Here is a 72,089-nt window from a genome sequence, read left to right as displayed (position 1 = left end):
ATGTTTATTGGTATATATTAAATACAACATAAAAGTGTATATGTTGAAATAAATGGTCATAATTCCTTTTTTTCTGAAATCAGAAAGTTCTTCATATCTATGTTCACCAGCTTATTAAAAGCCTGTGATGCTTCACATTTTGGACCTTACCATTGCACCAAAGTAAAATATTTTTATTTGGTCTATGGTTAGTTTTTGGCCATTGACAGTAAACTCTAAAAATTTAGAAAAGGCTATTATTGTAAGTCTTCTGATGATGAAGGAACAAGAGTTTCCCTAATTGATGAAACAGAGTTGGAATAAGTGTCAGCTGTTTATTCACAGAAACCTCTGAATCACTACTGTCAAGAATAAAAAGCTGTGTGCCAAACCTGTTCTGGCTGTTACCCTGTGTCTAACTCATAGGAGCTCTTGGGGCTGCACTTCTTGGCTCTGCTCAAGTCATCTTCTCTGCCAGATCGATTATCTTTGCTATTCACTGTCTGTCTGTGTAATGTTTGATGTCAACCTGACACAGCTAGAGTTATCTGGGAAGAGGGAATTCCATTGACAAAATGTCCACACAAGATTGGCCTGTAGGCAAGCCTGTTACACTTTCTTAATTAGTGATTTCTTTGGAAGGGCTCAGGCCAGTCTGGGAGATTCCGGCCTTGGGCATGTGATCATAGGATGTATTAGGAAGCAGGTTGACCAAATCATGATGAGCAAGCCAGTAAGCAGCATTCCTCCACGGCCTCTGAACCAGTCCTTGCCTGTAAGTTATTTCCCTGCCCTTTTCTTCTACAAGATGTTTGTGTCATGCTGATTTATCACAACAAGACACTGTCTCTAATGGAAACACTGTCCTAGCATGTTGAGACCTTATTATCACCAAATAAATCTCACCGAGTTTGGAGGACAATGTACCTGCATCAGAAGGAATTGGGAAACATGCTGAAAATGCAGATCACAAATCCTTACCATCTAAGAATAGGGCAGTGAAGCCTAAATTCTAAACCGGAACCTTGAGTGAATATTTTCAAGCTAAACCCAGGTAACTGGAGAGAGAGAGAGAGAGAGAGAGAGAGAGAGAGAGAGAGAGAGAGAGAGAGAGAGAGAGAGAGAGAGAGAGAGAGATCATAACTTAGTATACCATGCCTTTAGTTACAAGATTCGGACTAATATCTATTGACCCTCAGTTTAATGACAAGGTTGCCTATTTCTCACTTCAGGTGTAGAAAGAGGAAAGACAGAGCAGACAAGCTTTAGATTAGGGAAAGTTTGAGTTCAGTTATACTTTCTCTTCACCATAGAAACATTAAATCAATACTGTCTTTTATGGACTGATTATTGTGTATTTCCTATAGAATAGAAAGTTCTATGAGGGCAGCATCCTATCATATCTAATTTATTTTTCATGCTGTGTCCTTTACAGCCATGTGTACATGTATGCATCTTTAGTATGACTATGTGGTAGAAATTAACTTGATGAGATATGTATATAAAATTATAACAGAGCCTGAAGATTGAATGTATCTATTACTATTCTTAATGTCATTGTACTCTGAGTATGAAAGTACTAATCCCCAAATATTACATAACCATTTCTTTCTAATGTAAGCTTATTCTCCTAGTGGAAAGAGAGAAGCTGTTAAATTTCAGGGAACTAAGAAAAACCTAACAGACTCAGAAAATTCATGAAACTCACAAGATTCACAAAGTACCCTCCCAAATTTCTATTTTCAGTCAACCTCAGCGGGGGTGAGGGTGGAGCAAATTTGGCAGAGGTGTTAAGGAACTAGTCAGGGGTAGAAGACAACTTTTGGTGACTTTACCTGTGTTAGGTTGAGATTTCTGTGACTCAGTTGCTTCTGGGTCAACATACATTCCTGTAAATTACCTGGATTCTCTGAATAACCACAGTAAACACATGGCAAATCCAGATCAATTATGGCAGACTCATTTCTATCTTTGTTGGTTGGTGCATTATCTGGGGTAAAGAGAGGTAGCTACCTCTCCACAGAAATAGTCACTCAACAAGTCTAACTAAAGAGCAGGCAGTTAGACTTTTTTTTCAACATACTATAAATCATGTTTAATGTAGGATAACATACTACTTTGATGGACCCCCCCCCTTACTTTGTGGTTCTTACATTTACAAGAAACAGCATCCTCTCATACCATGCCTATATGAAGATACAATAAGCGGAGGAAAAAATTCTGTTGTAGGACCTGCTATATTTACAGGCACGCAGTAATGGCCTCTTCATCAATAACCTTCATGCTTCTCCCATGATCATGGTGTTAAAACCTTACTGATTTCCAGGTACTCTGTAAAGATTAAAGTATAGAAAAGTAGGGAGGCACATGGAGTAAGAACACCTAGAAAAAAGGCTGACCTTGGGCAGCCTTTTTCATAGACACTTGGTTCCTTATTCTAATCTTCATCCAAGCGATTCTATTCTCTCACTTGTGCATTTAAAACCATCCTGCATCTCCATCCCCATTGTTCCAATGGCCACATTTCAATGTTTTCTCAGAAACTGATCTTTCTCCCCTACTGGTTGGCTCAATTATCTCTTTTTGGTACTCAGTGTATTATAAAGGAAAATAAAAGAACATATGTTAGTGTTTTGTTATTGTTGTAATGTTTTATACACACAACTTAAGGGAAGAAGTATTTACTTTGGCTGCTTGCTTTATTGAGTTCAGTCCACCTTCCATGGGTCTGTAACCTATAGGTCTATCCTGAGAAAGAACACCATGGTGACATGTTGAGGCAGAGGTACAAAAGGATATGAACAAAATAAAGTGCCCAGGAACATGACTTCAGTGACCTAATTCAGTGACTTCCAATTAGGTTGACAACTTGAACTTGCCAGAAGCTTCAAGACAGCATTACCAGTGGAACACCAAGTATTCAACAGAAGGAGCTAAAGGCATGAGATATTATATTAAATGAATTTCTCAGATCAGCAAAGGAGAAAGTCTATTCTGATTCAAAAAGAAATTGATATTATAAAATTATGTACTTAGTTATTAGCTTCCATTGGAAATGGATTTTTCAAAAGATATGAAGAGCTCAGAAACTTATTTCGTGGAAGTTTAGATTTTAAAATCTTTTTCAAATAAAATAAAAATTATACAAATTAGTCTTTTGATAAGGATTTAGGAAATTTTCAAAGCAGTGGAAAAGGAGTATGTACCTTTCCAGACAAGTTCATTTAAGTTTTTTGTTTGTTTCTATTTACATTTTGTTTTTGCATGGTTAGCAATGCCTGATCTGAAGAAAGCCAACATTCATCATAAAGTTATAGTAATTCTCATGTACAGGTTTTTTTCTGTTTTCATCAACCAATGGACATCTTTGCAGGTGTCTGTATAAGGATGCCTGATTGGGGAAGGCATGGGTGGCTTCCTTAAATGAGTATAGGAGCATAGTGTTGATTCTGCAGTATTCTATTAATTTTTACCTACTAAATGACCATTTATGGACCAAAGATAATAAAAGCATCCATTATAGACACTGAAACTATGTGCAAATTATTAATTCTAGGCTGCAGAAAGTTGTAAGACACAATAAAGAGGGTGCTGTATGTAGGATATAGTACTATATAAAGGTGCACATACATGCATGCATACATGTGTATGTGAATCTCTCTCTCTTTCTCTGTGTGTGTGTGTGTGTGTATCTGTGTCCAACATCATCAGGCTGCAGGTAGTACAAAGAGACAATATATCATCTGCTTGAATGCTGAGCATCTACTTAATAAATATTTCAAAATACATTTTATGAAATACTTCAAAAATCCTATAGTGAGAAAACAATTACATTGAAAAATGATTAAGAATGATTCTATGAACCAAATTCTTTATTCGGGGTTTAAGTTGAAAAGCCAGACCTAAAAAGAAACTTGTAGTAAGAAAACATACTGAGGAAGATCCCTGTTTTTCTAATTTAGTTTATCATCTATTACTTTGCACCACATTATACAAAGTAAACTCCTGTTCCTGTGACTTTAATGAGAACTAAAAATTGCATTCTGTTGAGCAATATTGAAAATCAATTAAACTCCATGTCTATAATCACCCTGCAATAATAAATATGAATGTTTTCTGTAGGTCCTTCAAGATGTAGTTCAGATGTACAAAGGTAAGCAAGAGATGAGGGAGAGAGAGAGAGAGATAGAGGGAGAGAGAGAGGGGGGAGAGGGAGAGAGAGAGAGAGGGAGAGAGAGAGAGAGAGAGAGAGAGAGAGAGAGAGAGAGAGAGAGAGAGAGAGAGAGAGAAAGTTTATTTTTGTTCAACATTTCTACAAGTTGTCAGTCATCTTGGTACATCTTGGTCATGTGACTTCTGCACAATGCCAAATGCATCTGGTGAAGATGACAGATCTTCTTCATTCAGCCAGTTATTGGGGTTCCCTTCATCTCATCAACTATAGTACTAACCTTTACTTTATCATAGTGTCACTGAACTGATTGCACTCAATCTATTGGCATTGAAACAGATGATTTTTATTTATATTCATCATGAAATTAGAGAGAACTTTAGAAAATCATATTTTCTAGTGAAATCTTGTCCAAACATCATTTCTCCTAAGACCCTAACTGTAAAAATAAATGTGAACATTATGGGAGCAAACCTATCCTGGACCAGTGAATCCAGGCAGATGCCCTTCCCAGGTCCTTCAACTCTGATGAGCCTTTGAAGTCAGCACAGAGGTAGAAACGGTGGTAGGTAGAAGCCTCCACAACAACAGCTCCAGATGTTCTGACAGGTGGTCTCCAGGAGGGCCTCAGTACCAGGGCAATTAATATGGATGTGACCTTCATTCTGAAACCAGCTAAAAAGTCTTTTTGATATTTTCCACATTTCTGGTCTGAGACTATTTCACAGCAGGCAGAATCTGATAGAACAGGCCTGTTAAGCTTCCTGGTGTCAAGTAAAGAGTGTGTTGAGAAGACAGAAGACTTAGTGGGGATTTCTGAACAATACACACTTTCCCTCTGTCAATAAACAGACTGTGTGTATAGGTCTTTCTTTTTCCCAGAGCATGCACACACCCCAACAATTCCAGAACACATGTACGCACAAGTGTGTTCTTGTCCTCTATTTTTTTTAGGTATACAGATATATTTTAAGTACTAAAAACATAAAATTCAACATAGAGGTCAACCATGAGTTTCACATTATTCCTCACCTAAGGGCACTCACTCCCAGAGAAAAGATTTGTCCACTTGCCTTGGAATGTCCTCACAGATCAAGTTTAAATTTCATTGTTACATTCATAATCACCTCCTTTTAATTTACTTTACCTGCTTCCTGCTCAGGGTCCCAAAGATTCCTAAAACCCTTTGCCTGTATATGATGTTGTATCAAAAAGGCACCATATCTGAGATTACTATAGTCTCAATACTCTCAGTGGAATAATTGTTCATCCTAATCTAACCTTGTATGTGATTAACTTTTTTCTTCCTTTAGTATTTTATTTTTTGTTTTCCCAATATTTCCCTTAGAATAATTCAATAGCATATTTTATTTAACAAATAAATTAAAGTATCTATCAATTTGAAGATCTTAAAGGAAAACAAAAATAAGAAAATAAAAATTCATATTATATTTGAATTTAAAAGTTTAAAAATACAAAAACCCAATCTCTTGTCAATTTAATTACAAATACTTAAAACTGGTTAAGTGAAGACTATAGAATGTTGGAATTTTAATTTTTATAATATGATTTTAACAATTCTATACTAGTTATTAGCAAACACATATATACATATAACAAAGTGGACTACTTTACAGACAACTCTAAGTGCCTCTTCAAACTATGATACTATGGAACTATCAGAAGGAAGAAAGCAAAAATATTGGAGGACAGGTTGTTAGTGCATTTTTTCCAAGAGGCTATTAATGAATCTAGGAAAATGCTCTTAGTAGAGATGTCAGTTTATACAACTATTGGGAGTCATATATAAATATGATGCATCCAAAATTTCTGTTACATCATAATGTGGTCTCTGTGGACCACATTATGGTTCTAACCTACTCATTTATGATTGTCTCATCTTTGAGACACCGGAAAAATAAGATATAGGAATTGACATACAAATCTAATGTAGTGTTTGTGAAAGAGATTTGGGCAATTCTACATTTGAGTGAACAAAAACCATCCAATGTTCGCTTAAAGGAGAAATGTTAATGTTTATTACTATGGAGTACGTTATCCTAAAACTTCACTTTGTTATAGAGAATTATATTTTATTTAACTCTAAGATTTCCATTTCAGTATGAATTAATTATTCTTTTTATCAAACATTAAGAAGAATAAGTAACACAAAACCACATTTTTTCATATCTATTTGATATATGGTCATAGCATCTAAACCAAGCTTGCTTACAATCACTAAATAAATATGATATTTATAAGTAGCTTACACATGGCTTGTAATATCTCTTTAGAATTTGTAGATCTTTCTTGAAACATCTACTCTAGTTCCTTTCTATCGTGATACCTGTTCTCAGTGAAGTATCTCCTCTGGAGCAGTAAGGTGGCAGCATCCATTTATCTGTCAAAAAAAAAAAAAACATGAATTAAGACAACATATCCCATTTTCCATTACTGCTCCATTGTAGACCCTATTTTATGCTGGTCCTAGAAGGACTGATTAGAAAAAACACCCATGGAAGGAGTTACAGAGACGGAGTTTGGAGCTGAGATGAAAGGATGGACCATGTAGAGACTGCCATAGCCAGGGATCCACCCCATAATCAGCATCCAAACGCTGACACCATTGCATACACTAGCAAGATTTTATTGAAAGGACGCAGATGTAGCTGTCTCTTGTGAGACTATGCCGGTGCCCAGCAAACACAGAAGTGGATGCTCACAGTCAGCTAATGGATGGATCATAGGGCTCCCATTGGAGGAGCTAGAGAAAGTAGCCAAGGAGCTAAAGGGATCTGCAACCCTATAGGTGGAACAACATTATGAGCTAATCAGTACCCCGGAGCTCTTGACTCTAGCTGCATATATATCAAAAGATGGCCTAGTCGGCCATCACTGGAAAGAGAGGCCCATTGGACTTGCAAACTTTATATGCCCCAGTACAGGGGAATACCAGGGCCAAAAAGGGGGAGTGGGTGGGCAGGGGAGTGGGGGTGGGTGGATATGGGGGACTTTTGGTATAGCATTGGAAATGTAAATGAGTTAAATACCTAATAAAAAATGGAAAAAAAAAAAAAAGAATGCCATGATGGTAAAAACTATTACAATACATAGCCAAGGCTATGTGTTCACAACACACAGGGTCTTAAGCTTTTTTGATATATTTTTTCTTATATTATACTATCTGGAGATTTCTACATCCTAAAGTATCTCCTTACAGATGCAACTTAGTTACAAAATCTTCAAGATGAAGTCTTCTTGATCTTGCAATCCCTTCCAATACACGCTATGATCCATCTGCCACTCTAGTGGACATGAACTGCCCAGGCTTCTTCCAAATTGTTGTCTCTAAAAGGCCTCACATTTAGGACTGTCATCCATCAATAATTTTTAGGGAACCACTCAATTAATTTATTTTTTCACAGTTGAAACAAGACAATCTTTCCACAATCAGAGAGACAGATATGGTCTCCCACTACTGTGTGTCACACACCTCTGAACTGTTTACATCTGTTCTCTTCCAGGTAGCAAGCAGATGAGGGGCTACTCAAAGAAGGAGCTACTCTGGGAAATGAAGTTACCTGCTTTTTACAGGGAACTGCTGACAAGACAGCTCTATGGTAGTTAAGCTTGTGCCCACTATTCACAGCCAGAGATGGGTTTCTCCTCTGATACTACTTGACTTAAAGCCATTGGCCTCCAACAACAGTAAGCATTGGCCACATTTTTTGAGCAATCTCTCTTTTCCTTTTCATGAGGAAAAGTACCATAAAATCAAAGAACAGGTTATAACAAGGACAACTATTGCAGCAACTGAAAATGAGGTCTCTTTTCCCAATGAGATGGCAATGTAATTTTAAATAGTCATGTGACAAGATAAAACAAGCATTTGGTATAGAAACAATAACAACAATGGCAACGACAACAACAACAACAAACAATAGAATAAAGGCACAAGATGAATACTCTACATATCTCATTAGATCCATTAGCTCTCTGATATTTAGAAGGTCTGGCTAGAATTTAGTTTCTTTGTCTATATTATAAATGATTATTACTGGTTTATTCATTATTACAAGAATATTATAAGACACAAATAATATGAAGTACAAGAAGAATCATCTTAAGATATACAACACAACCCAAAAGTAATATGATATCTTCTATCATTCTGGCAAACACAATATGTACTCACTGATAAGTGGATATTAGCCCAGAAACTTAGGATACCCAAGATATAAGATACAATTTGCTAAACACATGAAACTCAAGAAGAACGAAGACCAAAGTGTAGACACTTTGCCCCTTCTTAGAATTGGGAACAAAACAACCATGGGAGGAGTTACAGAGACAAAGTTTGGAGCTGTGACAAAAGGATGGACCATCTAGAGCCTGCCATATCCAGGGTTCCATCCCATAATCAGCTTCCAAAGGCTGACACCATTGCATACACTAGCAAGATTTTGCTGAAAGGACCCAGATATAGCTGTCTCTTGTGAGACTATGCTGGGGCCTAGCAAACACAGAAGTGGATGCTCACAGTCAGCTATTGGATGGATGACAGGGCCCCCAATGGAGGAGCTAGAGAAAGTACCCAAGGAGCTAAAGGGATCTGCAACCCCATAGGTGGAACAACAATATGAACTAACCAGTACCCCGGAGCTCTTGACTCTAGCTGCATATGTATCAAAAGGTTGCCTAGTCGGCCATCACTGGAAAGAGAGGCCCATTGGACTTGCAAACTTTATATGCCCCAGTATAGGGGAACGCCAGGGCCAAAAAGTGGGAGTGGGTGGGTAGGGGAGTGGGTGGGAGGGTATGGGGGACTTTTGGGATAGTATTGGAAATGTAAATGAGGAAAATACCTAATAAAAGTATAAAAAAATAGAAAAAAAGAACAACTTACTTATATTTCCTTGAATGTTAAAAGATAGAATAAAAGATCAAGCTTAGGTAGTATTTAAGTTAAGTATTATTTAGAAAGCTGTGCTTATAGCTAAGCTCAACTTATTTACTTAAAAGACTATAAAACACCTTTTTCCACAAACAGGGGTGAAATAATTATTCCTAATACAATCTATGTAATCATGACCACATACAGTTTAATGAGATCAAGAACTAAACTAGGCACCACCGTCTAAGACCTCACAAGAGGATTCTAGGATGATCCCCCTTCAAGGCAATGGGAAACATGATAGCTCAGCTCCAAGCACATATCATGTGACCAGCCCAGAACTAAACATTCACAGGGTACTGTGGCCAGGATTGTTGGGCAAGTCCAAATAGTAAGGTGCTACCTGCTGATCAGGAGCAGGTTGGCCTGTATATTTTGGAAAGATGTTGAGAGACCTTTGACAGCAAGGCCATGATAATGAGTCTATGATTGCATCACTATTCTGTTTCCTGTTTAACTCTGCTAAAAGAATCATTAAATCCTGTTACTTAAATAAATAGGAGTATACAGATATTGAACTAATTGTCCATTTTGTAAGTGAAAATAATTCAGCCATGGAAATGTGATTTTTAACCTCAAAGACCAATGTTTAACCAGTATTCTTCTATTCTTCTTACTACACACGTGTATTCACAGTATATTCTAATTAGGAACCAGTTTTTCATTTTGGTCACATTTATTCCATCCATTCATCAAGAATTTAATAGGGGAAGCTGAGTATGAGCTATGTATTAGCAAATGAGATCCACCCAAAATAAGCCAAACTCATATTATAATACCTGATTTCAGCAACAATGCCAACATCTAATTCCGATGACAGATATTATTATACACACAGAGACACACTGAATAAAAAACATGTTTGCAAAACCACAGACCCCCATACAGAATGCAAATATAAAAGTATTAGATAATAAATGAAAGAAGTAAGTGATAAGACTTATGTTGGACACACATAAAGTCATACTGTGTATCTGGCAAATTTATGAGGGTTATCCCTCAATTGTGGATGCTATAGTAAAGTCTTTCTAGAAACTTAGAGAGTGGTTAAGGCATGAAATTTAGACAAAAAAGCCCTGAAAACCAACACACAATCAAATATTATCCTGATGGGTTTCACATTTGTTATGGTCTCACTGTCTTTATCAGTGGAGACACCATTTGTCTAACTGATGTGTAAACATGTAAGTCCTTTGTTCTGCTTTGTGTTTATTTGTTTGTTTGTTTGTTGCTTTTATTTTCTAGGTTTTTTAAAATTAGATTTTTTTCTTTATTTATATTTCAGATGTTATCCCCTTTCCTAGTTTTCTCTCTGAAAATCCCCTATCTGATCCCCCATCCCCCTGCCTTCTAACCTACCCACTCCTGCTTCCTGGCCCTGGCATTCCCCTATACTGGGGCATAGAACCTTCACAAGACCAAGGGCCTCTCTTCCCATTGATGACTGACTAGGCCATCCTCTGCTACATATGCAGCTAGAGGGCCACCATGTGTTTTCTTTGATTTGGTGGTTTAGTCCCAGTGAGCTCTGGAGGTAATGGTTAGTTCATATTGTTCTTCCTCCTATAGAGCTGCAAACCCCTTCAGTTCCTTGGGTCCTTTCTCTAGTTCCTTCCTTGCGGACCCTGTGCTCCAGCTGATGAATGACTGTGCATCAACTTCTCTATATTCAAGGCACTGGCAGAGCCTCTCAGGAGACAGCTATGTCAGGCTCCTGTCAGAAAAATCTTGTTGGTATCTGCAATAGTATCTGGGTTTATGGGTTGGATCCCCAGGTGGGGCAGTCTCTGGATGGTCATTGATTCAGTTTCTGCTCCACACTTTGTCTCTGTAACTCCATCCATGGGTACTTTACCAATTCCAAATCTGACAGAGGGCTAATATCCAATATATACAACGAACTCAAGAAGTTAAACTCCAAAACCCCAAATAACCCAATTAAAAAATGGGGAGCTAAACAAAGAATTCTCACCTGAGGAATACTGAACAGCTGAGAAGCACCTAAAAAGTGTTCAACACCCTTAATCATCAGGGAAATGCAAATCAAAGCAACCCTGAGATTCCACCTCACACCAGGCAGAATGGCTAAGATCAAAACCTCAGGTGACAGCAGATGCTGGCGAGGATATGGAGAAAGAAGAACACTCCTCCATTGCTGGTGGGATTGCAAGCTGGTACAACCACTCTGGAAATCAGTTTGGTGGTTCCTCAGAAAATTGGACATAGTACTACCGAAGGGTCCAGCAATACCTCTCCTGGGCATATACCCAGATGTTCCAACTGGTAATAAGGACACATGCTCCAATCTATGTTCATAGCAGCCTTATTTATAATAGCCAGAAGCTGGAAATAACCCAGGTGTCCCTTTCTAGGCTTTTTGTTGGTTATTTTATTTATTTACATTTCAAATGTTATTCTCCTTTCCAATTTTCCCTCTATAGGTCCCCTGTTCCCTCCTCCCTCCTTTTGCCTTTATGAGTATCCTCCCCCATCTTCCTGCTCACTCCTGCCTCAGAGGCCTAGAATTCCACTATCCTGGGTCATCAAGCCTCCACAGGACCAAGGGGGCTCCCCTCCCAGTGATGCCAGATAAGGCAATCCTCTGCTATATACCAGCTGGAGCTATGTACCCACTGTGTACTCTTTGGTTGGTGGCTTAGACCTTAGGAACTCTGGGGGTCTTGTTGGTTGATATTGTTGTTCTTCCTATGGGGTTGCAAACCCCTTCGGCTCCTACAGTCCTTGCCCTAACTTCCCCCATGGGGGTCCCCACACTCAGTTCAATGCTTGGCTGTGTACATCCACGTCTATATTGGTCTAGCTCTGGCTTACAAGTCCTTCTCACTTCTCCCTCAGTGGAGTCCATTGAGCTTTAGGCTTAGAGATTGTGTTGTGAATTTTTCAATTGGAGTTGTCAATTGTCCTCAGTATGTTGACCAGCTGTGAATATATGTAACACTCTCCGTCTTCTTCCAAAAGAAGCTTCTCTGATGGAGAGGGCGAAAGTGTCTATCAGTGTGTATCTTTATATATAAAGATAAATATTGAAAATGCAGTTAATTATCTAGCTTTACAATAGTAAGCATAAATTCCCTACCATAGAAAAGTCTTTTAGTTCAGTTAGAAAGCAGTTGTTTTATCTCCAGTGCCACAAGTACACTCTATTACCATCAGAGGCATTGCGCCATGCTGGTCAATGTTGTGGTTCTAGCCAGAGGCCCAGAACTAATGTATGGTTTTATACACAGCTATCATTCCCATTAGATATACTAAGTAACAAACATTTTCACTGATAATAGCGATGGTATACCTTTGCTGGTTTCAGAGTCATCCTGTCCTTCTGTTAGATAAAACCATCTCTCCTTTAGGTGCTGGCTTTAATCAGTGTGCTGTGGTACACTGTGCTCCCTGGGCCTGAATGTCAGGGACAGTGACTGCTCTCGCCTTCTGGCACCTCTAACCACAGCCGTCAATGTAGCATAAGATACTTATCTCAACCTGAAATTTGTGCCACATTAAACTCTACCTAGAACGTGCCTTTTCCTCATGGATTTCTAAGATCCTTTTCCATGTTTATTAGGCTTTTGACCTTATGGCAAACAGGCAGCTGAAATGTAAGGCAACAAAGGTTGCTGCCCAGTATCCAGGGGAGGGAAGTCCAGTTCTTTCTACCACTCTTCCCAAGTAGCTCCCAGGGTCCACACTGAATGGATATAATTTTGTAGCTACTAATTTTCTAAGTAATTCAAAAGAAGTATTGAGGAAAAAAAAGTAGGTGGCCAAAGAAAGAGTGTTTTAATGCATTTTGCTATTTATGCAAATCTATACCACTGCAGTTTGCCATTTAGGAAATTACCTTAAACCATTTTCCATTCACCCACTGTTAACCTAGCATGACGAATGTCCACCAACTCCCCTATGGCTAGAGGGCTACAAACCGCATTTATCCCACCAGCTGGATTTTTATTTTACTAAAAGACTCCTGCCACCCCTGATGGCTGCCCATTGCTACTTTTGTTGTGGTGAAAAAAACCTTTGGAACAAGTGCCCAGAAACAAACTTCTCAGGACTCCTTCTAGAAACATAGTTACAACGAAGAACAAAGCCCAGAGATATATTTTTTTCTTTTCATCACATTCTTTTTTTTTTTCAATGTAATTGCAGGTAAAAGTATAGTTTGGGAACACAGAGATAGCAATCAGTGCTGAGATACAGACCTTCCGAGTGATGTACAAGCTGCTACCTGTCAGTGTCTCTCTCCTTGCTGAGTCTATCTGCCAGAGCAAGGAGCTGATTTTTTTTTTTTTAATCAAAGCTCATCTGCAAACAGAGAATCAGAAAGCAAGAAAAACAAAACAAAGCAGAGCAAAACCAAAGCTTTCTACAAGGGAGGGGATTATCTGCGACTGCCCTTTCACATGGTGCCTTGTTCCCAGGGAAACTGTTTTTCTCTCATTTCAGCAGTAACAGACCAGTTCCTGCCATATGTATAAATGTGTTGTTTTGTGAGATTTTCTGTACATTTACCCTTTATTCAGGGGCGGGATTGAATATGAACTCAAGCACTTTGTAACAACCTTTGATGTTACAAAAATTTTGAATGTTTGTTATGTCACAGTGAGTCTCCCGAGGACAAGAAGGAGCATATATAATCTCACCACCCTGTAAGGATATGCTGGAAGAGGACACAAGAAGCAGCAGTCACTCAGTAACCATACGATGGATGCAGCATGCTTTCCATGGCATACGTGAATTGCTGACATTTTCAGAAAAAAAGGTAGACATTTTATATTGCAAATGCATTTTATTTGAATACATCAATTTTCCCCTACACACTGTATATCATGATGAGCACTTTGAAAACCTGATTGTTCTGAACTTAAATCCTCATTTTCTCATGTATCTTTAGAAGTAGTACTGTATGCTTTTTATTGACTGTGAAGAGAATTATTGGCTATTTCATGAAGTCTACCTTCTTAGAACAAAAGAATCAATCTCAACCTATCTCTCCCTTTGGCATAAAAACCGTCAATTATACACATACAAACATAAGCAAGCCCAGACATACAGATACATAGACACGCCCCCACAATACACACATGTACATACAACATACTCACACATTGTAGCTCCAGTACTAATGTGACTTGGGAAACAACATAAAGAAATATTTCTTTTTTCAATTTTTTGTCTCTTTCTTTTCTTTTCTTTTCTTTCCTTTTCTTTTCTTTCTCCCTTTCTTTCTTTTTTCTTTTTACTTTTTCTTTTTCTTTTCTTTCTTTTTTTTTTTTGTAGATAACCCTATGCATACCACTATAATCAAATGAGCCATACAGGAAGTGTTAGGCTGTATTTCTCAATGTGAAGGCAAGCATGAACCAACACTGGATTTACCTCTTTTTTGTGATTATAAAATCAGAAGCATAAGGAATTTGAAAATTATAAGATAATTGAGCAGCAGAAAGATGACCTTCTGCCTTCCCTGCCCTGCTTGACTAGCTACATGCAGGAAATAATTACCTCATTGTTTTCTTGTGAATACCATCTAACAGCTCAGGAAACATGTCCTCAAGACTGCCTCTGCTAGTTGATGGTCAGGGCACATGATCAAAGGGCGGTTTTTTTTCTCTATTCTTTATTTTACTGCCTCTCTGGTGTGCCCATCATTCAACCAACACACTGTATAATTAAAGTGCTGTCTTCTCTTCGCTGACAGGACAGCCCAACAGCAGTGCAGCTCCTATTATAGATTTTTTTCATGCTTGTTCTGCCTCTGTTGTTACTTTTTAATCATCCCTCCCACCAGGCATTGTCTGCCTGTTGAGACAGTAGCTAAATGAGTTGAGAATTCTATCAGGTTTACATCAGCAGTGGGTGCTGCACACATTACCAACTCATTAGAAAAAGAAACTCAAAAGAAATAAAAAAGTTTTCTCTTGCACTTTGAAAAGATTGTGAACACCACTCTATAACAAGGAAAGTTCATGTTCAAATGTTATGAACACAAACAAGGCACCAGGCTAGATAGGCCCACTATTTGTTTACATAGTACAAAGCAGTCTTCATGTTGCCTGTTATTTCGTTTGCAATTTCCATTAAACCCTCTAGAGTGCAAATATTTTATTAACTAAAGATGAATTGTTTTGAAAACACACGAAACAAAATCAAATCACCACAAGCTTTTTTTTTTTTTTTTTTTTTTTTTTTTTTTTTTTTTTTGATATGCCAACTCTATCAGTGTACCATGGCATGTGGCAAAGAAAAGCTGATTTTTGCTTCAAGGTATCTCTGTGTATGACATTGCTCTTGACTAGCTAGATATAAACATCATGGAAAATAATAGTTAACAAATGAGCATTATTTGTTTTAAGATTATTTACTTTGTTATTTTGTGTGCATTTGTTTTGCCTGCCCATATATTTGTGTACCACATTCATATCCAGTGCTTACAAAGGCCAAAAGAGGACATCAGATACCTTGAAACTGGAATTAATAGTTGTGAGCCCCTGTGTGGATTCCTGAAACTGGACTCAGGTCCTCTGTAAGAGCAACAAATGCTTTTAGCCACTGAGCCATTTCTCCCATCCCATATACCATTCTTATTTACCAAACAGTCTTTCCTTTGTTTGGTTTAAGAATGAAACTAGTCAAATATATTTGAAAATATAAGCATTTTGCAATGTTTTAAATCTAATCACATCTTAACAAACTTGTTTTTCTGTTCTAGAATATGTAGATACACCCTCAATATTCACAAGCATTGTTTGAAATATTATATTAAATGTCTATATAGTAAGGACATTAAAACTGTCACAGCCAATAACCCAATAAACAAAAGAAGAAATAGATATACTCTACAAGTTACAGGTAAAACCCTCTCTTGTGCCTTTCATTTCTTATTTTGAAATGGCAAGCCATTTTTAAGTACATCTTTGTGAAAGAAATACTTTTTAGATTTTAATAAGTACAGCAAAATTTATACCTACTTCCCATGGTATTGACTTTCAGAGGCTGCCAATATTTCAAAAGTTATCAATCTCTGGAAATAATGTGAGATTTTCTTAAAGACCTCCTTTTTCAGAGACAGCCTGTGAAGTTACAAAGTTTAGAGTTGATAGAACTGAGTGTAGGTTTTAGCTTTCCTATGTTGCTGCCTTTGTGGAAAATGGTTGAATGGCCCCACCTCCATTGTTGATTTATGAATTAAAGTTTATGAAAATATCATTTTATTCCAGATTAAGGCAAATATCACAGAAATTAGAGGAAAATCAAGTACAGCAGACATTGACCAACTCAACATCTGTATGGTGTGTATCTTGTTGATAATACCCACCCATGAAAAAAAGCAGAATTTCCCAAGGAAACACATTAGCACTATATCTCTTAAGGGAATGAGTATGTCATATGGAAAAATCAGAGGATAATTCTAAATGTGAACAACCAGAATTATTTTTAACAAATTATATGTAGTAGAGGATGACATTGTCAGGCATCAATGGAAGGAGAGGACCTTTGCTCTGTGAAGGCTTGGTGGCCAAGTGCAGGAGAATTTGATGGTGGGGAGGCAGAGTTGGGTGGGTGTTAGGGGGGAATACCCTCTTAGAAGCAGGGGGAGGGAGGATACCAGGGGTTTCATGCAGGGTACCTGAAAAAGGGATAATATCTACAATGTAAATAAAGAAAATATCCAATAAAACAAACAAAACAAAACACAAATTAATCTTTTTAAAAAGAATATATATACACTGTAGCTGTCTTTAGACAAACCAGAAGATGGCATCAGATCCCATTACAGATGATTGTGAAGTACCATGTGGTTGTTTGGAATTGAACTCAGGACCTCTGGAAGAAGTCAGTGCTCTTAACCTCTGAGCCTTCTCTCCCACCCATCTTTTAGAGTAAAACACAGATTAACATTTCCTGAAGCATTTCTTTTATATATATATATATATTTTTTATTAGGTATTTTCCTCATTTACATTTCCAATGCTATCCCAAAAGGCCCCCATACCCTCCCACCCACTCATCTACCCACCCACTCCCACTTTTTGGCTCTGGCGTTCCACTGTACTGGGGCATATAAAGTTTGCATGTCCAATGGGCCTCTCTTTCCAGGAATGGCCGACTAGGCCATATTTGATACATATGCAGCTAGAGTAAAGAGCTCAGGGGTACTGGTTAGTTCATAATGTTGCTCCACCTATAAGGTTTCAGATCCCTTTAGCTCCTTGGGTACTTTCTCTAGCTCCTCCATTGGGGGCCCTGTGATCCATCCAATAGCTGACTGTGAGCATCCACTTCTGTGTTTGCTAGGCCCCGGCATAGTCTCACAAGACACAGCTCTATCTGGGTCGTTTCAGCAAAATCTTGCTAGTGTATGCAATGGTGTCAGCGATTGGAAGCTGATTATGGGATGGAACCCTGGATATGGCAGGCTCTAGATGGTCCATCCTTTTGTCACAGCTCCAAACTTTGTCTCTGTAACTCCTTCCATGGGTGTTTTGTTCCCAATTCTAAGAAGGGGTAAAGTGTCCACACTTTGGTATTCGTTCTTCTTGAGTTTCATGCATTTAGCAAATTGTATCTTATATCTTGGGTATCCTAAGTTTCTGGGCTAATATTCACTTATCAGTGAGTACATATTGTGTGAGTTCCTTTGTGATTGTGTTACCTCACTCAGGATGATGCCCTCCACTTCCATCCATTTGCCTAGGAATTTCATAAATTCATTCTTTTTAATAGCTGAGAAGTACTCCATTGTATAAATGTACCACATTTTCTGTATCTATTCCTCTGTTTAGGGGCATCTGGGTTCTTTCCAGCTTCTGACTATTATAAATAAGACTGCTATGAACATAGTGGAGCATGTGTCTTTCTTACTTGTTGGAACATCTTCTGGATATATGCACAGAAGTGGTATTGCAAGATCCTCCAGTAGTACTATGTCCAATTTTCTGAGGAACCACCAGACTGATTTCCAGAGTGGTTGTACAAGCTTGCAATCCCACCAACAATGAAGGAGTGTTCCTCTTTCTCCACATCCTTGCCAGCATCTGCTGTCACCTAGATTTTTGATCTTAGCCATTCTGACTGGTGTGAGGTAGAATCTCAGTGTTGTTTTGATTTGCATTTCCCTGATGATTGAACATTTTTTCAGGTGCTTCTCTGCCATTCCATATTCCTCAGGTGAGAAGTCTTTGTTCAGCTCTGATCCCCATTTTTAATGGGGTTATTTGATTTTCTGGAGTCCACCTTCTTGAGTTCTTTATATATGTTGGATATTAGTCCCCTATCTGATTTAGGATAGGTAAAGATCCTTTCCCAATCTTTTGGTGGTCTTTTTGTCTTATTTATGGTGTCTTTTGCCTAGCAGAAGCTTTGCAACTTTATGAGGTACCATTTATCAATTCTCGATCTTAAAGAACAAGCCATTGCTGTTCTATTCAGGAATTTTTCCGCTGTTCGAGGCTTTTCCCTACTTTCTCCACTATACATTTCAGTGTCTCTGGTTTTATGTGGAGTTCCTTAATCCACTTAGATTTGACCTTAGTACAAGGAGATAGGATCAATTCACATTCTTCTACATGATAACCGCCAGTTGTGCCAATATCATTTGTTGAAAATGCTGTATTTTTTCCAATGGATGGTTTTGGCTCCCTTGTCAAAAATCAAGTGACCATAGGTGTGTGGGTTCATCTCTGGGTCTTCAATTCTGTTCCATTGGTCTACTTGTCTGTTGCTATACCTGCACCATGCAGTTATTATCACAATTACTCTGTAGTACAGCTTTATGTCAGGCATGGTGATTCCACCAGAGGTTCTTTTATCCTTGAGAAGACTTTTTGCTATCCTAGGTTTTTGTTATTCCAGATGAATCTGCCAATTGCCCTTTCTAATTCGTTGAAGAATTGAGTTGGAATTTTAATGGGGATTGCATTGAATCTGTAGATTGCTTTTGGCAAGATAGCCATTTTTACTATGTTGATCCTGTCAATCCATGAGCATGGGAGATCTTTCCATCTTCTGAGATCTTCTTTAATTTCTTTCTTCAGAGACTTGAAGTTCTTATGATACAGATCTTTCACTTCCTTAGTTAGAGTCACGCCAAGGTATTTTATTTTATTTGTGACTGTTGAAATGGATGTTGTTCCCTTAATTTCTTTCCCAGCCTGTTTATACTTTGTGTACAGAAAGGCCATTGACTTGTTTGACTTAATTTTATATCCAGCTACTTCATTGAAGTTTTTTATCTGGTTTAGGAGTTCTCAGTGGAATTTTTAGGGTCACTTATATATACTATCATATCATCTGCAAAAAGTGATATTTTTACTTCTTCTTTTCCAAATTGTTTCCCCTTGATCTCCTTTTGTTGTCTAATTGCTCTGGCTAGGACTTCAAGTACAATGTTGAATAGGTAGGGAGAGAGTGGACAGCCTTGTCTAGTCCCTGATTTAGTGGGATTGCTTCCAGCTTCTCACCATTTACTTTGATGTTGGCTACTGGTTTGCTGTAGATTGCTTTTATCCAGTTTAGGTATGGGCTTTGAATTCCTGATCTTTCCAAGGCTTTTATCGTTAATGGGTGTTAGATTTTGTCAAATGCTTTCTCTGCATCTAAGGAGATGATCATGTGGTTTATGTCTTTGAGTTTATGTACTGGATTACATTGATGGATTTCCATATATTGAACCATCCCTGCATCCCTGGGATGAAACCTACTTGGCCAGGATGAATCATTGTTTTGATGTGTTCTTTGATTCGTTTAGTGAGAACTTTATTGAGGATTTTTGCATCGATATTCCTAAGGGAAATTGGTATGAAGTTCTCTATCTTTGTTGGGTCTTTTTGTGGTTTAGGTATCAGAGTAATTGTGGCTTCATAGAATGAGTTGGATAGAGTTCCTTCTGTCTCTATTTTGTGGAATAGTTTGTGAAGAACTGGGATTAGATGTTCTTTGAAGGTCTCATAGAACTCTACACTGGTCCTGGGCTTTTTTTGATTGGGAGACTATTAATGACTGCTTCTATTTCTTTAGGGGATATAGAACTGTTTATATCATTAACCTGATCTTGATTTAACTTTAGTACCTGGTATCTGTCAGGAAACTTGTCCATTTCATCCAGGTTCTCCAGTTTTGTTGAGTATAGCTTTTTGTAGAAGGATCTGATGATGTTTTGGATTTCTTCAGGATCTGTTGTTATGTCTCCCTTTTCATTTCTGATTTTTTAATTGGATACTGTCCCTGTGCCCTCTAGTAAGTATGGCTGAGGGTTTACCTATCTTGCTGATTTTCTCAAAGAACCATCTCCTTGATTGTTTGAGTCTTTGAATAGTTCTCGTTTCCACTTGGTTGATTTCACCCCTGAGTTTGATTATTTCCTGCCATCTACTCCTCTTGAGTGAATTTGCTTCCTTTTGTTCTAGAGCTTTTAGGTGTTTTGTCAAGCTGCTAATGTGTGCTCTCTCTAGTTTCTTTTTGTAGGCACTCAGAGCTACGAGTTTTCCTCTTAGAAATGCTTTCATTGTGTCCCATAAGTTTGGGTATGTTGTGGCTTCATTTTCATTAAACTCCAAAATGTCCTCAATTTCTTTCTTTATTCCTTCTGTGACCAAGGTATCATTGAGAAGAGTGTTGTTCAGTTTCCACCTGAATGTTGGCTTTCTATTATTTACTATGTTGTTGAAGATCAGCCTTAGTCCATGGTGATCTGATAGGATGCATGGGGCAATTTATTTTTGTATATGTTGAGGCTTGTTTTGTGACCAATTATGTGGTCAGTTTTGGAGAAGGTACCATGAGATGCTGAGAAGAAGGTATATCCTTTGTTTTAGGATAAAATGTTCTGTAGATATCTGTTAAGTCCATTTGTTTCATAACTTCTGTTAGTTTCACTGTGTCCCTCTTCAGTTTATGTTTCCATGATATGTCCTTTGGTAAAAGTGGTGTGTTGAAGTCTCCCACTATTATTGTGTGAGGTACAATGTGTGCTTTGAGCTTTACTAAAGTTCCTTTAATGAATGTGGCTGCCCTTGTATTTGGAGCATAGATATTCAGAATTGAGAGTTCCTCTTGGAGGATTTTACCTTTGATGGGTGTGAAGTGCCCCTCCTTGTCTTTTTTGATGACGTTGGGTTGGAAGTTGATTTTATTAGATATTAGAATGGCTACTCCAGCTTGTTTCTTCATACCATTTGCTTGGAAAATTGTTTTCCATCCTTTCATTCTGAGGTAGTATCTATCTTTTTCCCTGAGATGAGTTTCCTGTAAGCAGCAAAATGTTGGGTCCTGTTTGTGTAGCCAGTCTGTTAGTCTATGTCTTTTTATTGGGGAGTTGAGTCCATTGATATCAAGAGATATTAAGGAAAAGTAATTGTTGCTTCCTATTATTTTTGTTGCTAAAGTTGGCATTCTGTTCTTGTGGCTGTCTTCTTTTAGGTTTGTTGAGGGTTTATCTTCTTGCTTTTTCTAGGACATGGTTTCCATTCTTGTGTTGGTTTTTTTCTGTTATTATCCTTTGAAGGGCTGGATTCCTGGAAAGATAACATGTGAATTTGGTTTTCATGTGGAATACTTTGGTTTCTCCATCTATGGTAATTGAGAGTTTGGCTGGGTATAGTAGCCTGGGCTGGCATTTGTGTTCTCTTAGTGTCTGTATAACATCTGTCCAGGCTGTTCTGGCTTTCGTAGTCTCTGGTGAATAAATCTGGTGTAATTCTGATAGGCTTGCCTTTATATGTTACTTGACCTTTTTTCCCTTACTGCTTTTAATATTCTTTCTTTATTTAGTGCATTTGTTGTTCTGATTATTATGTGTCAGGAGGAATTTCATTTCTGGTCCAGTCTACTTGGAGTTCTGTAGGCTTCTTGTATGTTCATGGGCATGTCTTTCTTTAGGTTTGGGAAGTTTTCTTCTATAATTTTGTTGAAATTATTTGCCGGTTCTTTGAGTTGAAAATCTTCATTCTCATCTACTTCTATTATCCATAGGTTTGGTCTTCTCATTGTGTCCTGGATGTTTTGAGTTAGAATCATTTTGCATTTTCCATTTTCTTTGATTGTTGTGCTGATGTTCTCTAAGGAATCTTCTCCACCTGAGATTCTCTCTTCCATCTATTGTATTCTGCTGCTGATGCTTGCATCTATGGTTCCAGATTTCTTTCCTAGGGTTTCTATCTCCAGCATTGCCTCACTTTGGGTTTTCTTTTTTGTGTCTACTTCCCTTTTTAGGTCTTGGATGGTTTTATTCAATTCCATCACCTGTTTGGTTGTGTTTTCCTGCAATTTTTAAGGGATTTTTGTGATTCCTGTTTAATGTCTTCTACCTGTTTGGCAGTGTTCTCCTGTATTTCTTTAAGTGAGTTATTAAAGTCCTTCTTGATGTCCTCTACTATCATCATGAGATATGCTTTTAAATCCGGGTCTAGATTTTCAGGTGTGTTGGGGTGCCCTGGACTGGGAGAGGTGGGAGTGCTGGGTTCTGATGATGGTGAGTGTTCTTGGTTTCTGTTAGTAAGATTCTTATGTTTACCTTTCGCCATCTGGTAATCTCTGGAGTTAGTTGTTATAGTTGTTTCTGTTTAGAGATTGTTCCTCTGGTGATTCTGTTACCTTCTATCAGCAGACCTGGGAGACTAGTTCTCTCCTTTGAGTTTCAGTGGTCAGAGCACTCTCTGCAGGCAAGCTCTCCTCTTACAGGGAAGGTGCACAGATATCTGGCATTTGGACCTCCCTCCTGGCCGAAGATGAAGGCCCAAAACAGGACCTTTCCCAGAGGCTATGTGCTTTGGCCTGTCACAGAAGCTGTTAGCTTCTGTAGTGCACACTATCACCTATGCAGACTACTTTCAGGGGATTCCTGGAACCAAGATGACTCCTGCAGAGGCTGAGGGAAAGCCCTCCTGGGCCAGGTGGACACCTGTCCTCTGGCTGGGAAGGTGGCCTGATGTCTGGAGCCCGAAAAGGGCGCTGCCTCAGAAGTTCTGTGGCTCCCGTCTGTCCCAGAAGCTGTTAGCTTCTGTAGTGAACACTCTCGTCTGTGCGACTACTTTTGGTGGAGTCCCGGAACCAAGATTCTGAAGCATTTCTTATGATGAAAACTTTATATGTGGAAAATAAAGAACATGCAATCCTAGTCCAGCCTTTAAATCAAAAGAATTATTATTCATAAATAAAATCCTATTTATTAGAGTGTATGTGCCACAACTTATCTTAAGGTTCCTGTTGAATGTGTGCAATGAGGACTTTAAATTCTAGGGAGTCAAGTGAGTGTATGCAGTTGAAGTGAATGGAAGTAATGTACTAAAATTACAAGTTCAGTGACCCTGGCAATAATGGGATTAATATCAGTATAAAATGTTGAAAGCTAATCATTTAGGCTCTAAACATCAATGACAATGTGTATGAAATGGACACTTTACTATAGCAGAAAAGGCAGAGAGCAAGAACAACACATCCAATCAATGGCCTTTGTTATTAACAGGGAAACAACATGTCAAAACAGGGGAAGGGATGTTGCAAACCCTTATCTGCTCCATGATTCTGTAGCATTTGATGTTAGGCCAATCTTCTAAAATGCATTTTATTTTCATTTTAATCCACCAACTCCCTCTAGAATGCCCTCATCACAAATAACAGCGATCTCTCCTCTATCTCATACATCTGACTTCCCTTGAAGAATAAAAGGCTTTGAATGGATTATCATTATCAGAAGCCAGTAGAGGTAGCCATTCTACCCTATCAACCACTTATCCCTAATCTTGGTTATAGCAATCAATCCTGTTACCATCTTTTTTTAACCTCTTTAAGTTCCAAACTGTTTCCACTCCCAAAAGTGATTAAGTCCAAAATTTGTTTTACTTCTGTGATAATATAATGGAAAGGCTGCAAACATGCCTTCATGATATGGATTTGTCAGATATGTGCTGAAAATAATTTGTCAGATTATATTTAAGTCATGTGTTTTATATATATACCACAGATGAACATCATGCCCACATTTGTTCCCTTCTCACGATGTGTATTTTTAAAGTAAAACATGTCTAAATTGGAAATTTCCAATATCTAAAAATCTTTCTATTGTCAGAGTTTGATGGATATCACTCAGCCTACAAAGGCAAAGCAGCAAGAAGGTTCCTGATTTCCTGGTTCCCTCTACAATGAACATCAGTGGTCAGTTTAACATGTTTTCTTTGTTTTGTTCACAACAGATTATGTGAAATAGAGTCTGGTTATGCAGCCCATTGCCAGCAAGGGACTCACAATTTCCCTGCCTCTCCAATAACTACACAGACACTATTTTCTTTTTTAGAAACGTCTGCCTTTCTTCACTCTCCAGTCCTGTAAGTTCAATGTTATGACTTTAGTATAATATTTGAGACTGAGTATCCTCCAGAATTGTGTTCTTTTTATAATGCTTTGAGGAAAATAACTTGAAATAAAATTCCAATCTGTATCCCTCAATGCTACCAGTCCTTACCACACCATCTTCTGAATGTTTTCATTTGGTTTTCCTACAATCATGTGATACTTAATTATTTTCCAAATGATACTCATTTGATTAGTGCTAAAATTTGATTGTTACTCACACATGTTGGTTTTAATAGATGTGTCCATTCCATACTGAATCTTGGCTATCCACTTCTTTTATCCCCTTCTCAATTCAGCAATAGCAAATCACACTTAAAATCATTCTTGCTTTGCGAGTCTACCTGAACATTCTGACTCTGGCCTTCACTGTAGCTGTCTGGGGACTTCTGGGCTAATTTACAAGTACTGCCTAATTTACTCTGGACATTCACTCTCTATACTGCTGCCAAGGGTCTCATTCAGCTTCTTGCCCAGTTGATCTTTTCCTGAAGCTTAGCATAATCCCTGAGCATCTAGGAAGGAAAATTATGCAAGATCAAGTGAGCATGCTTTCACTGTTACTTACAGTGCTCTCCTCTGACTCTGCTGGCCTCACCTGCAATGCAATGACAGTTACTCACAACCAAGGCCCACTCCATAGCATATTCACCTTTGCATCATAATGAGTCACCTTGCCTAGCAATTATGCCAGATAGACAGAGAAAAGAAACTCATATAAAGGCAGTAACTCTACAGGGTTAAATTAATTCTGTGCTAACTTTCATGTGCATATTCTCTACCTATGGGCTTCCTTGCAATCTACCTCTTAATATCAGGAAAAAAAATGTACTGTCTTTTGTATCCTACTTAGAATCTAGTTACTAGTGATCTAGATCTCATAGATATATCATATCTATAAAACAGGTATTCTCAGCCCTACCATAGGTATAGAAGAAAGAGCCCCTTAACATGATTTAATTTTTCCTAGAGGCTTCTGTGTTTACCCAAAACTCAACTATTTATTTTATCAAGGTGATATGAAGGAAATGCATTATATCAAACATCTTTATTGCCAAGAAATGATCTTTAAGCACCCTTCCCACTGTCTAAATAACTGATGCTTTTGGGGGGGGGAAACTTGATGTTTACCTTCCAATTTTGTTTACCAATGCTGAATAAATGAGTTGCCTAGAATTCAGCAAAGATTTTTTTTCCTTAATTATTATCACCTTTGGATGGGCATGGATACAGATGAACTAGTTTAGTTCACAAGCAAGTTAATATATTCTATTGTGCCTGTTGTAACGTGGACAACCAAGCTCAGTGTGAGTACCTACAGTTTTGCTGTAATTATCTGCTTATGAATACAACATTCTCAGCAGGTACACTGTGACCTAAAACACCATGAGAAGCTTAGGTATTTGTTTCTGATATTTAAGAAAAATCAACGCATTGCCAAGAATGTGTTTGCCTTGCAAGCTTCCTAACTTTTATAATTAAAATTATAATCTATGAGAAATGATGCTTCATTTTCTCGGGAGATGCATAGTTTAAGAATTTATTTTGCCCAAATTAATCTATAAAGAATGTCTTTGATGCCCAGAACTTACATATGGGTTCTATAGACTTAGACTAAAGAGTAGCACTGGTAAGGGCTCATCACAAGCTCAACACTCAGACACTACTCACAATATAGAGACTCAGACTTCTTTCTTTATATAGCAGAAAGGTCATTTGTCTTTAGGATACATCCTTGAAAGTTAGAGATTGTCTAGTTCAACTATAAGTTTTGGAGGATGTAGTCTTTGCAAAGATGACATTTGATTATAACCTCTGTGAAGAAAACTTCTTTCTGCATCGGATTGAGTGAGATATATACACCACTAGTGAAAGAGGAATAGAATTTGATAGGCAACACCACCTGAGTCTGTACAACTCAAGAGACTTCTGGAGTACATCTCTCAAATGTTGAAGGAAGACTTTAATTTCAGAGAAGTCTCCACACCTGTTTAGCCACCTTGAGCATTGGAGGAAGTCCTTCCTCTTTCATCTTGTATCTTTCCAACATCTATAGAAAGTCAAGAGATGGTCACACTTAAGTGGCAACACTTACAGCATAGAGCATTAGAAGTTTACATTGGATAATAGTATAGAAAGCTAGTTCAGTCCTAAGATAAGTTCTATCTTAGAAGTCATGGGGGAATTAATGGGTGATTTGTTAAAACATCTCCATCACTTGCCATGTTCTGGACTTTGATACTTAGAGGCATCTTCCTGGGAAAACCTGTGACTACACATAGATTACACAGGAATATTTAGAAAGGATAGCCACCTTTTATTGCTCCTCTTATTCTCAATGAAACCATCAGATGAGAGTGAAAGAGAGACTTTTGATACCTTAGCAGCTTTTATAAACAGGAAAAATCAACCCTGACACTGCACTCCAGGAAGCACTACACTTGTGACTTCATATATCCAAAGACAATAAATGTCATGAGTGAAGCAGGCTCTTGGGTTGAATAAATTGATAGACTGCCACAATATTTCATCAGAATAATTACAAGTCAGAATTAGATTACAGAATTGAATTCTAGAGACCACGATTGAAATAGCTCATGGGGCTGATGCCAAGGAGCACATGCAAAGACAGGTGAAGTCCTAAACCTGTCTAAACACAAAAGACCCAGACATAAGTAAAAGCAGTGAACTGTAGGATCATGTTCGTTACACACACCCAAACATGTTAACTTCCTAATAATCTAATCCATTGCTGTCCACTCAAAAACAGTCACAGCTCCAGACAAGTACCCACCCTGATAGGCCCATTAGGTGGAACCAGCCATCCTGTACTGTGAGATCAAATTATCTACTCACAAATCTGACACAGTAGTGAAAAACTTTGTAAAGCCAGGTGCACAGTAGAGAGTTTTGCCATATGTTGAAAGCTTTTGTCGACTGTTACCTTTCCAGACCCTACCCATTTCTCTACCAAACACCTTCACAAAATCAATGATGCTGTGGTCTGTCACTGTGTAAACATATCTAATGATCATGTCCATCTGTGCGTTTGATGATGTATTTGGTACCTAGAAGTCATAGAAATTTAAGAAATAACCTATAAGTGCCTGTTTATTGAAACAAGAAGGTGTTTTGGTAAGTTATCTTAAAATGGACAAGATATCAATTGCTGAAATCAAAGAAAATAAATACATATATATGATACCAGCTATCAATGTTGCGTTAGTAGCTCTGTAACCATTTTCTCCATCATCCACAGCACCTAAGTCCCCAAGGAAGATAATAATGGAAATCCTTATAGGATGGCCATGAGGCACAGACAAAGAAAAAATATAAATACCTTTTTATACCCTCTAATTCTCTTGCACATAGAACAAACATCCATTTTCTCTGTATGTTGAATAATTGCACATAAGAAAAACTTTTATGTTTTATGTTAATTTTTGTGTTTTCATATTCATGAAGTCCATGTTAAGTTCTAAGTTCAAAACAACACTAAGACCACTAACCTCAAATACCACCAATATTTCCATTATTATCTGTGAAGAACAAGGAGTAATGAGATGATATAGTTAATAATCTGGATTTCTTAAGAATAGACTGAACACAAACAGGTCTGGATGGATTTCCTCCCCTCCCTTGAGAGTTTATAATGTTAATAAAATCCTAGTTGGGATAATCTAGTCTATGGAAGGTAATCAGAACTTGTGGCTAATAATCCCACTACTTGGAAGAAGTAAAACTGTGAGTAAGTCTCCCAGTTTTCAGATCTCGGCTATTTTCCTTAGGAGGAGGGATATCGAACCTTCACAGTTTAGTTTGTGAAAGCAGATGACAGGCCAGTAGCAGGTCATCCTCTTGCTTGTGGGTGTCCTGACAGCCACATAGGTTGACAGAAAATATATCTCTTTCGATCCTGGGGTCTGCTGAGCGTGGTGCTTTTTTGCTTCCCTGCTTGGCAGTGTATCCTGTACATCTCATGCGCTATATAACCTGTGGGACTAGTAGTGTATATTTTTGTCCTGCATTCATATTACTTGGGCATATAACAGTAAGTTAGATGAACAAGAATGTATAATTATTTATCAAAGTACTTGATAAAGTAAAGACAAATTTAGCTTCTGGTTAAATAATTTAGAAAACTGTACAAAAATAAAGACAAAATAGTCAGTTGAAGAAATAAAGTTGAGGTACAAATAAATAAACTAGGACATAGAATCTATAGAAAAGAACCCTAAATTTATACCATAAGACCAAAACACTGGTCAACTACTGAAAATCTAATTAGGGTGATGGGAACATGGATAAGTAATACAGTAACTTGTACAAACAAATAACCATCAAATTGAAGATTATTAAAAAGTTCAGAAAGTTTTTGAAATTTATTTTGTCTATAATGTGTGATGTTGGGTGTATGAAAATTAACACTAGGAAATAAACCACCGCAATATGCTCATTGCTTTAGAGCCCCATAGTAACCAAATAAGATATAATAATTACACTCTTACATGAACATACCCCAGCCATGAGTCATCAATACACCTCTTACTGGGATGTGACCGTAGTGTGATAAATTTTAATAAATTCCCGTCAAACTATTACCAATGATGTTAAAATTTTGAGTTCTTATAAAAATTCCTTAGCAAAGATATTTAATAAACAAAGTAAAGATGGAACATATAATACCTTGACCTTTGGTAGGTTTGGTTACAGAAGTAGAGGATAATTCAAGGTAAGGAAATCTGTCAATGCAGGTTCTCATGTTTACAATAATTGTCTCTCAAGTCTGTACAGATCATGTGCACTGTACTGTCACTTCCCAAAAATGCTTTCTGCAGAGGCTGCCAATCATTCCACAGCCCTGAGCCCAGAAGTTAGTTGTTGCTGAATTTCTTAACTTTATAGAAAATTTTGATGAAATCATTTTTATCCTCTTTAAAACTGCAGGGAACAATAAATAGTAGTTCAATAGCTATGGAGAATATTGTCCATGTCATTTGCCTAGACAACTACATTTCTATAGTTATCAGGCACCCAGGAACCTGCATAAAACAATGAGCAGTGAAGATTAAGCCATATTAGATACAATGTTGTTTATAATATTGTGTTTGGGCATTAAAATATTTCATTATTTTTGATCATATCTAGACATGTCTGTGTGGGTATGTGCAGCTGTGCATACAGGTGTCAGTGAAGGTCAGAGGCATCACATTTCCTGGAGCTGGAGTTATTTTAGTGGTGATATCTCCTGCCGTGGCTACTGGGAATTGAATTCAGGTTGTCTCTAAGATGATGACTCACTACTGGGGTATGTTCATGTAAGAGTGTAATTATTGTATCTTATTTGGTTACTGTGGGGCTCTAACGCCATGAACACATGCTCTCGATCACCAAACCACCTCTCGTGTTCTGTGCTGGGACAGTTTCAAGGGAAAAAATAATTGAGAACTGGGCCATATCATTCTCATCAACCAGGAAAAATATAAGAAAGCCTTTTACTATAATGGGACACTATTTCTAACTACAGTAATATGCAGAAAACCAGTAGTAAAAAGATTTTGTAGAGTATATCACTTATATTAGAGAACTAAAAAAAGGACATGTACACATGTGTGCAAGTATGTATGTATATGCATGTTTGTATATGTTCCTATCTATGTGGGTATATGTGTGTGTGCATGTGTGAGTATATGTGTATGGGTATATGTGTGCATTTAAAACAATCAGAACATCACAAAGCTAAATGAACAAATATTATTTTCTGTTAATTTTTCAATTTAAAATCATAAACCTGCATTAACACAATGTATATAGGTTATTTTAATTACACTACAGCACTCATTACTTGCAACATTAGATTTTACGTCATTCTGAACTTTTATACACATCTGAGTCACAGCAGAGTCTAAGGGTAACTTTTGAAAGACATATGTGGAATTGATCCTGAATTTAATTAATTATTTTTAACTCATACAACTGAAAAACCTCACAAACAAACAAAAGCCTAAATCCTCCAATCTGTCCTGTATTGAATGCTGTTACTCACCAATTACAGTTAAAATGGAACTGTTTAGACCATTTTACAAATGAAGTACAATATTCCAGGAGATCAGAGAATCATGTAACTTCATTGGTCAAGCAAATATAATGCTGACATTTTTTTCTGGAAAGAATTGAAAATACCTCCAGTGGTAATATTGATAGCTGTTCAGTTTTCTTACAATGTATAAAGCATCTCCCTTCAGACAGAAACAGGAGTGAATTCTTAGTCAGACATTTGCTTCAAAGTAACTTAATAAAGTAAGAATTGCTATGCTGTAGCAAGATCAATGCCATTTTCTAAGTTGTCTACCTTCTACTATAGAGCAGCATTACTCTTAATGCCTTCACTTTTCTTTATATCATGGAACAGCAGGTGGACCATGAGTCCAGCACATTCAAGTGCATGTTCTTAAGGGAGTAGCTAAAGAAACCAGCAACTCCATTATGACCTGTGTTTTCTAGGGTATGAACTTTTCAAAGTAGAACAGCTAAATTCGGTGAGCTTATTTAATTAAGTCTGAAACCTTTTAGAGCTTTCTCCTTGAAAGCACCCCATCCCCCCAAAGCAAACTTTAATAGGATGACACTAAAGTAGTCTGAAAGTATGGGGAGAAGTTTTACATCTATGCCACTCAGATATTTTAAAATTAAGGATATAAGTGAGTGACATTTTGTTGCATTGAATTTTAGAAACATCTTTCATTTGAAAATATTTCCAGACATTTAACAAGTCCAAAATGTGACAAGATTTATCTCTTCCCAATTTAGATGTCTGATTTGACTAATGAGGCAGTGCTTTTCATCTGAAAATGTTTCCATTTTGGATTTATTTTTGCTTAAGCTTCCTTCAGTTCACAGCATGGCTCTGGAGCAGCCATCTTGCCTTTACTGGCTTTCCCCATGTTTAACTGAGAATTTGATTCTTTATTGACTGCTTTGGGAACTGTGGCCACTGAGAATTTCAGTCAAGTTTCACTCATGGAATTTATTTAAAGTAATTGGATCCTGACTCCCATTATCCAGTCAGGGACAGGAATGGGGCAAGGAGGGTAACCTTCAAATTTTTAAAACAAAACAAAACAAACAAACAAACAAGCGAAAACAGACCACACACTTACTTTTTCTATAATTTTTTATTTGCTTTGCATCATTGTCACAGCCGGCCTCCCACCTTTCCTCCCAGTTCTGCCCTTCAAATCCTTCGCTCTATTAGCACCTCCTATTCTCCTCAGACAAGAGGAAGTTCCCCTTCCCTGTCACCATGGAACAGCTATTCCCAGCAGGTCTAAGCACATCCTCTCCCATTAAGGTTCATCAAGGCAGTCCAGGTAGGGGAGGGGGCTCCAATGGCAGGCAACAGAGTCAGGGATAGCCTACTTTCCAATTATTAGGGTACGCAAATGAAGATGCACATTTGGTACAGTGTGCTCTTTAGTTGGTGGTTCCATCTTTGTGAGCCCCCACGGTACCAGGTTAGTTGACTCTGTAGGTCTTCATGTGGTGTCCTTGACCCCTCTAGCTCACACAACTTTTTCCTGGAGTTTTCCACAAGGCTCACTGAGCTCCAACTAATATTTGTGTGTCTCTGAATCTGTTTCTACCTGCTCTCAGGAGACAGTAGAGTTAGGTTCCTGTCTGTAAGTGGATACTGTAGCAGTGTATCATTAATAGTGTGTGTGTGTGTTTTGGGGAGAGGGTGATGTTCCTCTCTTTCCTCTGGAAGTCCTGTCTGGCTATAGGAGGTGGCCACATCAGTCTCTGTATCTCCTGCTGGTAGGAATCTCAGCAAATGTGACCTCTATAGCCTCCCTGATCCCAGGTCTCCAGTTAGTCCCAGTGATGCCCCCTACTGATTTCCATTCTCACTCCCACTCTTCTCAGGCCTCCTCCCCCTGCCTCTGATCAACATCCCCATACCCCTCTCAACACCCTGTCCCACACAGTTCCCTTTCTCCACCCATCTCCAATTACTATGTCATTTCCCCTTCTGTGTGAGATTCACACCCTTCCTTGGGCTCTCTTTGTTACCCAGTTTCTTTGGGTCTGTTGGATTGCAACATGGTAATCCTTCACTTTATGGCTAATGTTGACTTACCAGTGAATACATTCCATATATATCCTTCTGACACTGGGTTACCTCACTCCATATGGTATTCTGAAATTCCATTTATTAGCCTGCAATATTCATTATATCTTTGTTTTAAACAGCTGTATAGTATTCCATTGTGTAGCTGTACCATATTTTCTTTATGCATTCACCATTTTAGGGACATCTGGGCTGCTTTTAGTTTCTGACTATTATGACTAAGGCTGCTATAACATAGTTGAGCAAGCATCGTTGAGGGATGGTGGAGCATAGTATGGGTGTAAGTCCAGGGCTGGTAAAGTTGGATCTTGAGGTAGAACAACTTCCAAATTTCTGATAAACTCCCAAGTTGATTTTCAATGCTGATGTGTAAGTTTTCACTCTAACCAGCAATGTAGGATGTTCCTCTTGCTCCACATTCTTGACATGACAGTTGTAAAATGGAATCCTAGAGTCCTTTTGATTTGTATTTCTCTGATGACTAAAAACTTTGAGTATTTCATTAACTGCTTCTTTGACATTTGGGATTACTCTGCTGAGAATTCCTAGTGCCTCAGGTGTCTGGTAGGCTGCCTTGAGTTGGACAATGGAACTCAGGAGACAGTACACATCTCCCAAGCAGCTGTGTGTGCCCCTGGTGACATGGCAGACCAGGGAAAGTGATCTTACCCACTTGTTCTTATTGATGCAGGCTTGGTGAAGGCAGGTAGAAATGAGGCCAAAAAATGGAATGTCTGGAAAACAGCATGTTGCCAGTCAGACCTCAAATTCTAAAAATCTTGTTTCATAGTTGTTGTGAACTGCATTCGATCACTAAAGCTGTTTTATTTGTGTGTGTATGTGTGTGTGTGTGTGTGTGTGTGTGTGTGTGTGTGTGTGTGTGTGTGTATTTGTTAAATATAATTAGTGACAATGATCCACAAACTGCAGTGAATATACATCAATGGTAATCTGCGTCCCATATAAATACCCTTGCCATGAAGATGTATCATTTCAACTTAACTTTTGCATATTCCAACTTTAGATATGAGTAGATGATTAGAAATAATAGTTAGTCTTAAAACCTAGTAGAACATGTTTAATGTAATATATTAACAAACAAATGCTCAAAATGCTCATAGTGGGACTACGAATATAAGTGATAGAAGTTTTAATAAGTCATTCAGCAACTTCTACAAAACCTAAGAAAGTAAGGTGCCAAATAAGAACATGTCTGAAAAGTGACGCTGTGGTCTGAGCTCTGGAAATGACCAACACTTTTTTTCAGGCTGTGCATTGATGGACAGAAATGCTAAATTTTCAGGCCACTGACAAATGTTCAACAAAACAAAAGGGGAAACAGCCTAGAATATAAATTCTCCCATATCACCAGGTAATTATACTGAAGAACAATAGCCATTCATATTGGCATGGAAAAGAGGCCATCACATAAAGAGCATGCAGGAGATCCATTACTGTGTTACAAGGCATAAAACAGAATCAAGAAATTGAAATATTCATCAGCAAGCATGGTATTAGAATATTAACAAGCTTGTACATATAAACACAGATGTGTAAAGGTTAGGCATCTCCCTTCATAATTGAAGCTTATGCTGTTGGCTAAAACAAATGTGATTACTGGATCTTAATCCAAGGACTCATGACTTAAGGTAAGGACTCCTGCTTTCCACTCTCCGAAATGCATAGTGGTGGGAATTGACCCAGGAATGTTTTAGCTTTTGTCTTTGGGTATTATAATAGTCTGCAGCTTCCTGGTTATTTTGTAATGAAATTCATGTAAGATATTGTTATTCTCTGCTATGAGATACGAGGGATAGTCCATTTTGTAAATATTTGCTTATTTTTCAAAAACCTGGTTAGGCAATGTGGTCAACACACCATTCAGAAATGCTGTATTCAATGAAAAATGAAAGTCAACTTAGTCAAATTTTACAGCATTGTTAGATAAAGACCCTCCTTTTTTGTATTTTAGAAAGAGAAGCATTTTTGCAAATATTTCATCTTTTAATTATAAATACCCAGTTTCTCTTCAAGAATAATGTTTGAAGTACTGTATAACATTTTCTCACAGATTTACCTGCAAATATGCAATTGCTTTCATGAAGTTAGTTGTATAAAACAGATACAAGCTCAGAGAGAAAGGGAACATGCTCTTGCTATGCTGACTGGCCTGGCTGCTGGTTGCTGATGAACTAGTATGATAACTTGGAGACCCTAATCAATTGTCTGAATTTCACTCAGTTTCCTCAACTGTAAAATGAGAACATGCCACAAACTAGGTTATCGACATTTCTCCTCAGGAATCCAATGGCCATTTCAACCTGTACTTGAAGAATAGGACCCTACTTCCTGGTTCAGTATTTTCCACATGATGTCTAGATCTTTGGAGCTTGAACATAAGAATGATGATCATTTTAACTTCTCCACTGCAAATAATCCTTAATAAGTGCTCTTATATACAATGTGGTTTGAGTCTCGGGTACTATACATATTAATTGAGCAAATATTGTGAAAATGTGCCAGTTTTCTTAATATTACACAGGAAGACAGGAATTAAAGTGTGGAAGTTGTTAGAGCATCTGCAAATCGGAAGCAGTTACTGGATTATGGCATTATTGGTACTAATACAGATCCACATAGCATATTGAGAGAATGAACTGATCTAGGCCCCATCTGTCTCTATGCGCCCTAGGAATTCCTATATTCTTATACCCCTAGAGTTATAAGAAATTTCTGACTTTGTAATCTTAAGATTAGAAGGAACAGGTGTCACATAATTCAATTATGCATGTCACATAACTGTTCTCTGCTACTGTAATAAATCATCATGATAGTTTGTATGGAAATAAACAGCCTATATCCTCAAACCATAAAAGGAGAATGCTCAGGATTGCCAAGACCAGTTGTCAGTATATTCCCCAGAAGGACAGAGAGTAGAGTATAAGAGACAGAGACAGAAAATAGTGCAGCTTGGAGAATAAGAAGGGAACAAGAAAGAGGAGAAAAGGGATATTTCTTCTGGAGGAAATCAAGGCAAAAGATAGAGAGGAGACAAACACAGGAAAATGGCAGTTTTTAAAGTTAGAAGGAGAAACACAATGCTAGAATGAGGTGTTTAATTTTAATTGGGCATGGTTTTTAGGTGAGCCGATGAGGTCTTTGGATTGCTGGACTTTAATACTTTGGTAGCTAGAACTTGGTAGTCAGCCTCAGGAGGATGAAGTGGCCAAATAAGGGAATAGTCCTTGATGTGCAGATTAAGGAATGTAATCTAATGGTTTCTAGTGAGTCAACAGAATGAGGGAAAAGAACAAGGTCTGCCAGAGCCACACTTGTCAGGCTGGGCTGGCTAGAATCCCTCCAGAACACACATACTGCTATCACTGGCTACAGCCACCTGTCATTTTCATGCAACTCAAAGATGACTCAAAGTCTATCTCAGAGTAAATTAAAATAACTGAAATCCTTCCTCAGAGCCTCAGTTGTGACTTGAAAATCATGCTTACAAATAGTTCATCTATCGGGTAAGGTGGTCATGGTGAGAGAAGGATGACCTAGGAGGCATGCTTGAGCTGGTATGGCGGAGTCATGTTAATTGGCTAAAGGAAAGAGGACTTGAAATTGTTAGTTGATATCATGGTGTAACCTTCTTGCAAATAGGATAGAGGTTACATTACACACACACACACTTAAACACACACATCACACTCACATACAAAACATAGACACAGAGTTTCTAAGGTACTCATTAGAAAGTTGTACAAAAAAGGCAAGGTTATGAAATGAGGGGCTCAAACTTTTTAAAAAATGGAAAGGATAACAAATTGGAAAGGAAGAATTCAAAATATCACTTTTTGCAATTGATATGATAGTATATATTATATATATATAAGTGACCCTAAAAATTCCACCAGAGAACTCCTAAGCCTGATAAACAGCTTCAATGAAGTAGCTAGATATAAAATTAACTCAAACAAGTCAATGGCCTTTCTGTACACAAAGGATAAACAGGATGAGAAAGAAATTAGAGATAGAACACCCTTCTCAATAGTCACAATTAATATAAAATACCTTGGCATGACTCTAACTAAGGAAGTAAAAGATCTGTATGATAAGAACTTCAAGTATCTGAAGAAAGAAATTAAAGAAGATCTCAGAAGATGGAAAGATCTCCCATGCTCATGGATTGGCAGGATTAATATAGTAAGAATGGCTATCTTGCCAAAAGCAATCTACAGATTCAATGCAATCCCCATCAAAATTCCAACTCAATTCTTCAACGAAGTAGAAAGGGCAATCAGCAGATTCATCTGGAATAACAAAAACCTAGGATAGCAAAAACTCTTCTCAAGGATAAAGGAACTTCTGGTGGAATCACAATGCCTGACCTAAAGCTGTACTACAGAGCAATTTTGAATTAAAAAAAAAAACAAAAAACAAAAAACTGCATGGTACTGGTATAGCGACAGACAAGTAGACCAATGGAACAGAATTGAAGACCCTGAGATGAACCCACACACCTATGGTCACTTGATCTTTGACAAGGGAGCTAAAATCATCCAGTGGAAAAAAGACAGCCATTTCAGCAAATGCTGCTGGCACAACTGGTGGTTATCATGTAGAGGAATGTGAATTGATCCATTCCTATCTGCTTGTAATAAGGTCAAATCTAAATGGATTAAGGAACTCCACATAAAACCAGAGACACTGAAACTTATAGAGGAGAAGGCAGGAAAAGCCTCGAAGATATGGGTACAGCGGAAAAATTCCTGAATAGAACAGCAATGGATTGTTCTGTAAGATCGAGAATTGATAAATGGTACCTCATAAAGTTGCAAAGCTTCTGCTAGCAAAAGACACCGTCAATAAGACAAAAAGACCACCAACAGATTGGGAAAGGATCTTTACAAATCCTAAATAAGATAGGGGACTAATATCCAATATATATAAAGAACTCAAGAAGGTGGACTTCAGAAAATCAAATAACCCCATTAAAAAATGGGGCTCAGAACTGAACAAAGAATTCTCACCTGAGGAATATGGAATGGCAGAGAAGCATCTGAAAAAATGTTCAACATCCTTAATCATCAGGGAAATGCAAATCAAAACAACAATGAGATTCCACCTCACACCAATCAGAATGGCTAAGATCAAAAATTCAGGGGAGAGCAGATGCTGGTGAGGATGTGGATAAAGAGGAACACTCCTCCATTGTGGGTGGGATTGTAAGCTTGTACAACCACTCTGGAAATCAGTCTGGCGGTTCCTCAGAAAATTGGACATAGTACTACCAGAGGATCCCGCAATATCTCTCCTGGGCATATATCCATACGATGTTCCAACTGGTAAAAAGGACACATGCTCCACTATGTTCATAGCAGCCTTATTTATAATAGCCAGAAGCTGGAAAGAACCCAGATACCCCTCAACAGAGGAATGGATATAGAAAATGCGGTACATTTACACAATGGAGTACTACTCAGCTATTAAAAAGAATGAATTTATGAAATTCCTAGGCAAATGGATGGACCTGGAGGGCATCATCCTGAGTGAGGTAACCCAGTCACAAAGGAACTCGAACAATATGTCCTCTTTGATATGTGGATATTAGCCCAGAAACTTAGGATACCCAAGATATAAGATACAATTTGCTAAACGCATGAAACTCAAGAAGAACAAAGACCAAAGTGTGGACACTTTGCCCCTTCTTAGAATTGGGAACAAAACACTCATGGAAGGAGTTACAGAGACAAAGTTTGGAGCTGTGTCAAAAGGATGGACCATCTAGAGACTGCCATATCCAGGGATCCATCCCATAATCAGCTTCCAAACGCTGACACCATTGCATACACTAGCCAAGATTTTGCTGAAAGGACCCAGATAGAGCTGTCTCTTGTGAGACTATGCCGGGGCCTAGCAAACACAGAAGTGGATGCTCATAGTCAGCTATTGGATATATCACAGGGCCCCCAATGGAGAAGCTAGAGAAAGTACCCAAGGAGCTAAAGGGATCTGCAACCCTATAGGTGGAACAACGTTACGAACTAACCAGTATCCCGGAACTCTTGACTCTAGCTGCATGTATCAAAAGATGGCCCAGTCGGCCATCACTGGAAAGAGAGGCCCATTGGACTTGCAAACTTTATATGCCGCAGTACAGGGGAACGCCAGTGCCAAAAGTGGGAGTTGGTGGTTAAGGGAGTGGGTGGGTAGGGGAATAGGTGGGAGGGTATGGGGGACTTTTGGGATAGCATTGGAAATGTAAATGAGGAAAATTCCTAATTTAAAAAAAAAGACAACCTACCAAAAAGAAAGAAAGAAAGAGAGAGAGAGAGAGAGAGAGAGAGAGAGAGAGAGAGAGAAGGAAGGAAGGAAGGAAGGAAGGAAGGAAGGAAGGAAGGAAGGAAGGAAGGAAAGAAAGAAAGAAAGAAAGAAAGAAAGAAAGAAAGAAAGAAAGAAAGAAAGAAAGAAAGAGAGAAAGAAAGAGAAAGAAAGAAATTCATGGTTAACAATAAATGTGAGTTAAATCCATCCAGGAAAAGAGCATTGGGAAGCCTTTGGACATACGTCAAACCCGTATACCAACCTGAGAAAGGTTGAAGGCAATAGAGAGAAGCTGACAAGAGAGGTTGACAATTCAGCTGTAGCATATAGAATCTCTCCTATTCTGATTTGCAAGATATTCTCTTCATCAGCTGTGCACTGTGTCTCTATAGCATATGGCTGGCCACCTTAAAAGACAAAGATATGGGTGAACTACAATGACAGAACAATCACAGAGAATGAGACATTGTCCAGTGGAGTAGACTTGAGGGATCGATCTTTGGGATTCCTGCAAGGAACTAAGACATGTATCAATGAAGGACCATTATTCTTCAGTCTTCTTCTTAGAAGGGACAAATTAAGTATAAGCACAAACACTCCATGTGTTGTTCTGTTAATGAGTAGCTATGGAGGCTGCATCAAGTTATGCAACATTTCCCAACCTCAGTGTCCCATGTATCATAGGGCAAGTAGAATCCCTACTCAATAGAATGAAGAACAAAATTCCACATAGAATGGAGAGGACACAAACAGTGTTGCCTGTCATTTCACACAGAACTGGGCACCTTCCCTTCTTTTCCCCTCAGGTTTTTTGAAAAAGTATCTCTGCTGTCTCTGAGATTCTGAGCATAGTCCTTGACTGGCATGATTACAATTCTATATCAGTCATTCTATAGGAGTCTCCTTTAGAAAATTTAATGCATCACTAGTTCATTTTATAGTCACAGCAACAAAGGCTGTGTGGAAGCTGCTGAATTAGACTTTCATTGTTCCCAAACACTAAAATCAAATTAAGGAGCCTATACTATTAATAGTAATACTTATTCAGCTCCTTTCCACTTTAAAGTGCTCTATAAACATTAAGTAATTAGACCTTCCACTCTTCTGAGGTGGGTAAATAATTGTTATCTCCCAATTTGAGGAAGCTGAGGTGGAGGTTAAATGGTTTGCTTGCTCAGGGCACTAGACTGAGGCAATATTTAATTCTCAAATTAGGGCATTTAAACGTGTTTTAATTTATTTTGGACACTGTATTGAATTTTAATGATAATTTATCATATTATTTTATACCATTTCTATTACAAACTGGGTGGGAAACTAACTCATTAATACCTTAATGCAAATGGGTAGAAAACTACAGATGTATGGATTTCCAAAGTTCACTATGACAGTACATTTATAGACCATCTTGTAATTGTTCATTCTGTCACTGGCATGGCTACACACACACACACACACACACACACACACACACACACACACACACAAAGGTAATCATATTTCTCATAACAAATATAGTCCTGATACTATTAGAAGCCATATACTGCACTGTCTCCCAGAACTGCGGAGCGTCCATGGGCTATGTTGGCTTAGGAAAGCCATGAAGAACCCCTCTTCTTGGTTGTTATTTCCTCTACTGTCTACCTTCTCATCTGTCATACACCAGGCTGTCTAGAATACAAATAAAAGAATATGATGAACACAATGTTACGTCCCCACTTTTTCAGACTCACAAAATCTGCATGCTTCTGCCTTCAGCACCAAGTCCTTCTCTGTGCTATTTTAGAAATTATAGCAATGGAGTCCATGAGATAGACTGTAACCACAGCATTTACAATGTTACCATGTCACCACTTACAGTGGCTTACAATTGTTCTATTGTAACAAACAAACAAACAAACAAACAAACAAAGGTCAGGAAGAAATATCCTAAATTAAAAGTGCATGTCAGTACAAGACATGCAGTGAATCTTCTGTGATGTTAACAAAACAGAGACACAGGGACAGCAATATAGTGTCTGAGCCACCGTTTCTAAAGACACATTTTACTACTGACATATTACTAATGAATTTTTCATGTTTTCCGTTAGTATTCACCAAAGGAAAAAGATCTTTGTTATTTGTTTACACATAGGCTTTCTAATCTTCTTATCATGTCTTTTCCCTAATCCTCATATTGTCAAAATCTCCTTGCTGTCCTTTTATCTCGCTACAGGCAAACTCAAGAGTGGCTATCTGTTGAGTGGAGCGTTTAGTAAGAAAGTTTTGTGGATGGAAAGGGATGCTTTGCATACACTTTAGATGCAGATACATGTTATTAACACTTGACAGGACCTCTTCATGAAGGCACCTAGCCTATTACTTATCTATTGCCTCATTTAAAAGAATAATGCAAATTAATTTCAAAGCTTTGTCCAAGTATCCGATGTTTTTTCTGCTGTTCTAGAAATGGCTATTTGATTAAAGCTGAACAGAGACTGTGCTAAGCCCCTTGAGGAACTGTAACACTAACTGTAACTGTAACAGCATCCCCCTCCCCCAGACCCTAACAACACCCCCTCCCCCAGATCCTAACAACACCCCCTCCCCCAGACCCTAACAACACCTCCTCCCCCAGACCCTAACAACACCCCTTCCCCCAGACCCTAACAACACCCCCTCCCCCAGACCCTAACAACACCCCCTCCCCCAGACCCTAACAACACCCCCTCCCCCAGACCCTAACAACACCCCCTCCCCCAGACCCTAACAACACCCCCTGCCCCAGACCCTAACAACACCCCCTCCCCCAGACCCTAGGGCAACACTAACTGTAACTGTAACAACATCCCCCTCCCCCAGACCCTAGTGTCTACAAATTCATGAAGAACAGGGAGACTGGAGATTTCAAAGGCAATAGTTTATTTTTTTGGAGAAAATCAGGGCAAGGAGAATTCCTTAACAGATGTGAAAGAACAACTGAAGACAAAAACCCAAAATGGGAACATAGAGATGGGCAGTGAGGTATCCTCTCACATCTAATGTTTATGCTGATGTAATTACCAGTATAAAAGAATGGAGAAGATACAGGGACATAGATGGGGCAAGGTGCAGGCACAGCCAACCCTGGCAGGATCATAGCACCTCTGAGTGTCAGGCTCAGAAAGGACAGTCCTGCCTGTCTCCTCCCAACAAACATTCACAGGAATCACAGCCCAGCATTCCTAGCAGCCCAGCAGGGCCTTCCCTGATTCTTTCCTGTATCTTGTCATCAGTCAGAAGCCTGAGCTGGGCCTGGAAAGGGGAGCAGATTAGACTAGCTTGGATCTATTTTCAAGGTACCCAACCAGGGTAAAGTAGACGAGACTGAAAGTGTTCAGGAAACCTTGAAGATGTGTCTGAGATTTTCATAATGGCCAAGAGAGTTGGGCTTGCCTGTGTAACAGGAGGGAATGAAGCAACCTTACATCTGCATCCTTGCTGAATTTATACTGTTGAATAAAGTTGGCATTCTGCAGTGACTCAGCAAATCATTAGCAATAGCTTTCAGTCTAACCCATTGTATTAAACAGTAAACTATGGGTTTTCAGGATATCTCAGAAGGTAAAGGGCCTTGCTTCCAAATCTAATGACCTAAGTTAGATTCCTGGGTCCCACTTGGTAGAAGAAGGAGAGACCTGACTCCTGCAAGTTGTCATCTGATCTCCATTTGTGTGTCATACTATGCAACCCTGAATAAATAAAAATAAATAAAACTTAACAATTAAAAAAGAAAAAAAATTAGTTGTAAGCCACCTGTAATATTGCTGCTTTAAAACATTAACCTGGCATGAGTTCTGCATTACTCTATCGCTATAGGCATAAATCCTTAATGAAGCTTGCTTTAGATAATGCCCACTGACATCGGTAGGGGATCCTGCCAGGAGGACGGAGTGAGCGATATAATGAAAATAAGTAAGCAAATTAATAAATACATGGAATGGCAGTGCTATATTGCAAGCCTGTGATGGGCTCTAGGAAAACTAGAAAAGAGCCCCACAGTCAGTACCATAGCTGTTTACTAAACCAAATAGCCTAAAATACCAATATTTTTATTTGTTTCTATACTGGAAATCACTGCTACATATATGAGGTCCATGTGTGTTTATGAAAAGGAAGGAACCCTGACCAGGTAGGGGTTTGCAAGGAGCACGGTAACCTCCCCAGAGCCCGAGCTGCTCTCAGATTCAGGAATACGTAAGGGGGCAGATTTTGAAGAAAATAGTGGTGATGCTTACTGAATAAAATTTAAAATTCTGACACATGGACAAGAAGAGGCTTTTCAGTAATCAAGCATGTGCCTTATTATTTCTTAACCGGAGAACCATCCAAGTTCAACGCTTCCATTTTGAGAAATCTAATTGCTGCAAATTCAAAACAGATACATATTTTTTTTTCTAAGCAGTAAATAGAGCTATTTTCTTTCCTTCTCTGAAGCATAAAAGAACCAGTCCTAAGAAACAGCTGCATCCCCCAGAGAGGCTCAGACCCTCAGATACACAGTAGTTTCGTAAGTGGTCAAAATGCACAGGCAGTTCCATTTCTCTGCCCCAAGGAAAGCATGAGTGAAGGGCGCTTTTAGACAGCTGCGGAGATGGGTGATGAAGGCGGCCGAGACAATAGAAAGATGAAACCTGCTTGAGCAGATGTCACCTTCAGAGTAAGTGTGGCACTGACAGCTTTGCTTATCTGCTCCACCACCTAAGAACAAGCAAATTGATTTTAAAATGAGGAAGCAATATGTTCATATTCATGGAAATACCCACCAAGCCTGGACTCTGCGTTCTGTTGTTTATCCAGGGTGGAAACACTTGAGCTGTTTGGCTTTCTGTAGTTTATCTGTGGCCATCAATTGAATGAAATGAAGATATGCAAACAGAATGAGTTCTTACTGATTCCGAGTCTCATTTATTTTCATAAGGCACTGCTATCACTATAAGACGATTATTTTAGTTTCAGCTTTTGGACCTTCAAATTGATTTGGGATGTTTTTCTTCTAACATTGCCCTATGTCAAATGTTTCAACATAGCAATCAACTGAGTTGGCTGTGTGGGGACCCAGTCCTATTGGTAAGAGTATCTGGATCCGAGCTTTCTATAAATCTCATTTCACATTTGAACTCTCTTCCACTTCTAGTGTAGGTTGTATTCTTGTTGTTTGTTTTATACCCCACAGTGGCTTCCTCTTTATGCATCCATGGATCCACTACAACAGTGCTCAGAAACAGTCAGTTGTGGGTAAGAGGGTTTTGATGGAAATGTGTGTACAGGGCTATACATCCACAGAACATCAAAAATGAAGCATTAGTCTTGTTTTGAAAGGACCTAATACTGATTTTCACCAAGGAGAGTTCCAGGACTGAGGACATTTGCCAGGTTTCATTTCTCCTCCTCTTCTCTTCCCCTTACTTTTCTTCCAGGTTCATTAATAACCCTTCAAGAGAAATGTTTCTTGTTCATTCTTTGTTTCTCTCCAGAACGTACTCTCTAATATTTTCCCTTATCTTCCTAAGAAAACTGACAGACATGTTACTGAATGAAAGAAACTCATTTTTGAATGACAATGGGCAACGCGATGATTCTCCTCACAATGTAGAATAAGCGAGCCTGCCCCCATGCCTTCCTGCTTCATTGTTACTGAGTCATGGGCACGTTTCCTCTTTGAGGGCACAAGCTTCATTTCCTCTTAGTCTCTTTGTGCTTACAGCATCTCCCATTTGATCCATCTTGCCCCAAATTATTCACACGACTTATATTATTTAGCAGCTAATTTCCCCACAGAGAATACTTTTTTGACTACTATGGTTCACACTTCATCACCCACCACTGAGAGCTGTTTGCAGCAATATTATCACAGATAATAATTGTCCTCTTACTCTTAAATTCTTACTTATTTTCTGGAGGCCTGGTAGTAGAAACTGGGTCACCTCCACAGTGACAATACAAGACTGCACTGTAGAAACTATGTGGGACCAGCATGGCTCCACCCCAGTACCACTATAGAACCATTGACAGTGACTGACATGTTCATAACCAATCAGTCACCTCAGACAATGGTCTAAGCCATGGATTGTCCCAAGCAGCAAGAGTGCTCACCCCGTATAATACTCCTGTTTTGAATGCACAGTATTATTTCTCTATAAGAAGTTAAACATCTCCATCAACCAATGCCATTACTCTAATGTGGGAAAGTAGAAGGAAAGTAAGCTGAGGTCAAAAACTAAAGGAAGAAAGAAAGGGAGGGAGGGATGGAGGAAAGAAGAGAAACGGACAAAGAGAGAGGAAGATATTGACAGTGAGAGGGAAGAAAAAAAACAAAAGAAAAAGGAGCAGATTATGACATAACACACCCCCACACATCACACATACACACACAAATATGCACACACACACACATATACACAGACACACAAACACAACGCATACACAAAACCTATACACATACAACACACACATAGATACATACACACATACCATACATACACACATACACACATATAAAAATGCTACACATACATACACAACACACACGTGGATATACACACACATACCACACATACATACAGGCACACCACACCCGTGGATATACACATACACACACATACCACACATACATGCACATACATGTACACTACACACATGAATACACATACACACATATACATGCACAAACACACATACACTTACACACCATACATAAACACATATACATACATACATACCACACACATACCACATACCACACACACACCACATACCACACACACACACACACACACACACACACACACACACACACACCAGAAACAAGAGAAAATCCAGACACTATTCAAATTTGAGATAACTTTAGGAACCAACAACTTCAAAATCTTGGTCAAAAAACTTTCCAAGTCCTATCCATTACTGATCGAGAATGTGAGCAACAGCTATGCAGAAATGCTTGGTGTGTGATCAGATCATTGAAAGGCTCCTATTACTGAGATTCCCCAGGAAGAGTTCATTTGTATTCATAGAAGTTCCAGAAGGAAGAGGGTACACAATTCCAGGTCATTTAATCTGTCTGCTGTGACAGGGAATGTGATTCCCGATACCATGCGGCTGGCTGGGAATTTGTGGTCACTGTGTGATGGTGCTTCATTCTTTCCACATTTTCCCCTCAAATTTCTAAAGTGCTTGCTCACTCTTAAAATCTGAAAGGGGAAAAGCAATGTTCACGCATAAAATAAATGATTTTCCTTTGAGTGTTCCTGTGAGGTCATGTATTTTTGCTGGCCTTCTATAGGCAGTGGCATATGAAACTGAACATAAATGTTCAGTGTTTCCTTATTACAACTAATTAATGGGACTATTTTCTACTTTTAAAATAATGCACCTATCCCCACCGTCAGAGGCCATTTTTACTACTGTTTCTATCACAGCTAGAAATTATTCCTGGGAGATCACTCGATGCTGGACAGTTTGGGATTAACAGTTCTTTATACTCATAAGATTACACATTCAAATTAAACAAAATTGTCGATTTTCCCCTTTCATTGCAAAATTACAAAGAAAGAAAATATAGAAGTAAAATAACATTTTATAAATACTTTAAAGCCCAGGTCTCAGATTGTATCCTGAATCCTAGTAGGAGTCTTCTAAATTGGGGAGTTTAATATATTAACAAGTGAATAGTGTAGCTATTTCTTTAAAAGTTTGCTGTGAGATTGCTAATTTCATTTGATATTAGAGAAATCATGAGCATTATCAAATAATAAAGCCTATCATTCTTTGTAGTAAAAGGTCTGTAAATGGTCAAGGTGGTTAAGTAGGCCACCATTATAGTAGGGTATGGATTGGTGGGGACAGAAAGTAAAGACATTTACCCTTTAGATCACATAACAGAAACAAGGTTTGCATAATGCACTGCAAGTGGCAGCAGGTTGAGCAGTAATGAGTATGTGGCTTGTATCTTAAAGAGAAAAGCTGTCAGAATCTCTGTTTTGGCAAAGCATTAGGTCAGTTGGGTGGACGATATTCCGCATAGTTTCCTGGTAATCCCCATCCTTTTAGTAAAGGCAGCCGAGGCTGGAGGCCATGCAATTTTACAAGGTTAGTCTGAGACTTGTAAATGTAATTGCCAGATATACAGGATTTACCTTTTTGTCCTGACAACATATCATTGGGCTTTCTCAACTCTACTGTCTTCTTCAAATATCTTACAATTCATATATATCAAAGTTCATCTTAGCCTCCCTTGACTTTTATTTTCAATGTAAAGGGTGTTCCTTCTTTAACAACCAAGAATAAGAGATGAAAACATTATTATTGTATGCCATTATTATTGCTTTTTAATGAATTTAAAAAAATCCAGTCCTGCAAGATGGTTCATTTAGTAAAAGCATTTGCTATAAGATGGATGACTTGGGTTCAACCTCTGTGACCCACACTGTGACCTACCAAGGAAAGAACCAACTACCACAATCATCCTTTATCTTCCATATGTTAACATGTGCTTGCCCCCCCTCTCTTACACACACACACACACACACACACACACACACACACACACTCACAGATAATTTGAAATATTTTATTATATTGGTAACATGTGTATATAAAGATGTATATCTTTGAGTTTGTTTATATAGTGGATTACGTTGATGGATTTCCGTATATTAAACCATCCCTGCATTCCTGAAATGAAGTCTACTTGGTCATGATGGATGATCATTTTGGTGTGTTCTTAGATTCTGTTTGTGAGGATTTTATTGAGTATTCTGTCATCCAGAGAAACAAATTCCCAGACCCTGGAACATCAATCCAACTAGAGTCGTCAAGAGCACATGAAAGGTGAACTCAACAATCCTTAGGGTATTCCCTTGAACTCTAGAGAAACATGGTTCTTTCTCCAACTCTAAGCCTCTCAGTGACTGGTCTTAGAACTAGGAAGGCTTATCCTGTGCACCTAATTTGCTACCTCCACTGAGGTTTATTATGCACAAGTCGGAGAAAATCAACATGTAAAGGGCAAAGGATACTGTGGTTATAGTTTCAAAGATTTCAGTCAATAGTCTCTTGGTTTCATATGTTGAACACCATGGCCTGGGCCTGTGGAGCCTACCTGAGAAAGACCAAGAGTCAATAGAGAGGGGAAAGGCCATACCACAGTGGTCCCCAGTGATCTAACTTCTGTTCACTAGGCCATTATTGAGAATTCAATCAACTCTCAGTGATGCCATGGGCAGATGTGACAACTACTTTTCTGTTACTGTGACAAACATCCTAACCAAAAGCAGCTCAGGGATGGGCTCACTGAGGCCTATGGTTCCAGAGGGTTTGATGTGCACAGAGCACAAAGAAATGTCAGTATGACAGGAAGCTGAGAGATCACATCATAATCGGTATACCGGAAGCAGAGTGTAAACTAGAAATGGAGAAAAGCCACAAATCCTCAAATCCAGGCACCATGGTATACTTCCTTTAGCAAGGCTCCTCTTCTGAAACGTTCTGTAGCTGTTTGAAACAGCATCGTTAGCCAAGGACCAAGAATTCAAAAGCAAGAGCCTATAGGGACACTCCTCATTTAAAACACCACAACTAGGATGAGTCCTTCCGTGCACTGACCTTTACAGGACATTTAAGATGAAATAAAAACACATTGAGCCTCTGGTACCACCAACCTACAATCTTGTTCTGTATTCCCTCCATGCCATAGAAATTATCACATGCTAACAACACACTTGTGAGGCATGTATGACAATGTGTTTCATGTTTTTGTTTGTCTCCTGTGTCCCAGAGAGAACAAAGACTTTAACTTTCTGTGACCTTCTCATAGAATGAATTCAAAATTCATTAATATTTGTCAAATAAAGAAGTAAATGATTGATCTGTGAGAAAAGATTATTCCTTGAAGTGTTACTTAAAATAAAAATATAAGAGTCACTTAATGGAACAATGTCAACATCCTTAAATGTTGCCTGAACAAATCACACACTCCATTTTTTTAAATTTCTAAGTAATTTTATAAAAAGCTAATGCCTTAATTAAACTTTATGTTGTCTGGACAAACAGTTTGAGCCAAATATTAGACAACATTGCATTTTAGATTCTGCATACCATATAAAATTTAAAATACAATGGAGCCCCCAAACAGAAGTGTAATATTAACTAAATATTTCCATACTTGTAACAGTGTATGGATGGCAAATTCATTATTTTGCAGTAATAGAACATGATGAGTATTTTATATTATTTTATCTTATTATTTGGGGTTTAACTCTGCTCTATCTCATTATCAGTAATCAATAGTAATCAATAGATGACTCCTTCTTCTATGTTGATTGGTTGATTGTTGGTTGGGTTTCAATTTCTTCATGATGAGATAAATCACTTCATATATCCAGGGTATGGATTGTATAAGCCAGGTGACATCAAGGCATCCTTTTTCTACTACTTTTTCCTATTACTTAAATTTTGATATGTATGAAAAATTGAAAATACATTCACTGTGCAAATATTTTCATGAATTGCTCCCAAATTGTCAAGCTTATGAGACTGGTTTCCTGGATGTTTCACCATATTGTTAACTGTCTTTAGTAACATTAGACTTTCTGAATACAAAGCTACATCTTGATTTTGTATTTCCCTAAATAATACAGTTTGTAATAGACCTGGATAGCAGTTGCTTTCTTTCCTATAGACATACTCACACAGGAAAAGGTCAACATGCTGTTTGACACAGAAGGAAATACTTGAAGATAGAAAAGAAACCTGTGCACATCATAGATTCATCAGCAGTAATTGTGCCAAAGCTACTTGTCTTTCTCTGCAGATGAGAAAGAAGGTCACCACAGAAGACTCTTCCATGGAACTTGATTATATCTGATGCAAATGTCTGGCAAGATCACAAAACAGGAGCATCAAGAAAGTCTTCCTGTAGAGTCTTATTATTAGTGAATATGCAAAGTATGAATGAGAGCCATGCCCAGTGGTGAAGAGTGTATTACAGGCTGCAATGCTCATCTAAAATACCAACCCACAAACCAGAAGGAATGTTGGGAGCTGTCCCACAACTCTTGTGACTGTAGATGCTCCACTGCCTGCATGGCTCCACTCCCAAGGCAAAATGGAGATTCTCCTTAAACTCTGATTACACCCAACTACTTCTTAAGGACACTGGCTTCTACAGCACTCCACACACAGACAGTCCTCACAAGCTCAAATTCCTCCTTACAAACCATGAGAGAGTTTCAAACGTAGAATGCTGCCTTCCCTCCAAAGTTTCTCAGCTCAGTCTTTCATCCAGTAGCCATGAGGAATTATGGTTTTATAATATGTTTTTTGGCTCCTTAAATATCGAATACTTAATGGCAAAAAATGGGAGTTAGTGACTATGCCTTTCTTTTTTAAAAATTTTTTTATATACTTTTTATTAGGTATTTTCGTCATTTACATTTCCAATGCTATCCCAAAAGTTCCCCATACCCTCCCACCCACTCCCCTACCAACACACTTCCACTTTTTGGCCCTGGCATTCCCCTGTACTGGGACATATAAAGTTTGCAAGTCCAATGGGCCTCTCTTTCCAGTGATGGCCGATTAGGCCATCTTTTGATACATATGCAGCTAGAGTCAAGAGCTCCGGGGTACTGGTTAGTTCATAATGTTGTTCTACCTATAGGGTTGCAGATCCCTTTAGCTCCTTGGGTACTTTCTCTAGCTCCTCCATTGGGGGCCCTGTGATCCATCCAATAGCTGACTGTGAGCATCCACTTCTGTGTTTGCTAGGCCCCGGCATAGTCTCACAAGAGACAGCTCTATCTGGGTCCTTTCAGCAAAATCTTGCTAGTATAAACAATGGTGTCAGCGATTAGAAGCTGATTATGGGATGGAACCCTGGATATGGCAGGCTATAGATGGTCCATCCTTTTGACACAGCTCCAAGCTTTGTCTCTGTAACTCCTTCCATGGGTGTTTTGTTCCCAATTCTAAGAAGGGGCAAAGTGTCCACACTTTGGTATTCGTTCTTCTTGAGTTTCATGTGTTTAGCAAATTGTATCTTATATCTTGGGTATCCTAAGTTTCTGGGCTAATATCCACTTATCAGTGAGTACATATTGTGTGAGTTCCTTTGTGATTGGGTTACCTCACTCAGGATGATACCCTCCAGGTCCATCCATCTGCCTAGGAATTTCATAAATTCATTCTTTTTAATAGCTGAGTAGTACTCCATTGTGTAAATGTACCACATTTTCTGTATCCATTCCTCTGTTGAGGGGCATCTGGGTTCTTTCCAGTTTCTGGCTATTATAAATAAGGCAGCTATGAACATAGTGGAGCATGTGTCCTTCTTACCAGTTGGAACATCTTCTAGATATATGCCCAGCAGAGATATTGCAGAATCCTCCGGTAGTACTATATCCAGTTTTCTGAGGAACCGCCAGACTGATTCCAGAGTGGTTGTACAAGCTTGCAATCTGACCAACAATGGAGGAGTGTTCCTCTTTCTCCACATCCTTGCCAGCATCTGCTGTCACCTGAGTTTTTGATCTTAGCCATTCTGACTTTCTTAACATTATGGAATGCAATTTCAATTCTAATCATTCTTTCACCTAATAGGATGCATGTATATGTATATGTATGTGTATGTGTATGTGTGTGTGTGTGTGTGTGTGTGTGTGTGTGTGTGTGTGTGTGTGTATGTGTATGTGTATATGTATATATGGGCACATACACAATGAAAACTGAATACATACATGTATATTAAACTCCATGAGTGTCTTTTCAAGCATGTATATTTCCTTTTAACAGAGTGTATAACTTTGAGTAAGAACACAGTGTAGGCATGACCACACTGCTCAGATTTGAATATATCCTGAATCAATTGACTTCTCTTGAACAAAACATTGGTGTCATATTTTCTTAATTTGTAAAGCTCTTAATTTAAAAAATAAAATGCTACTAATAATAATACTTTCATAGAACTGGTATAGGCTATATATTAAATAAATTTCAAACTTTCAGGTCAATCAATATGTGGAATGAATATGTAAAATTTTGAGCAATTGTTAGTGAGTAAACTATCAGAAAATGGTCTCTGGAATAGTTGTGAAAATGCGTTATGGTATGTTATTTATTTTTGACTGTATTGATATATTACTACATAAAGGTTATCTGAGATGATATTGCATTAAATATAATGGAAATCAATAGGATAAATATAGCCTTTAAACATTTGTAAATGATCAAACTATGTACATTCATTTTGCTGAAGAAATCATAATCCAGATGTGGATCTGTGCATTTAGTTCAAGGAGGGGAGTAGATGTTTAGCTGGAGCACATTGAAGATTGAGAGTCTTAGAGAATAGGCTTGTTCCAGGTGATTCTGTATATCTCTGTTTGTCAGGAAAGTGGGGAAAATTGTCATTTTTAGGAACTTAGTCTTGGCAAATAAATAGTTCTACCCTCAAACACACACACACACACACACACACACACACACACACACACACACACTAAAAGAGTTTATATGAAAAGAGGACAGGAAATCCCATTGTATTAGGAAGCAGCGGTATCTTTCCCCTCGTGTAAGAATCTTTACTAAAAGCTCTGAGGCATAAAGAAGTGTGGACTCTAAGTTTGGACTGTTTATAATTATTGTGGCCCAGTCCCACATCATACAAAGAAGTGAGTAAAAGGCCAAGAATATAGGCACTGAAATCATTTGACCCATGGCCCTGTGAAACACTTTTGAATATTTTAATTTATACTTCATTAAGAAAATTACTTTTTTCAACTTCATTACTTTTTTTGAAATTCTAATTTTATGCTTTTCTAAAACCATAGTGGTCTCTGCTAGGGGACATCTGCTGTCTGCCTGGGCAGCAAAGCTCATTTATTCCCGTCAAGAAGGTCAGAACATCTTCTCAGTGTAGTCTAACCCACCAGGACACATAATTTGAGACATAGCATGGTTTGTGTCAAAATTAATCATAGTTTGCATTTTAAAAAGTCCATTCTGAAGTTGAGATAATGTTTGCTTATCTTGTGGTCATCTTGACTGTGCACTTATTGAATACTAATTACTCCCAATCTCAAACAAGTCTCCACACAAATGTAACCAAAGGTTGTTTGCCATCCCAGCAGTTGGGAGGCAAGTGAAGAAAGACTGTGAGTCTGAGGAAGTTTGGATACCTGTTAAGATCTTGTCATAAGATATCAGTGTATCCTAGTATAGAAGGCTTGGCCTTCTATACTTGGCCTTCTATACTAATGCATGATGTGTAAGACCCTGGTCTGATATCAAGCACAGAAAACCAAGAATCACAAGTTGCCCTAGACCAAGGAGCGGTAGGTGACAGATTTTTATCATCTGTGCTATCCTTGTGATGAGACACCCAGAACACCTTGGGCACAGACTTCCATTCTTGCATCAGACAAGTTTTTAATTGGAATCCATCTTTTTTGCTGCTAGGAACAGATTTATCATCTTCGAGGTTCACATGTATTATGGATATTTTTGCAGCACAATGTATAAGAATTGAAATTTTCTCTATTGTTGTCTATTAGACAAACCACACTCATCCCATCACACACTTAGCAGTTATAACTGTAACTGTAACAAGTTGAGTGTGGCAAATTGGAGGGCAGAGCCTTGATTTAAAGATTGTCACACCACTTTCTTGTGGCCCAGGGGTTCAGCTGGTTCCAGACTTGGTTCCCCTGATATCCTCAAACTACTCTCATTTCACTGTCTACATAACGGAAAAAAATGTGGTACAGCAATACTTGTGGAGATTCTCTCAGAATCTGTGTGAATCACCTTTGCTTACACCTATGTGGCCCCATAGAGCTTCAAGAGAGATGAGAAAATATATCTGTCCAAGTAGATCATATAGGCAGCCAGTGTTCAAAAGGATCATTGCAAAGGAAAGAAGAGATAGGAAAGCTACAGTGCCATGTGTAGTTTACTCGTCATAGAGATTAGAGGACCTGCTTGTTGACATCATTTGCCTCTTTGGAGCATTGTGAATTCCCATCAGGGATCCACGCCTCTTCCACTTTCTGTATACAGGTTGTAATGTGGTTGCCACTATCCCATTCCACCATCTAATAGCAATGAGGCCTTTACCCCGGTCCTCTCAATTGAAAAAGTCTTACCTCAGTGGCCATGGTGATGGGCTCCATATGATAATAAATTTAGTGGGTCCTGGCAGTACAAACTCCAACATTTGAGATTAATGTCATGCTTCATTGAGTTGGACCTTACGTCACGATTTAGCCAGAACAGGGAGGTTGAGAAGAAGGCAGTAAGGTAAAGCCAAGTCAGAACTTAAAGACAGCATAGGGTGCACTGTCTTCTACCAACCATCAACCAGTTCTTATTGATATGAGATGGCAGGTAGTTTTAAAAGGATATAGTTGATATAACATGTCCTAAGTATGAAAGATCAAATCTAACTAGTAATTTTAAGCAACTAAACCACAGTGGAATAACACTAAGTATTTACAGCCTGAGTGCTGATCCTAAATGAGAAGAATTCGGGGAGCATCCTGTGTGTCCTTTATATCATCTAGGCAGCTGTAAACATCCTGAATGCCCCAGCAGCACACATTTCTCGTTTGTAATCAGAGGCTGGAATATCGAAGTCAAGTGACCAACAGATAAAGCTGTAGGTGAGGTTCTCTCACTGCAGGCATAGGAGGACGAGGAGTAGCCATTGCCTTCCCCACCAGAGACTCTGCCCTGGGTGTCTTCTCCTCAACCCTCTCCTGGCCTCACCAGATGCCTGCCCGATATGGGTGCTGGGAACTGAACTTCCAACGCTCAACTTTTGCAAGAGCACTATGCACACACCTCTGAGCTTTATCTCCAGCCAAGCATAATTATTTTTAAGACTGCTGAAGCAGAAAGCCAAATCCCTCAGTGAGTTTCCCAAGCTCACAAGGTCTGTTTTCTCTAAGTGTCACTCTCCGTTACTACTCTGTGCTTTAGACAGCTCCAATCCAAAAAGATTGGCTCGAACATAATACAAGTTTAATTTTTTTTAAAAAACACAGACTTTCATTAGAGCAGTTTTGGTTTCATGTGAGACTTACTAAGCTGTTGACAATAACATTCAGAGCCTTAAGTGACAGTTCCGTCTCCTAAGGCTGCCATTCTCCAGTAAATACTTGTGACAAATGAGCTGTTATTCAACTTCGTGGTATATAGCAATTAAAATTTACATTTACTATATATCTGCATATATACATATATGTAGTGAGATATATATATATATATATATATATACTTTAATATAAGTGGTTATGTTTATGTGTGTTTACCCATTTATCTGTCCATGTAGTATCTATTTATGTATGTATATATGTATGTATCTATTTACCTATCATATGTATCTATCTATCTAATTATCTATTTGATATCTTTTTGAGTTTTGACAATCAAATACTATCCCACAGGACAGTTTTACTTTGTCTTCTATTTAGTCAAACATTTCTCTTCTTATGCCATGGAAACCACCAATCTGTAGATATTTTCACAGCTTAATCTTTCCTTGAGTTTCCAGTTATTTTATCACACACTTTATTCATAATAACCCTCTGATCTTTAGGTAAGTATTCATTAAAAACTGCATGTTTTCACCTCTAACTCGTCTCCATATTTAGTGAGAGATTTTGTTTCAAACAATAAAAATAAAATGTTAAGTGAGAAACTGGTTCTCAAAGTTCAGGTGGAGAATGATTGAGGAGACACCTGACAACCTCTGGCCTTCTCACACACTTGCAGGAACATGCCTACACACACTCAGTCTACCTCACCCATATAAACATTGATATACATACACACACGGATATGCAAACACACACACACACACATAAATATACACATGCCCTCATACATACACACATTCATGTATACACATACATAAACACAAGCATACATGCATACACACATATATACATACTCACACACATACACACATGCACACTTTCAGACAAATATATACATATATACACATACACTCACCATATGTTTCACATATTTACATACATACCTACACACATGTACACACACAAACATGCATATATGTAACTAGATGACATTGATTATTTCACAGTTCTTTTAAGGCTTTCAAATATTACTTCTAAGGTAGCCTGGCTAAAATCCAAATGTGATTAGAAAAGTTAAAAAAACATAAACCTTTTCTCTGAGTTTTCTCTTGGACTGGTCTAATGATTCTCGTGTAATAAATACATGACATACTTTTTGACCTGGAATTGCTCTACAGCCTGCACAGACAGTTACCCAACCTTAGGAGCTGAGGTCTGGCTTTGAGAGGTAGATTACTGGGGAAGGCAGTTGGAAATCACATAGAATTCAGGTCTCAGTCTAGATCTTTCACCACCAAGTGAGACACTGCTTCTACCCTCCCCTGTGGGGGTTGCCAGAGCATCTTTGGCAGCCAGGCTTTCGTTCTGCTCTTGGTGTGATGGTCTGCACGCTCTGAGACATGAGCCGCCAGAATACACCGTTTTCCCGGTGTTGTCAGTGCTCGGTATTCTGTTGCAAACATAGGAAAGTAACCAATAAATCTCATAAGAGAAGCAACGAGCAGCCATAGAATGCATGGTCACCAAACCAAGTACAAAGCAAGTGTACTGATGACCGCACCAGCCTCTGGATTAAAACACATGGAGGGGCAAGAAGAAGGCCCTGGCTGTGTATTTGTTAGTGCTGCGAAGGTCTTGCTCTAACTGTCTTGAACACAGGAGAAATGTTTATTTAAAAATGAAATTGAAAACTTGTTGGAGAAAATGTTCCCTCCCTATATTCTTACTAATTTCACTCACAGTTAATGCATGTTACAATTTGAAATATAACTATGGGAGAAAGTGGAAGCAGTAAGAAAACGATAAACTCATAACCAAAGTGCTTTGAACTGGGTGCTAGCACCTTTACCAGAATTCTCTAGAGTTTAAAAGGTACTAATGGCTATTTATTGCCTTCACTAAAAGTACACCAGGAGGGCCAGAGATAGCTCAAAAGGTAGGAAACTTGTCTTGCAAACACAGAGCCCTGAATTAGATACCAGAACTCTCAGTGGAAGGCAAAGAGGGATTCTTGAATGTTAACCTGTATGTACATGGTCACATTTGTGTGTTCACACATGCACACACATGCAAAATGCATATACAAACATGTACACACACATACACAGATACATGTACACACACGCACACACATAAGTACATGAACACAAAAATTAGTAAATAAAGTAAGAACTTTTACAAAATATGGCCATAAACCTGCATCATTTACCAGCTCTCGGGGAAGTTTAGATAAAAGAGCATAATACCCTGAAATAGTTCACAGTCTAATGAATTCTACATATTTACTACAAATTCCTATGAATTAAAACACAATCACAAAATTATAATTCAGAATTTTCTCTATTATGCTGATATTAAATTAATTTAAAATTCACGTAATCACAGCTATGTAGTTCTATTCAAAACACTGTGGAGACAAAATTGAAAGCTAACAGAAGAGAAATAGACCAAGGAGAGAGTCTGAGGTCTTAAATTAATCTTAGATTAATAGTATTAGATCTAACAACCTCAAAAATTGTTTGCGTGGTTTTATGATATGACTACAAACATCATGAGAAATTGTGCATGATGTCTAAAATACTGGTCATGACTTTTATTCTTTCTGCATTGAACAAGAACAAGATTCATCAATTTTTTTACATTCTATGTTTTCTTATTATTATTACTCATGGAAACACACAGTTTCATGGATGTCCATTATATAGAGTGACTTCTGTTGAATTTCTCTACATTTTATGAGTTACTTGAAATTATATTCATCTTTTCATCTTTAACATACATTTTCTAAGGAAGAAAAATATCTCCTTGCATATCAAAATTAAATAATGATACACATTGGTCTTTTTAAGTAAAAATCAATTTTATCAATAATTTTTCCACTAATTGAGTTAGAGCGATACACATGGAATCAGATTAGAACAGAGATGGCTAACTAATTAAATTGGTGAATAAATAATGTAGACAAAGTGGAAGGATCAAGGAGTTAGCAAACCAACTTATCACAGATAAGATGGCAGCAATCCAGTCAGACAAGAAGGAATCACATAGAGTATACTGTTGGGGGAGGGGAGCACAGATGACGAGGAATGAGGCCATGTGACCACACAGGAGCTACCTTGACCTGTGAATCAAATTAAAATTACTAGTCAAGCAGCCCTACTTTTAACTCACTTTTAACCCAAATTCTTATTCTAGTATCTTCAGATAGACTGTCAGAGTACATATAGCCCAAGTCTCATATTTGTACCTAACAGACTTTTTCTAACCTGAAAAAAAAAAGTTAAGTCATCTATCTGTTCTTAAAAAAAAATCCCAACACTGTTAGCAGACCTTTGCAATACAATCTGTTTTCTCCCCTAAGCAGAGAAGTCAGTTTGCATACAAGGGGTGTACTTTGTGCCTGGTGAAGTGCAGGGAAATGATTTTCCTACAACTTGTACGGGTGCCTTGCAGGAGCCATTCTTTTAAAGTGATAGGGAACAAAAAGGAGTGTGTTCATCTTGCCATTCGGTTTTGGAGACCTGGCCTTGGGTCCTGGAGGCCATGAAAAAGAAGATCACAACTGCACCCCATGGCTGAGGAAAGAGAGGCAGGAAGAACATTGGAATTACTAGCCAAACATCCTAGCGTTATAGGTGAGCTCCAAGTTGGTATCTCCAAAGTGGGAAGATCCACTGAGGAAGACACCATAGCAACCTCTTGTCCCATATGTAGCTGTGAAATACATGCATGTGCACACAAACACAGTAAATTCAAAACCAACATATATTTTAATATGTGCACTACAATATATTTCATGCAACAAAACACATTGGGATATAACACAAGGCTGCTTATAAAGCAAACTATTTTTTATTAATTTGTAAGAATGGCCAACTATGTTCACAGGTGAGGTATATCTCAATTTTCTATCCATTTAAATGGAGATATCATTAAATCAGTTAAAAAAAAACAGCAAACAGATCTTTCCAAAACAATGCATGCATTTAGTGGCCACATGCCAGTTCATCACAGTGTCAGCTTCTTCTATAAAATCATGGCCATTGCCTCAGAGTATATGCAGAGAAATGTATATACAGAGAAATGTATATACAGGGCAATTTATAGACCAAGTATATACAGGGAAAAATGATGTTCACCCTACCCTCTGCCTTCTCTAGCTATTTTCCTTCCATATCATTTTCTTGGATCCTGTACCCACCTTTCTCTATAGAAGTCTACATTTCAAAAGAAGGATCACATAAAGGGCTAGAGTGCTAATCAATAGTCTTTGTATTTTTAAGACACAGATCATGAAGTGACTGATTTAATGCCTCTTCCTAGACTCAATTCTTAGCATCACCTAATACAAAGTATGCGAGTTGCTGCAAAGTTGTATTTGCAATTAGTCTACTTTAAGAAAACACAGAATCTAACTCCAAAAGGGTAGAGCCATTTCTAATCTCTGGCACATAAATTACTCACCAGCCTAGCCAATAAATGATCTCTTAAGGATGCCCCCTCTCTCTTACCACAGCACACTTCTCTTGACTGCAAACAACAATAGCTGTCTGAAAACAAAATGGCGATGCTCGCTCCAAACTGACAAAGAGCCTCCCTGCTTTTAGGTTACTATCAGTGGGAAGGCTTCATCTGTTTAATTAATGATGTGGGCTTTTAAATTTGGGCTTCATAAGAAATCAGTTGTCGCTTGGTAACAGATTTGCCTGTGGGCTCCCTGAAGAAGCCTGGCTTTCCAAGCAGAGCACCCTGTTGTCTTATAAATAGGGCAGTGAAGCTTGCTCAGACATGCCTCAGGCATTCAGCAGCTTCTCTCCTCTACAGCATCTGATTCTGCTTGGAACTCTTCTTCACCAGAGAGACACTCGGGTGGAGGGAGAAGAAAATGCCCCTGTTTTAACCAAATAGCATGTCAAACAAAAGAGTACAGAGACACTTGCTCTGCTTTCCCAAAAGAAGAGAACAATTACTTTATAGTTTTAATTTGCTAAAAATAAAACCCATTATGGTTCTTGGACAGTTTAGCCTCAGGGGAAATTTAAAGTGCAATTCCATAACAGGACCATGGCACACACGAAACAGACAAAACAGATCTTCTGAAAAAAATGTAGTATATATGGCTTTGCATCTCACTAATGGAAATTGATGCTGTAAGTTAGAGCTATGAGTGTGAGGAAGGTTGGGAGAGGAGACATCATTTCTGGTAAGAAGTCATACCTTCTGTTCTATTATAACAAAAACTAATGAGAAGAGAGCTTTATTCTCTTTGCCTGGACATTTGAGTCTAGGATGAAAATGAACTGTTCATGTGCCCTATAATTGTTTTCTGAAGAAAAAAAAAAGTATAGCATTTCCAAGCATCTGTGGCTTTCAGAATGGATAACCTAGGCTTCAGTTTGGAGGATGCAGCTTTGCTTCTGTGGGGTTTTACATTGTCATTGAACTAAACATTGTTAGGAGAACGTTAGCATGGGTGGAGGGATAGATGAGTAGATGTTGGATGAATGGATAGATGGAAGGGCAGGTGTGTAAATGGATAGATGGATGGGTGGGTGGATGGATGGGTAGATGGGTGGTGGATGGATGGATAGATAGATAGGTGGATAATAGGTAGGTGGTGAATGGATAGATGGGTGGGTAGATAGATAGATAGATAGATAGATAGATAGATAGATAGATAGATAGGTAGGTAGGTAGATAGATAGATAGATAGATAGATAGATAGATAGATAGATAGATAGATAGATAATAGGTAGGTAGGTGAATGGATAGGTGGGTGCATGGTAGATGGATGAGTGGATGGGTGGTGGGTAGATGGATGGGTGGGGTTGGTGGCTGGCTGGTTTGGCTGGATGGGTAGGTAGGTAGGTGGGTGGATGGATGGATGGAATGATGGATGGATGGATGGATGGATGGATGGATGGATGGATAGATGGAGAAGAAATGAGAAGAAATGGAAATTCTCTGAGCCCAATAAGACCTAGAATAACTAAGACTTCCACCATCTAGTGGTCATTTGGGAACTGCAATTGAACAAAGTGGCTCTGAGGTGCTAGTGAACAGTGACAGTCTTCACAGGTGAATGTGTGTGTCATGGATATAGTGGCTTCTTCATGCATCCTAAGAATTCATCCTATCCACTTTCCAATAGATGCCTATGATAATGACTTCCTGGGCATTTTAATTTAATAGCTATGTATTAAATGTCTACTACAGTCTAAGCATTATAAAAATTTGTTTAGAACCATTAAAATACACAAATTATACTGTATGAAATAAAATATATTCAGGGAAATATACTTATTCTATAAAAAATAAACTGAAAATTTTTGCACACCTTAAAATAGTACCAGCATTAATAAATAAATATTGAATATCTACTTTGATATTTAAAATGTACTCATAACGATTATTGAACATTGGCTAAAATGTCAAAGTTTCTTTGTTAGGCAAAACAGAAAAAATATTTATAGAAGGAAAATATTTAATAAATCGTGCACTATATATATACATATATACATGTATATTGTCATTGTTACTGCTATTCTACTTTGTGTAATAATTATTAAGGTTTTAAAATATTTTATACAATCTACTTGATCTAACCAAATATAATTTATCCAACATTTGGCAAAAATACTGAACTTACTAGAAATGGTAAAATGTGAATTTCTCAGTTGGAAATTTATTTAGAAGCTAACTTTGAGTGCTTAAAATATTGCTTGGAATTTCACAAGTTCATGCTGAAGAAATTAAGAGGGACTTAATTAAATTAGACATAAATCAATCTCTAACATTTCCATGTTTGCAACATAGCAATGATTTATATTAATATTACCTGAGTATCAAAACTAAATAATTCATTACCTTTCTTAAAGCAAGAATAAGCTACTGAAATGTTTGTATATGCAGCTGTTTCTTGATAAAACAGTTGAATTGAAAGAAGTAAAAAATTAAAACATAAAATAGTAAATATTTTTCTCTGACCTTCGAAATAACACATTGCATTATATAAACTATTGCAACCTCTATGAAGCACCAAATAAAATACAAAATGAAGTGCTCATCTTTCCATACAGATGAGTTTTCTCTTAAAATAGCTATTTGGCTGCGCATCTCATATAGGAAACATCAGCTCAGTAACAACTCCAGGAGACCAGAGTAAAATCGATGGCAAAGCAATGGGTTTGAAAATATAATGTCACAGTTTGAGCGAAGTGGAACAGAGCCTAATGTAGTATAAATAAAACTATCTTATGTGAATTTGTGTTGAAATTCAGAGCTCTTAGGTTTGAAACACAGTCAATAGAAAATCATCAGCATCTAAACTTTACTTTGACTGCACACCCCTTACAAACACCAGGCTTCCTGGTTGTTCTGCCATTTAAACATCATCCTTTCTAACAAGTACTTCCTCGGGGCTTTTCATTAAGCCCTTACTGTGGCATATTTATTCCATGATTGCATGGTCACAACAGCTCCTACTGTGTGCCACGGTAGCTGAGTCAGCAGTCTTGAGAACAGGTGGCCTGTGTACTAACCAGCAGAGATTCAGTGAACTTATCATCACTGCTCGGTTTTCACCAACCTCATAGGCAGGCATAATGAAAGTTCCCATCTTGTAAGAAAGGCCACATTAGAATTATGTCATTACTAAATACTCACAGACTCTGAGATTGAGATGTGTGTGTGTGTGTGTGTGTGTGTGTGTGTGTGTGTGTGTGTGTGTATTTTCTTCACACACTGACTCCTAAAGCTGTTGTTTTACTCCCTGTATCTACTCTATTGTTCCTAAGGGATCAAAGCATGCTCAGGGTCTCAAAGAAAAATTGTGACACTGTGGTAACATGGGGACAAATTTTCTCCACTAATAAATTTTAGTGTCTCTTTACATCATTATCAGTTCGAGTCAGGGTCTGAGGAACAGCTAAGTGGTTAACAGTGTGAACTGCTCCAGCAATGAAGTTCTCATGACTCAATGACCCATGTGCCACAATTCACATCCAGTGAATCCAAGCTCCTCTACTGGCTTCTATGAGCACGCATACTTAAATATACACATCTACATGCTACCATTCTTTAAGTTCTGAAGAACATCTCTACAGAACTCATCAGTTAGGGAGCTCAAAGTTAGAATTTAGAGAACTGAGATTAAACAGATCTAATGTGAAGGATCCGAAAGAAGACTCTGAGCCCATTCGTGACTTAAACTGAGATCCACTCTGCCCCAACTGGGTCATTCTTTTTTTAAAAAAAATATTTTATTTGTATGTGTATGATTATTTGCCAGCATGTACATTTGTGCACTCTGGGTGTCAAGTGCTCATGAAAAGAAATCCCAGAACTGGAATTTAGATAGTTCTGAACCACCACGTGGGTGCAGGGAGCCAAAGAAGCAACCATTGTAGAAGAGGCAGGTGCTCTTGATCACTCAATCCTTTTCTGCAGCCAACGTTTTACTATTCTGTAATCATGTGTTACATCACAGGAAGAAATAAAGCTTACAAGGCTGTGGTCCAAGGAGGTCAGTGAGTTAAAATCTCTCTTTCTTCTTTTCTTTTTTTTTTTCAAGGTGCCTATGTCAACAGCTTTTGAAAGTACTGTTTTGAATTTCACAATGAATTTCAGATACTTTTACATTTTTCATGTCAAGTAGTAATATATACAAACAGTAAATATTAGTCATGTGGTAAGCAGGCACAGCCTGTAAGGCAGTGTGGCAATATTACTAGGTAAATGTTATTTTGATGAATTGTACAGGAAATAGAAACTTTAACTTGAAAATGCTCATAGCTTTATGATTTACTCAGCATGCATAATTATTATTATAATTATTAATGCTAAATAATAGGTAATTTGGTGAAAAAAATAATAACATGAGATTATCTTCTTGGATTTTACTACACAAATGCCCTGTGGGTCAAAAGTAAAATACTCATACTTATATTGTGATGACTGAGTGAGAAACCTGTGTCCATCTGTTACTCAAGTGTCAAAAAAGACAAGGGTGTGAACACATGAGTAAGCACACTTATGAGGTCATGACAGGGGTGTGAGCACACATGAGTTAACACATTTTTGAGAGCACTATTCAACTCCAACACCTGGTTTCAACTCCTGAATTCTAAAGTAAAATTTGTGCTTATAATGGCAGCTATGCATAGTTAATCTAAAATAACATTAAAAGCCAGGAACAGTAACCACTGAGTCTTCTGTAGAATTGCTGAGGGGAAACTGTAAAGGCTTATTTGAATTAAAGAGAGCAAATTTCAGAAGAATGTTTTAATAAGTCAAAGACTTTATTTGGTTTATTTTTCAGTTGTGAGCTTCTCTACAGTAGATCCTATGTTTGTGTATGTATGGCAGTACTCTTGCTTGTGAATGGACGGTGGACCATTTTTACCTTTGGGCTTCAAGACTGTGATGTTGTACTTGAGTATAGTGTTTAATTCTCCTCCACACAAGAGCAGTTAAAATGACCGAGTCAGCCCCAATGCATGCAGAGGATTGGGTAAGAGTAAATGCATTCTTTTCTTTCTTTTGCATGTTTGGAAACTGTGCTTTGCAGGTGGCAGAGTCTATGAGAATAAGCACTGATGCCTCTTTCTGGATCCATTTTAGAAATGTCAGCACTGGAACTTATGCCAACAAAGGACACAAAACAGAGTGTGTCCATCCTTCCACATTGAAGATTCTTCATAAAGACACTACCTGATTCATGAAGATGGCAAGACAATCTGAAGACCTCCTAGGCAGCTTTAATTACAATTCAAAATTAATAAATTATGAACAAGAAGTTGCTTCTGAAGCCCACTGAAAAGATTTTCTTCTTAATGTGAGTTTACTTCCTTTTTTGGACACCTGTCTTCATTTCATAAACTCTTATTATGTTCTAATCATGAAGTATGCATACTATCTTTTAGTCACTTCTTTTAGCAGCTCTAAAACATGTTTAAAATATCATGATTTATATATAGTGATAGCTCCCACCCGGTATAAGAATGGGTATTTTGGCCTCCTGTGCTATGTAAAGGAAGTTTTCAGGTAATGGTTAAGGTTTAAATGGAAGAGTATTAACAAGAGTTTGACAGATGGCTAAGAGGAACAGCAGATCCTTCATACAGATGGAGCCAGATGAAAAATAGAACAGAAGTTTGGAAGATATGGCAGAGAGACATCTACCCAAGATATGTCTGGAGTTAAGATGGGTGGTGACGGCTTGCAGAGTAAGAGAAGATATACATATGGGTTAATAGGACAGACTGGAGTTGAAGTTCTGTGAAGGCATGTCTTACAAGTAATGTTTCTTTCTTTAGAGCTTTGTATAAAATCATGTTGCATAAAATGTTCTTCTCTGACTACTTGGTCCAACTGAATACCTTCCTGTATAAGATTCTTCATGCCAAGGGGACCAAAATAACAATACTTTCCTCTATGGTATTATATGGGATACTTGGTATATTAGATACATTTAGTACCTATGCATTTGTATTTGTGCAAAAATGCATTTATTAAGTTATTTCTAGATTTGGAAGTAATCCAAGAAGATTGCAAGAATGATGCCAACTGGAAATTTAACAATAACCTAATATACTCATCAAGAAAAAAATTAGACCAAGAGAGACCAGAACACATGACCTAAGGTGTCAGAATGGAGGGATAGAATCATCTGCGATGGTCTGAATGAAAATGGTCCCAGGGTAATAGAGAGTGGCATTACTGGAGTTGTTGTTTTGTTGGAGTAGGTATGGCCTTGTTGAAGGGAGTGTGTCACCAGGAGTGGACTTTGAAGTTTCAGAGGCTCAAGGCAGTCAGAGTGTCCCACTCTCTCTTTCTTGTGCCCACCAAGCCAGATGTAGAACTTTAGGTGGCTTCTCCACCACGTTGTCATACTTCCCTCCACGGCAATAATGGACTAAACCTGTGGATTTTTTTCTTTTTTAATATTTTTTATTAGGTATTTTCCTCATTTACATTTCCAATACTATTCTAAAAGTCCCCCATACCCTCCCCCCCACTCCCCTACCCACCCACTCCTACTTTTTGGCGCTGGCATTCCCCTGTACTGGGGCATATAAAGTTTGCAAGTCCAATGGACCTCTCTTTCCAGTGATGGCCAACTAGGCGATCTTTTGATACATATGAGCTAGAGTCAAGAGCTCTGGGGTACTAGTTAGTTCATAATGTTGTTCCACCTATAGGGTTGCAGTTCCCTTTAGCTCCTTTGGTACTTTCACTAGCTTCTTCATTGGGGGCCCTGTGATCTGATAGATCCAATAGCTGACTGTGAGCATCCACTTCTGTGTTTGCTAGGCCCCGGCATAGTCTCACAAGAGATAGCTATATCTGGGTCCTTTCAGCAAAATCTTGCTAGTGTATGCAATGGTGTCAGCGTTTGGAAGCTGATTATGGGATGGATCCCTAGATATGGCAGTCTCTAGATGGTCCATTCTTTCGTCACACCTCCAAACTTTATCTCTGTAACTCCTTCCATGGGTTATTGTTTCCAATTCTAAGAAGGGGCAAAGTGTCCACACTTTGGTCTTCGTTCTTCTTCAGTTTCATGTGTTTTACAAATTGTCTCTTATATCTCGGGTATACTAAGTTTCTGGGCTAATATCCACTTATCAGTGAGTACATATCATTTGAGTTCTTTTGTGATTGTGTTACCTCACTCAGGATGATGCCCTCCAGGTCCATCCATTTGCCTAGGAATTTCATAAATTCATTCTTTTTAATAGCTGAGTAGTACTCCATTGTGTAAATGTACCACATTTTGTATCCATTCCTCTGTTGAGGGGCATCTGGGTTCTTTCCAGCTTCTGGCTATTATAAATAAGGCTGCTATGAACATAGTGGTGCATGTGTTTTTCTTACCGGTTGGAACATCTTCTGGATATATGGCCAGGAGAGGTATTGCAGGATCCTCTGGTAGTACTATGTGCAATTTTCTGAGGAACCACCAGACTGATTTCCAGAGTGGTTGTACAAGCTTGCAATCCCACCAACAATGAAGGAGTGTTCCTCTTTCTCTACATCCTTGCCAGCATCTGCTGTCACCTGAATTTTTGATTTTAGCCATTCTGACTGGTGTGAGATGGAATCTCAGCATTGTTTTGATTTGTATTTCTCTGATGATTAAGGATTTTTTCAGGTGCTTCTCAGCCATTCGGTATTCCTCAGGTGAGAATTCTTTGTTTAGCTCTGAGCCCCATTTTTAAATGGGGTTATTTGATTTTCTGGAGTCCACCTTATTGAATTCTTTATATATATTGGATATTACTCCCTTATCTGATTTAGGATAGGCAAACATCCTTTCCCAATCTGTTGGTGGCCTTTTTGTCTTATTGGGGGTGTCTTTTGCCTTGCAGAAGCTTTGCAGTTTCATGAGGTCCCATTTGTCAATTCTCGATCTTACAGCACAAGCTATTGCTGTTTAATCCAGCCACAATACTATTTTTTCTTATTAAGAGTTGACAGAGTCATGGAATCTCTTCACAACGATAAAACTCTTATGAAGACATAATCTATCTGGTGCTTTTTATAGAAGATTAGTATTAACAATAACAAAAATACCTCAAGTACCAATTAAAGGTCAAAATGCAAACTTTTATTGTATCAAGCAAAATTTGAAAAGTCTATAATAGTAAGCCAAAGGAGGCCCTGGCCCCACAAGCATTGTGGGATACATACAGACAATAGTTCACCTAAGGATGAATACAACCTTTAGAGCACAAATTTTCACACCACCTCCAGAATTAGCACTTAAAATATTTGATTGAAAATAATCTCATTAACATGTCTTTCTTGTCACTGTGCTACTACATAATGAAACATAGAAACATTTCTACTGATTTTATTTAAAAATGTAAAGGACTTGGGATAGTGCCTTTTAGACTTCCTGCCTGCCAAACATCTATAAACGTGTGACCATTTTCTTCATAGTACATAAAAATTAAGTCATGTTCATGAAATAACCACCATGAAATAGAACACCTGATGCATGTTTTCTAGCATCCAAAGAGATGATATTTCTACTAGTTTACCATTTAATTCATTTGATCAGATTTTTGACACTAGAATTGATAGATCCCCCCCCCCAGAGATTAAAAAATATTAACAAAATAACTATTATTTTGGGGAAAAATCAGGCATACAGTTTGTATCATTAGTCAGTGCTATAGGCATTGCATTTTTTAAATATATAATGAACTTCTAAATTTCCAATCCTTAATGATGTAACAAAGAATTGAGAATTAATCACATTATTTTTAGAGCTTATGCCTTTCCTTCTTTTCTGTCAGAGCTCTGTCTTTTATTGAGTCAGCTTCTGACCAAAAGGAGCAACCAAAATGTAAACAAAGATGAGCATCTGACTTTCAGACAACTTAGCAGACATGACCAAGGGTTTCATATAAAGATGAGAACCAGGGAGACAAGTACTTACTTACATTAAAAGTGTTTGCTGATGGCCTGTAATAATGATGCATGAGCAAGTTGTCTTCCTCTCAGGCAGGGGCTGATTGGTCTAGATGTGAGTACTGACATTCCCACCCAGCTCTGTCTACCCCACTGGAAGACTAGAATAAGACCATTGAACTAAGTTATGATGTACCAAATTGGTCCATGCCTGAGTATGCCAAACAGATGTCCCTAGGTAATAATGAGCTGACCCAATCCTTAATTCTTTCTCAAATACAGGGATTATGCCAGTTGTTGTGACATTGTACTGTGCAGTGTGCATCTGATGATTTAAACATTAGTCAAAAGGAAAATGACTGATCTTTTCATCTTACCAATCTTTTGATATTAACCTCCAAAGCCAAGTAATTATGTAAGAAAAATGCATCTTACTCCTCAAGCAGGGAAATTGCAGTATTCAATTTAGTTAATTGTAACATTTAGCTATACTCATTAGATTTTTGAATCGGTTAATTTGTAGCAGTTGTGCTTTTACTTACTATTTTTCATTAAATAAATGCTTACTAAGAGTCATTCCTTTGTTATCATACTATGTGAGAATCTAAATTTTATCTACTAACATATTAAAATGACTGTTTGACTTTAAAATTCAAATTTTACCCGAGTGTGCTTATGATAATCTGTACTCTCAGCACTTGGGACACAAAGACAGCAAGATTCTAAGTTGACAGCAGGGCTGGGCACCCAAGTCTCAAGAAAAGTTGAGAAGAATCCAGTTTTAATGCAATTTTAGTGTTTATAAATAATTTAGAAAGCAACTAATGGGTGCATTTTTATTTTCTTACTCAGAATATGAATTAAATTTCCTTATACTATTTTCAGAAAAAAATATGATTTTTCTCCCCATCTCCCACATCTTTTCCCCACTTTATGCTTTATCTTCATTTATGTCATATGACCTTTTGACCCCCTTCCATGCCTATTTCTTACACACACCACACATACAACACACACACACACACACACACACAGGCACCACACATGCCACATACACACACACGCAATACACTGCACATATATACCACATACTTATCACATATACACCACATACATACACACACACTCACACACAATTATAGAATCTTCATATTGAAGAAAACAGGAGAATCTTGCTTGTCTGAGTCTGTAATATCTAACTTAATTTGATATTTTCCAGAAGCACTAATTTTCCTTGAAGAGTTCATCTCCATTGCATCTCACTGTACATATGAATCCACATTTTCATGATCTACCCATTTGCCGATGGAGATCTCAGCTAGCTTCATTTCCTTGGACCTTTGAGCAGAGAAGTAAAATCATAGATGTTAGAGTAGGGCTCAGTCTCCTGCAGACATTCACAGGCACAGCATGCTTGGGCCATTGAGGAGTTCTGCTTCTCATCGTCCTGATCTCCTCCATGCAGGTCTTCATAATATCGCAACTAGATTCCATTCCCACCAGCCATGAATCAGGACCTATTTTCCCACAGACTCACCATGACAGACAACTTTAAATACTGAGCTCACAAGTCAATACTTGTGAGCTCTGGCAAATATTTATATTTATCTGCCTCAAGGATTAGCAACATTTCATGTCTATTCACTGGTGATCACTTTCAAAGCCAGACATTCTTTTGATTGGCTTTATAATAGGCTAAATGTATTTACCATGGAACCATATGCAAACAGAATCAGTGATAGAAAAGCCTTTGTATCTGGCTTTGCTGTGGTTTGACAGTAAAGTCTTCGGGCTTTTTCTTGAAGCGTCTGGTAGTAATGTGTCCATACCATTGCAATTTAGGGTTCCATTTTTTAAACAACTCTGCTTTCTGGTGAAATGTGCTGACATTGGTTAAAATTTGTGTTTAGATACAATGAAAGTAGTTATGGTGTTTTTTCTCATTCCTGCAATTTGTGTAAATGTATTCATTTCTTATGGAAACATACCTAGCTGTCAAATATATAAATTAAAGATTAGGACCAGCCTAATTTTATTAGGAGACAAAAATGATTATGATCACAACTATGCCAAGATAACTCCCAAGGAGAAGCCTTCTGGTAATTGGGATAACAGTATTTCAGAGAGAGGGCTTAGAAGCAAGAGTGGTGGATGGAGTGTAGATAAAGACACTGTACCCAAAATAGGAGTAAGGCAATGCTGAAAGAAACTTCTCTGTCTCATTATACACAACAACCCAGGCTTCTGCCTCTAGTGGAAGAGAACACTTTCCATGCAGTAAAGTGAATCTTTACAAAAGAACTCAGCTCACAAGTCCAGGCCACATAAATTGGGACTTCCTAATGGATTTTTACGCACTATGAGAATCTCCTACTTTCTACTACTGAAAATGTTTTTTTTTTCATACAATACATTCTGATTAGGGGTCCCCTATATTCCGCCCAGATCTCCACTCCACCCCAATCTGGATCCATAACTTTCCTCTCTCTCCTTATAAATCAGGTATCTAAAGAATACTAGCAAAATATAATGGAAAAATTAATAAAAACAAATTGTGATATGACAAAAGAAAGGTAAGGAAGAAAAAGAAAAATCATAAGAAATTTCAAATAGAAACAGAGACATAGACACATACAGAAATCCCACAAAAACCCAGGGGACGAAATATATACTCAAAGGACCTGTAAGGTTTTAAAAATGCCCCTATTTACCATTAGGAGACAAAGAATGTTAAGATGTATTTGAGTTCATTTCCTCTTATCCATCTATTACAGAACAAGCAACCTGCTCTTAAGAGTGGTTTGTTTATCCTCCTATCCATGAGCACGGATCTATCTTTCTACCTTCTGATATTTTCTTCAAGGTCTTTCTTCAAATATTCAAAGTTCTTGTCATATACAGGTATTTTACTTGCTTGCTTGGAGTTACATCCATTTCATAAACTATACTCTTTGTTTATAATTTTGTACAAAATCAATACTTTTTGTACTGAGACTCAAGCAATAATTAAATGGTAGTCCTTCTCTTCTCATTAACTGGAATTACTTAAATAATTCCCAGCTACAAAAACCAGAAGAAGACATTTTCATCTTTATTATTTTTCTTAAGGAGGTCAAAGCAGATTTGCCATCAGGGATCCACCTCAGAGCCTTTGGAAAGGCAGATGTAAGATACTCCTCTGGTTTTGTGTAGCTGTAGAGAAAGTACATGTGCCCTAGTGAATATTCCTCGTATAGATATAAACCTACTCTGTTCTTTATTCATTCTCTCTCTTAGAAGTCCTCCAAATGTCATTTTGAGAAAGGTAAAATACAACCAACCAAACTAAAACATAACTAGTTTAGCCATTCTAGTTTATTATCATTACATTTTTATTCTTTTTCTCTTTTTCCCTCTTTCTGGGCCTGATCAGCATGAAATAAAATGTGCTTTATCTGTTTTCATTTATGTAGATGCTATAGGTGGCACAATTCTTTACAGACTTTAAAAGAACAATGTTCAACTTCATATCCAAAATACAATCAATCAATCAACAAACAAACAAACAAAAGGATAGCTTAAACAATCCTGTGAACTGAAAGAACTTCTGGAGGTTTCACCAGCTTGTAGTACAAATACCTAATTTCAAGCTGTACTACA

General features: G+C 38.0%; 1 long non-coding RNA gene across 1 annotated transcript; it reads right to left on the bottom strand.

Annotated features, from left to right (window-relative positions):
- Positions 1–33,155: 33,155 nt before the first annotated feature.
- Gm33266 lies at positions 33,156–59,574 on the bottom strand. Its single transcript, XR_376280.2, has 3 exons — positions 59,496–59,574; positions 39,182–39,326; positions 33,156–33,329 (listed from the first exon to the last, which is right to left on the bottom strand). It is a non-coding gene; the product is annotated as a predicted gene, 33266 (long non-coding RNA).
- Between the last annotated feature and the right edge of the window lie 12,515 nt (positions 59,575–72,089).

The sequence above is a fragment of the Mus musculus genome, chromosome 3, assembly GCF_000001635.26.
Source record: "Mus musculus strain C57BL/6J chromosome 3, GRCm38.p6 C57BL/6J".
NCBI classification, from domain to species: domain Eukaryota; kingdom Metazoa; phylum Chordata; class Mammalia; order Rodentia; family Muridae; genus Mus; species Mus musculus.
This window is presented reverse-complemented; position numbering and strand designations above follow the sequence as displayed.